The sequence below is a fragment of the Pseudophryne corroboree genome, assembly GCF_028390025.1.
Source record: "Pseudophryne corroboree isolate aPseCor3 chromosome 3 unlocalized genomic scaffold, aPseCor3.hap2 SUPER_3_unloc_3, whole genome shotgun sequence".
Lineage (NCBI taxonomy): Eukaryota > Metazoa > Chordata > Amphibia > Anura > Myobatrachidae > Pseudophryne > Pseudophryne corroboree.
In genome coordinates this window covers 1,089,293-1,161,381 of record NW_026967519.1, presented here as the reverse complement: position 1 = coordinate 1,161,381, position 72,089 = coordinate 1,089,293, and the positions used below count along the sequence as shown (strand labels likewise).

Below are 72,089 nucleotides of genomic sequence, written 5' to 3'. Positions count from 1 at the left end.
TGGAAATATGGAGCATACCCCTCAAAATACGTTGCAACAGGTGGTCGATCAGGTGCAGGTCCTGACTCGACAATTTAATGATTTGTCCATTAAAATGCACACCTCCCAGGCCGCTGGCGGAGCTCCCGCAGCAGGAGCACCTTTAGGGGTTAAGGAGCCGAAAGTAAATCTCCCGAATCGTTTTTCTGGAGATCGCTCGCAGTTCCTTTGTTTCAAGGAAAGCTGCAAGCTATACTTCCGGCTTAGGCCTCAGTCTTCTGGGTCGGAGATTCAGCGGGTGGGCATAGTGATTTCCTTGCTACAAGGAGACCCACAGGTCTGGGCATATGGGTTGCAGCCTGACTGTCCGTCGCTTAAAAGTGTTGATGCTTTTTTTACGGCACTGGGCATGTTGTATGATGACCCTGACAAGATGGCCTCAGCCGAGGCTCAGATTTCGATCCTTAAGCAAGGGCGAAGGCCAGTTGAGGTTTACTGTACGGAGTTTCGGAGGTTGGCCCATGATACCCAGTGGAATGACCCAGCCCTGAGACACCAGTACCGAAGAGGTCTTTCTAACCAGATAAAGGACCAACTGGTACAATATCCCTTGCTTGATAGCTTGGATCAGCTCATGTAGTTATCCATCCGGGTGGATAGACGGCTGAGAGAGCGTAGGCTTGAAAGGGAGACTGAGGTTTCCTTCTTTCCCAAGGGAACCTCAGACTCTGAGGAATTTTCCGAGGAGCCTATGCAGATTGGGGCTACCCGCCTCTCCTCGCGTGAGAAGACGTGGAGGAGACAGCAGGGGTTGTGTTTGTACTGTGGGAATAAAGGTCACGTGGTAGTATCATGCCCAGAAAAGCCGGAAAACTTCAGGGCCTGAGGGTGATGGGAAATATCCTGTCAGGCCAGAAGTCAGAATTTCCCAAGAAGACTTTTATCATTCCGGTGACCTTGAAGATCCTCGGTCAAACTATCAAGACTGAGGCCTTTGTGGACAGTGGGGCCGACGGGGTTTTTATGGACAGCCAATTCGCCCTGAAACACTCTGTTCCCTTAGTACCCTTGGCATCGGAAATTGAGATTTGTGGGTTAAACGGGGAACCATTATCCCAAGGTAAAATTACCTCTTGCACTAGCCAGATTTCTTTGTTTATTGGAGCCACACACTCTGAAAAATTGTCCTTTTATGTGACTGTCTGTACTTTTGCCCCATTGGTGTTGGGGTTACCCTGGTTAAGGGCCCACAATCCTCAATTTGACTGGGTCTCTGGGGAGATTCTTAGTTGGGGTACTGATTGTTTCAGGAGTTGCTTGAGCCTTCCAGTCAGGCTCTCGCAGCTAAGTTTGCCAGGATTGCCAGGGTGTTATGCAGATTTTGCGGACGTGTTCTCCAAAAAAGTTGCAGAGGTACTACCTCCCCATCGCCCCTATGACTGTGCCATTGATTTGTTGCCAAATGCTAAGCTTCCCAAGAGCAGGTTGTACTCCCTGTCACGTCCTGAGACTCAGGCTATGGCAGAGTACATTCAGGAGAACTTGGCTAAGGGATTTATCAGACCTTCACAGTCTCCAGTTGGGTCGGGTTTCTTCTTTGTGGGTAAAAAGGACGGTTCGTTGCGACCCTGCATCGACTTCAGGGAATTGAACCGTATCACGATTAAAAACTCATACCCACTGCCTCTCATTTCGGTCTTGTTTGACCAGCTTCGTACTGCCACCATTTTTTCTAAGATTGACCTACGCGGTGTGTACAATCTAATCCGAATAAGAGAGGGGGATGAATGGAAGACTGCCTTTAATACCCACTCAGGGCATTATGAATATTTGGTGATGCCTTTTGGGCTCTGTAATGCCCCGGCAGTCTTCCAGGATTTCATGAATGATGTGCTCAGTGAATATTTGGATAGATTCTTAGTTGTATACTTAGATGACATCCTAATCTTCTCCCATTCCCTGGAGGAACATCGGAAGCATGTACGCTTAGTCCTCCAGAAACTCAGAGACCACCGGCTTGGGGCGAAGCTGGAGAAGTGCGAATTTGAAGTTCAGCAAATCGCATTTCTAGGATATATTATCTCCCCAGAAGGTTTCCAAATGGAGGGTTCCAAGGTACAGGCAGTCCTGGATTGGGTGCAGCCCACTAGTTTGAAGGCGCTTCAGCGTTTCCTGGGCTTTGCGAATTTTTATAGACGATTTATCGCTGGATTTTTTAGTCTATAGTGGCGCCCTTGGTGGCACTCACTAAGAAAGGGGCGGATGTTGCTCACTGGTCTTGTGAGGCCAAAGCGGCTTTTGCCCGTGTCAAAAGGGCATTTGTATCGGCCAAGGTGCTGCGACACCCAGATCCAGAGCGTCCTTTTGTGGTGGAGGTGGATGCCTCTGAGATGGGTATTGGGGCAGTGCTTTCTCAGATGGTAAACAAGGAAAAAAGAAACCAATCTGTGCGCAACAGGATTACCTTTTAAAATATAATAATTTTATTAATAATCCAAAAATATGGATAGATAAAATAAAATATACAGTATATACTATCTGATTCAGAGGTGACCTCACAATGGCCCTCATTCTGAGTTGATCGCAGCAGCAAGAAAGTTAGCAATTGGGCAAAACCATGTGCACTGCAGGAGGGGTAGATATAACATGTGTAGAGAGAGTTAGATTTAGGTGGGGTGTGTTCAATCTGCAATCTAATTTGCAGTGTAAAAATAAAGCAGCCAGTATTTACCCTGCACAGAAACAAAATAAACCACCCAAATCTAACTCTCTCTGCACATGATATATCTGCTTCCCCTGCAGTGCACATGGTTTTGCCCAATTGCTAACTTTCTTGCTGCTGCGATCAACTCAGAATGAGGGCCAATATTATTGAACAATTTTAGCAGATTTTAGACCATCTAGATCTTATAAAAGAACCCGCAATAATGCCATAATCACTTTAAACTTAAATAATGGTATCGTATTCAAAATGTAATCCCTTAATGAAAAATCCCAATACAGTGCACTGATTCATTAAACGTAAATGTCCACATATGCTGGCCAGCCTGTATTCAAATAAGGTGTATTTCACCTAGAGATTTAATCCAAAAGAATCAGTTTACTTTGTATGGATAATGTCTATAGCACAGTCAGTGATTAAGATGAGGAAAAATCACCATATAATTAGACCGTTTAAATATCCTATAATTAGGTACCGTCAGTAGTAACAGGTGTCTCCTTTAGTTGAACGGTAAATATCTTCCCCGTGCCACCGATATGTATGGCTGTTCAGTGGGGATATATTTGCAGAGCAGCCGTCTCCTGCTGGCTCTCGTACTTGTGCTGATTCACTTACTGTGATCACCCGAGACCTCCGTCATCTGTATTTCACGTACCGGCATTCACTGCATCGCCCGGTCACTCACAACACAGTGCGGCTAGATTTTCTTTAGCAGCCGGTGTCCAATATACGGTGATGCACGGAGTCCCTTGCAGCGGGTTATGGGTGTAATAATTCACCAGCAATCACGGCAGTGGTGGCTGACATTCACCGTTATGCCTGGCGGCTATCAGTTAGTACAACTGAATTTACCTTTGTAGCCGGAGTCCGGTGTACCAAAATGTACAAAGTCCTTTGCAGCGGATTCAGTGATGATAAAAATTACCCAATATTCAGGGCAGCAATAGATGATCCAAACAGAGGTCACTCCAGAGCTATTACCTAACGCGTTTCTCGACCATTAGCCCCGGTCGTTTCATCAGTTTCTTTTTTCCTTGTTTACCTTGTTTTGTGGGGGTGAGCAACCTTCCCCTTCTTACCAAATTGTGCAGCAATAGGAAGTTCTCATAAGGTTGAAAGTTTCGGGCGCCCATTGTCTTTGCTTTCTCAGATGGGAGTGTCTGATAATCGCCTTCATCCCTGTGCTTACTTTTCCCGTAAATTTTCGCCTGCCGAGATGAATTATGACGTGGGTAACCGGGAATTGTTGGCTATTAAGGATGCACTCGAGGAGTGGAGACACTGGCTTGAGGGGGCTAAGTTTGTGGTCTCAATTCTCACCGACCATAAGAATCTGGCATATTTAGAGTCAGCGAAGCATCTCAATGCCAGGCAGGCACGAGGGGCTTTGTTTTTGCTCGCTTTAATTTTTTGATAACATATCGCCCTGGGTCAAAAAACATCAAGGCTGATGTGCTCTCGCTGAGTTTTGCTCCAATCCAGGAGACCACCGAGGAGCCGTTGCCTATTGTGTGCCCATCATGTATTAAAGTGGGCATTACCCAGGACCTCTTATCATTAGTCCTTAGAGCACAGGAGCAGGCTCCTCCAGACCTTCCGGTAGGTCTTTTGTTTGTGCCTCCTAGGTTAAGACAGCGAGTGTTCCTGGAATTCCATGCCAAGAAGTCGGCAGGTTACCCGGGTATTGCCAGAACTCGGGAGTTGCTATCTAGGGCGGTGTGGTGGCCCTCGGTGGCTAAGGATGTGGATCAGTGGGTTCGGGCATGTGACATCTGTGCCCGAAATAAGACTCCTAGAGGGGTTCCTGTTGGCCCATTACATCCACTCTCTATCCCATCTAAGCCATGGACCCACATTTCAATGGATTTTGTGGTGGACTTGCCCAAATCCTCGGGGAGGACAGCCATCTGGGTTGGCGTTGACAGGTTTTCGAAGATGGCGCACTTCGTTCCACTGGTTGGGCTGCCATCGGCCAGACGCCTGTCTGAATTATTTATGCTGCATGTTGTGCGTCTCCATGGGTTGCCACTTGATGTGGTCTCTGACCGCGGATCCCAGTTTGTGGCCAATTCTGGAGGGCATTTTGTCCCGATCTCCAGATTTCTGTCAGCTTGTCGTCAGGCTACCATCCGCAGTCTAATAGGCAGACTGAAAGGGTGAACCAGTCCTTGGAGCAGTTCCTCAGGTGTTATGTCTCCAAGTGTCAGACTGACTGGGTTGCTCATCTGTCCATGGCGGAGTTTGCCTATAACAACGCGGCTCACTCTGCTACAGGGATCTCTCCCTTCCTTTGTGTGTATGGGCATCATCCTAAGGCCAATTCTTTTGACCCCCTGGACTCCACGCCTGGTGGTTCCTCTGTGGTTTCGGTCCTTAGAGGTATTTTGCGGAAAGTGAAGAAAGCCCTTGTGTCTGTGTCATTAGTGACCAAAAGGGTTTTTGATAAGCGGAAAAGACCCTGCAGCTTCAAATTAGGAGACTTCGTCTGGTTGTCTACCAAGAATTTGAAGTTGAGACAGCCATCTCATAAGTTAGGCCCCCGGTTCATCGGCCCTTAGAAGATCACCAGGGTTATCAATCCGGTGGCATTTCAGTTAGATCTGCCCCGTTCTTTGGGTATCAATAAAACATTTCATTGTTCCCTTTTAAAACGGGCGATTAGTAATCCTTCTTCCAGTGGAAGACCTTCCCCTCTTCTGATACGTGGCCAGAGGGAGTTTGTTGTTGAAAGGATTCTTGACTCCAAGATGGTTCGGGGTCGGCTGTCATTTTTGGTGCACTGGAAGGGGTATGGCCTGGAGGAGCGGTCGTGGGTTCGCAGTTGTGATCTTCATGCCCCCAGACTGATACGCTCTTTCTTCTCGCAGTTCCCCGATAAACCCGGTGGTAGGGGTTCTTTGACCCCTCGTCAGAGGGGGGGTACTGTTAGGGTCTCCTGCCCTGTGCTGCCACGTCGTCATGGCAACCGGGAGACAAGTGCTAGTGGAGTAACCTGAGCGCAGCTGATACTCCGGTTCGGGTCTTTTGCTGTGCAGTGGTTACAGGCTCTGTGCACGGCAGGGGATCCGGTGCTGGTTTTTGTGCTCACAGTCTGTGATGTCTTAGTGGGGCATGGATAGCACCTGCTTTATAAGGCCTCTTCTCAGGTTAAGCAGATGCTGCTGAATCTTTGGCCCTCATTCCGAGTTGATCGGTCGCAAGGCGAATTTAGCAGAGTTACACACGCTAAGCCTACGCCTACTGGGAGTGTATCTTAGCTTCTTAAAATTGCGAACGATGTATTCGCAATATTGCGATTACAAACTACTTAGCAGTTTTAGAGTAGCTCCACACTTACTCTGCCTGTGCGATCAGTTCAGTGCTTGTCATTCCTGGTTTGACGTCACAAACACACCCAGCGTTCGCCCAACCACTCCCCCGTTTCTCCGGCCACTCCTGCGTTTTTTCCGGAAACGGTAGCGTTTTCATCCACACGCCCCTAAAACGCCGTGTTTCCGCCCAGTAACACCCATTTCCTGTCAATCACATTACGATCGCCGGAGCGATGAAAAAGCCGTGAGTAAAAATACTATCTTCATAGCAAAGATACTTGGCGCAGTCGCAGTGCGAAAATTGCGCATGCGCACTAAGCGGAATTTCACTGCGATGCGATGAAAAATACCGAGCGAACAACTCGGAATGAGGGCCTTTGTTGGTTAGTCAGTTCCTGAAAGTTAGCCAGTACTGTGTAGCTTTGTATTTGTTGTTGCTTACTGCAAATAGGCCTGGGGATTTGGTACTACACTCTGCCAATCCAGACCTAGCAGTAAGACTGGAGTCAGTCGTTTAGCTTGCTGGGGTTCTTTTACTACTCTGTGAACTTAGCAAGTTTGCGGCTGTATTCTAAGACTTGCCTGCCTAAATCCTGTCTCACTGTGCAAGGTGTCAGGTGTCAGTTTAGTGGCAGTAAGCTGAACCTGTGCACTGCAAGTGAGAATTAGGATTGTGGAGACTCTCCTTGTGTCTATCATTCCATCTCTGACCAAGGAGTTTACTGCCACACCCGTTGGTAACCCTTTAGGGTTTTGCTGTTGCCCTTAGCAACAGCATTTCGGGTTCTCTACGTATTAAAACACAACATCTTGCTTTTCCCATCTGAGCATTACTAATACTAGGGAGACACCCAGTTCCTTAGCCTCTGGGCTTCTCTGTTCACTTTGTGTGTATTTTGTTACCCTATCACCTTCTGTGTACGTAATGTCATATTCCCCAGTCTGTCTGGGAGTTCATTTGTTTTGCATACCTATCCGTTCAGACACCAGTACATTCCTGCAGGCACTGGTGTGCATAACAGTTCAAACACCAGTACATTCCTGCAGGCACTGGAGTGCATAACAGTTCTGACACCAGTACATTCCTGCAGGCACTGGTGTGCATAACAGTTACGTCATGCACTATGCAGCCTATTCCTGTATGTATGTTACATCATGTACTATGCAGCTTATTCCTGTATGTATGTTACGTAATGCACTGTGCAGCCTATACCTGTATGTATGTTATGTCATGCACTATGCAGCCTATTCCTGTATGTATGTTATGTCATGTACTATGCAGCTTATTCCTGTATGTATGTTACGTCATGCACTATGCAGCCTATACCTGTATGTATGTTACGTCATGCACTATGCAGCCTATTCCTGTATGTATGTTACGTCATGCACTATGCAGCCTATTCCTGTATGTATGTTACGTCATGCACTATGCAGCTTATTCCTGTATGTATGTTACGTCATGCACTATGCAGCCTATTCCTGTATGTATGTTACGTCATGCACTATGCAGCTTATTCCTGTATGTATGTTACGTCATGTACTATGCAGCTTATTCCTGTATGTATGTTACGTCATGCACTATGCAGCCTATCCCTGTATGTATGTTATGTCATGCACTATGCAGCCTATTCCTGTATGTATGTTACGTCACGCACTATGCAGCCTATCCCTGTATGTATGTTACGTCATGCACTATGCAGCCTATTCCTGTATGTATGTTATGTCATGTACTATGCAGCTTATTCCTGTATGTATGTTATGTCATGTACTATGCAGCTTATTCCTGTATGTATGTTATGTCATGCACTATGCAGCCTATTCCTGTATGTATGTTATGTCATGTACTATGCAGCTTATTCCTGTATGTATGTTATGTCATGTACTATGCAGCTTATTCCTGTATGTATGTTGGCCCTCATTCCGAGTTGATCGGTCGCAATGCGAATTTAGCAGAGTTACACACGCTAAGCCTACGCCTACTGGGAGTGTATCTTAGCATCTTAAAATTGCGACCGATGTATTCGCAATATTGCGAACACAAACTACTTTGCAGTTTTAGAGTAGCTCCACACTTACTCTGCCTGTGCGATCAGTTCAGTGCTTGTCGTTCCTGGTTTGACGTCACAAACACACCCAGCGTTCGCCCAACCACTCCCCCGTTTCTCCGGCCACTCCTGCGTTTTTTCCGGAAACGGTAGCGTTTTCAGCCACACGCCCATAAAACGCCGTGTTTCCGCCCAGTAACACCCATTTCCTGTCAATCACATTACGATCGCCGGAGCGATGAAAAAGCCGTGAGTAAAAATACTATCTTCATAGCAAAATTACTTGGCGCAGTCGCAGTGCAAAAATTGCGCATGCGCACTAAGCGGAATTTCACTGCGATGCGATGAAAAATACAGAGCGAACAACTCGGAATGAGGGCCGTTATGTCATGCACTATGCAGCCTATTCCTGTATGTATGTGATGTCATGTACTATGCAGCCTATTCCTGTATGTATGTTACCCCATGTACTCATGGTTCACAGAGAAAATACTACACTTCTGATGAAGCTGCTGATGCTGAAAGGAGGCGGGGAAACGCGTTAAGACTGCATTTACTGGATCTTGAAATACCCAAACCGGTGATATCCATCCTCAGCATCTGTGCACTGGAACTTTTCCACTGACAGTCCCCCAGAGATGACTGCTCAATAAAGGATACAAGCACCAGCAGCCGGGGAGGACAATTTGCAGCAGGATAGTGCGGAGAGTGGTGAGATCACCTCTAATTAACCGTCTGGCCAGACAAAACAGACAGTATATGTTTTTTTATACAGCGGATTCTGTCTATCAAGACGATTTGCAAACTCACTTTATGGTCGCTGGCCAGTATATAGGAACAGCACAGAATGTTTATTATTTCTACTGACTGGATACTAAATTGACACATTGTCTGCATATTACTCAGATGAGTTAAGTAGTGTTCACGCTAGGCTGTTTTAGCAGGGAGCAGCGCCCTGCCCGATTTTTTAACTGCAAAATCCGCCCTGTTCCTTTTGCGGCGCCCTGCTAGAACAGCCGCCCGCTTCCTGCCCTCCCAGCGTATAAAGATGCCATTTGCATGCACACGGCATCCATTCACGCTATGGGAGGGAGCTGGGGGAAGCCCAGCACCGACGGAGGTGCTGGGCACGCCCCAACAGTGACGTCGCTGGCCACAGACGCCCCCTATACAAACGTCTGTGGGCCGCACCGCCCACTAAAATGCCGTTCCCGTGGCCACGCCCCCTAATTTACATGGCTGCGCCCCCGTTTCAGGCGTACACACGGCAGTGCCGCGCGCGTGCAGATATGCCACCGGAGTCAGGCGCCCTGCCCTATTTCATTTCTAGAAGGAACCCAGTAGAAACTGTTGCCAAGCTGGGAGATTCATTGCCAGAAAGAAATTTTAATACATTGTATGTTTTTTATGAACGTGTTTGTTGCGAAAGTTTAAAACTGGGCGGTAGTTGAGATTCATTGATCTATATGTGTTTTTAATAAACTATTTGTATCCAATTCCTTTACGCTGTAATACCAGTTCTTTTTCTATTTTCACCCACGAAAAATACTTTACTCTCAAGAACCTATAGTATGTATCTTTGTCTCAGTCTGCATGTATTCACAAGTGTGTTATCGCACCCTTACTATGACGGGTCTATGTTAAGGGCCGTACAGGCTCGGCGACCCGCCGCCGAGGTGCCCGACCGCCGATAAGGTAGACGGGCGACCCGGCGACGGGGGGAGTGAAGTTTCTTCACTCCCCCGTCACCCGGCTCCATAGCAATGCATGCTAATATGGACGATATTGTCCATATTGGCCTGCATGTTTAAACGAGCCGCCACCAGCGATGAACGAGAGCGGGGGCGCGCATCGTTCATCGCTGGTGCCTACACACTGAAAGATATGAACGGTATCTCGTTCATTAATGAACAAGATCATTCTTATCTTTCACTGGTATCGACCAGTGTGTAGGGCTCTTCAGATCTCCGCAATCCTGCTGTTATGCACACCAGTGCCTGCAGGAATGTACTGGTGTTTGAACTGTTATGCACACCAGTGCCTGCAGGAATGTACTGGTGTCTGAACGGATAGGGATGCAAAACAAATGAACTCACAGACAGACTGGGGAATATGACATTACGTACACAGAAGGTGATAGGGTAACAAAATAAACACAAAGTGAACAGAGAAGCCCAGATGCTAAGAAACTGGGTGTCTCCCTAGTATTAGTAATGCTCAGATGGAAAAAGCAAGATGTTGTGTTTTAATACGTAGAGAACCCGAAATGCTGTTGCTAAGGGCAACAGCAAAACCCTAAAGGGTTACCAACGGGTGTGGCAGTAAACTCCTTGGTCAGAGATGGAATGATAGACACAAGGAGAGTCTCCACAATCCTAATCCTCACTTGCAGTGCACAGGTTCAGCTTACTGCCACTAAACTGACACCTGAACACCTTGCACAGTGAGACAGGATTTAGGCAGGCAAGTCTTAGAATACAGCCGCAAACTTGCTAAGTTCACAGAGTAGCAAAAGAACCCCAGCAAGTTAAACGACTGACTCCAGTCTTACTGCTAGGTCTGGATTGGCAGAGTGTAGTACCAAATCCCCAGGCCTATTTGCAGTAAGCAACAACAAATACAAAGCTACACAGTACTGGCTAACTTTCAGGAACTGACTAACCAACAAAGATTCAGCAGCATTTGCTTAACCTGAGAAGAGGCCTTATATAGCAGGTGCTGTCCACGCCCCACTCAGACCTCACAGACTGTGAGCACAAAAACCAGCACCGGATCCCCTGCCGTGCACAGAGCCTGTAACCACTGCACAGCAAAAGACCCAAACCGGAGTATCAGCTGCGCTCAGGTTACTCCACTAGCACTTGTCTCCCGGTTGCCATGACGACGTGGCAGCACAGGGCAGGAGACCCTAACAGTACCCCCCCTCTGACGAGGGGTCAAAGAACCCCTACCACTGGGTTTATCGGGGAACTGCGAGAAGAAAGAGCGTATCAGTCTGGGGGCATGAAGATCACAACTGCGCACCCACGACCGCTCCTCCGGGCCATACCCCTTCCAGTGCACCAAAAATGACAGCTGACCCCGAACCATCTTGGAGTCAAGAATCCTTTCAACAACAAACTCCCTCTGGCCACGTATCAGAAGAGGGGAAGGTCTTCCACTGGAAGGATTACTAATCGCCCGTTTTAAAAGGGAACAATGAAATGTTTTATTGATACCCAAAGAACGGGGCAGATCTAACTGAAATGCCACCGGATTGATAACCCTGGTGATCTTATAAGGGCCGATGAACCAGGGGCCTAACTTATGAGATGGCTGTCTCAACTTCAAATTCTTGGTAGACAACCAGACGAAGTCTCCAAATTTGAAGCTGCAGGGTCTTTTCCGCTTATCAAAAACCCTTTTGGTCACCAATGACACAGACACAAGGGCTTTCTTCACTTTCCTCCAAATACCTCTAAGGACCGAAACCACAGAGGAACCACCAGGCGTGGAGTCCAGGGGGTCAAAAGAATTGGCCTTAGGATGATGCCCATACACACAAAGGAAGGGAGAGATCCCTGTAGCAGAGTGAGCCGCGTTGTTATAGGCAAACTCCGCCATGGACAGATGAGCAACCCAGTCAGTCTGACGCTTGGAGACATAACATCTGAGGAACTGCTCCAAGGACTGGTTCACCCTTTCAGTCTGCCCATTAGACTGCGGATGGTAGCCTGACGACAAGCTGACAGAAATCTGGAGATCGGAACAAAATGCCCTCCAGAATTTGGCCACAAACTGGGATCCGCGGTCAGAGACCACATCAAGTGGCAACCCATGGAGACGCACAACATGCAGCATAAATAATTCAGACAGGCGTCTGGCCGATGGCAGCCCAACCAGTGGAACGAAGTGCGCCATCTTCGAAAACCTGTCAACGACAACCCAGATGGCTGTCATCCCCGAGGATTTGGGCAAGTCCACCACAAAATCCATTGAAATGTGGGTCCATGGCTTAGATGGGATAGAGAGTGGATGTAATGGGCCAACAGGAACCCCTCTAGGAGTCTTATTTCGGGCACAGATGTCACATGCCCGAACCCACTGATCCACATCCTTAGCCACCGAGGGCCACCACACCGCCCTAGATAGCAACTCCCGAGTCCTGGCAATACCCGGGTGACCTGCCGACTTCTTGGCATGGAATTCCAGGACCACTCGCTGTCTTAACCTAGGAGGCACAAACAAAAGACCTACCGGAAGGTCTGGAGGAGCCTGCTCCTGTGCTCTAAGGACTAATGATAAAAGGTCTTGGGTAATGCCCACTTTAATACATGATGGGGACACAATGGGCAACGGCTGCTCGGTGGTATCCTGGATTGGAGCAAAACTCTGCGAGAGCGCATCAGCCTTGATGTTTTTTGACCCAGGGCGATATGTTATTAAAAAATAAAAGCGAGCAATAAACAAAGCCCATCGTGCCTGCCTGGCATTGAGACGCTTCGCTGACTCTAAATATGCCAGATTCTTATGGTCGGTGAGAATTGAGACCACAAACTTAGCCCCCTCAAGCCAGTGTCTCCACTCCTCGAGTGCATCCTTAATAGCCAACAATTCCCGGTTACCCACGTCATAATTCATCTCGGCAGGCGAAAATTTACGGGAAAAGTAAGCACAGGGATGAAGGCGATTATCAGACACTCCCATCTGAGAGAGCACTGCCCCAATACCCATCTCAGAGGCATCCACCTCCACCACAAAAGGACGCTCTGGCTCTGGGTGTCGCAGCACCTTGGCCGATACAAATGCACTTTTGAGACGGGCAAAAGCCGCTTTAGCCTCACAAGACCAGTGAGCAACATCCGCCCCTTTCTTAGTGAGTGCCACCAAGGGCGCCACTATAGACGAAAATCCAGCGATAAATCGTCTATTAAAATTCGCAAAGCCCAGGAAACGCTGAAGCGCCTTCAAACTAGTGGGCTGCACCCAATCCAGGACTGCCTGTACCTTGGAACCCTCCATTTGGAAACCTTCTGGGGAGATAATATATCCTAGAAATGCGATTTGCTGAACTTCAAATTCGCACTTCACCAGCTTCGCCCCAAGCCGGTGGTCTCTGAGTTTCTGGAGGACTAAGCGTACATGCTTCCGATGTTCCTCCAGGGAATGGGAGAAGATTAGGATGTCATCTAAGTATACAACTAAGAATCTATCCAAATATTCCCTGAGTACATCATTCATGAAATCCTGGAAGACTGCTGGGGCATTACAGAGCCCAAAAGGCATCACCAAATATTCATAATGCCCTGAGCGGGTATTAAAGACAGTCTTCCATTCACCCCCCTCTCTTATTCAGATTAGATTGTACGCACCGCGTAGGTCAATCTTAGAAAAAATGGTGGCAGTACGAAGCTGGTCAAACAAGACCGAAATGAGAGGCAGTGGGTATGAGTTTTTAATCGTGATACGGTTCAATTCCCTGAAGTCGATGCAGGGTCGCAACGAACCGTCCTTTTTACCCACGAAGAAGAACCCCGACCCAACTGGAGACTGTGAAGGTCTGATAAATCCCTTAGCCAAGTTCTCCTGAATGTACTCTGCCATAGCCTGAGTCTCAGGACGTGACAGGGAGTACAACCTGCTCTTGGGAAGCTTAGCATTTGGCAACAAATCAATGGCACAGTCATAGGGGCGATGGGGAGGTAGTACCTCTGCAACTTTTTTTGAGAACACGTCCGCAAAATCTGCATAACACCCTGGCAATCCTGGCAAACTTAGCTGCGAGAGCCTGACTGGAAGGCTCAAGCAACTCCTGAAAATCAGTACCCCAACTAAGAATCTCCCCAGAGACCCAGTCAAATTGAGGATTGTGGACCCTTAACCAGGGTAACCCCAACACCAATGGGGCAAAAGTACAGACAGTCACATAAAAGGACAATTTTTCAGAGTGTGTGGCTCCAATAAACAAAGAAATCTGGCTAGTGCAAGAGGTAATTTTACCTTGGGATAATGGTTCCCCGTTTAACCCACAAATCTCAATTTCCGATGCCAAGGGTACTAAGGGAACAGAGTGTTTCAGGGCGAATTGGCGGTCCATAAAAACCCCGTCGGCCCCACTGTCCACAAAGGCCTCAGTCTTGACAGTTTGACCGAGGATCTTCAAGGTCACCGGAATGATAAAAGTCTTCTTGGGAAATTCTGACTTCTGGCCTGACAGGATATTTCCCATCACCCTCAGGCCCTGAAGTTTTCCGGCTTTTCCGGGCATGATACTACCACATGACCTTTATTCCCACAGTACAAACACAACCCCTGCTGTCTCCTCCGCGTCTTCTCACGCGAGGGGAGGCGGGTAGCCCCAATCTGCATAGGCTCCTCGGAAAATTCCTCAGAGTCTGAGATTCCCTTGGGAAAGAAGGAAACCTCGGTCTCCCTTTCAAGCCTACGCTCTCTCAGCCGTCTATCCACCCGGATGGATAACTGCATGAGCTGATCCAAGCTATCAGGCAAGGGATATTGTACCAGTTGGTCTTTTATCTGGTTAGAAAGACCTCTTCGGTACTGGTGTCTCAGGGCTGTGTCATTCCACTGGGTATCATGGGCCAACCTCCGAAACTCCGTACAGTAAACCTCAACTGGCCTTCGCCCTTGCTTAAGGATCGAAATCTGAGCCTCAGGGTCATCATACAACATGCCCAGTGCCGTAAAAAAAGCATCAACACTTTTAAGCGACGGACAGTCAGGCTGCAACCCATATGCCCAGACCTGTGGGTCTCCTTGTAGCAAGGAAATCACTATGCCCACCCGCTGAATCTCCGACCCAGAAGACTGAGGCCTAAGCCAGAAGTATAGCTTGCAGCTCTCCTTGAAACAAAAGAACGGCGAGCGATCTCCAGAAAAACGATCCGGGAGATTTACTTTCGGCTCCTTAGCCCCTGAAGGTGCTGCTGCTGCTGCGGGAGCTCCGCCAGCGGCCTGGGAGGTGTGCATTTTAATGGACAAATCATTAAATTGTCGAGTCAGGACCTGCACCTGATCGACCACCTGTTGCAACGTATTTTGAGTGATATGCTCCATATTCCCACAAAATTTCAACAGGAGTATTAGGCTGCTGAATATGTTATGCACACCAGTGCCTGCAGGAATGTACTGGTGTCTGACTGTTATGCACACCAGTGCCTGCAGGAATGTACTGGTGTTTGAACTGTTATGCACACCAGTGCCTGCAGGAATGTACTGGTATCTGAACGGATAGGGATGCAAAACAAATGAACTCACAGACAGACTGAGGAATATGACATTACGTACACAGAAGGTGATAGGGTAACAAAATAAACACAAAGTGAACAGAGAAGCCCAGAGGCTAAGAAACTGGGTGTCTCCCTAGTATTAGTACTGCTCCGATGGAAAAAGCAAGATGTTGTGTTTTAATACGTAGAGAACCCGAAATGCTGTTGCTAAGGGCAACAGCAAAACCCTAAAGGGTTACCAACGGGTGTGGCAGTAAACTCCTTGATCAGAGATGGAATGATAGACACAAGGAGAGTCTCCACAATCCTAATCCTCACTTGCAGTGCACAGGTTCAGCTTACTGCCACTAAACTGACACCTGAACACCTTGCACAGTGAGACAGGATTTAGGCAGGCAAGTCTGAGAATACAGCCGCAAACTTGCTAAGTTCACAGAGTAGCAAAAGAACCCCAGCAAGTTAAACGACTGACTCCAGTCTTACTGCTAGGTCTGGATTGGCAGAGTGTAGTACCAAATCCCCAGGCCTATTTGCAGTAAGCAACAACAAATACAAAGCTACACAGTACTGGCTAACTTTCAGGAACTGACTAACCAACTGTTAGGCGCCGAGGGTCCGCCCGTCAGTGCGGCCCGGCGCCTAGCAACTAGGGAAGCCGCAGGCAGACAGCCGCCGGCTCCCTAGCAACGCTAGACGCCGGGCGCACAGAGCCGCTCTGACCCTAGCAACGGGGACGCCACTGTCGGACCGCTTTCCCCGTTGCTGGGTCTAAATAATCAGTTAATTGGTAGCTTGGCCGTGCAGCATGCAGCTGCACGGCATGATTGATCATTACCCTGTCTGGATCCTGATTGGAGGGCTCCCAATTAAAAGCACTCCCAGGACTTCTCACAGACGCCGGTGATAGCTTCCTGTTTGCTGTGTCAGTTACAGAGAGTTTCCAGTCCTGCTCAACCCGGTTGTACCTGTCCTCAGTGATCCAGTACTCAGAATTTGTCATCTATTCCTGGAGTACGACCGAGCACCTTTAACATCCTGTGGTGTTCGTGAGTCGCGGCGTAGCCGTGTGTTGCGGCTTGACCGCTTACTATTTATTATTTAGTTTATTGTGTTCTGGAGCTTTTGCGGAGGATTCCGCTCCCACAAATCCACTCTGGTATCCAGCGGTGCTGGATAGGAGTAACGGATCAGTGGATCTTTGGTTGTCCTTTTCCCTGGCGGTTTGTCCGCACATACTTTTGGTTTAAGTTAGATAGCTTGTAACCCCTGGCCTGGTTGCTTAGTCAGAGGACCCCTTGTTATCACCCTGTCTCGGATTTCCCTTTGTCTCCCATTAAGACCTGAGGGGGCATCGGGGTTGGGCAGACATAATCCGCCCTTCGAACGCGGCTGCCATGGGCTCAAGCAACCATAGTCTCGCAGGGGATTTCTGATAACACGGGCGAGACAACGGAGTTAGGGCGCCAGGGGTTACTAGGCTTTCCTGCTCCCGTACCAGCATATCTTTCCAGTACTCAGACCTCTGCCATAAAGATCTCCTCTGGTCTGGAGTACGGGAATCATAACATTATCACCGGCCAGACTAAAATTTAAAATTAAACAGGAGTTAATTTTTTCCCTTATTCTGTTGGGAGATTAGTCAGCCTCATGAATCCCTCCGGTGTTGGGCCAAATCCTGGCCAGTTTTTAGTTAGCCAGATTCAAGAGCTTACTCAGATGGTTCAAGATCTGTCCCTTCGGGTGAAGTCACAGGAAGATCTGTTACGGACTTCCCCGAGGGTCATTCCTGAACCAAAAATGCATCTGCCTGACCGTTTTGCTGGGGATAGAAAGCAGTTTTTTAATTTTAAAGAGTCTTGTAAACTGTATTTTCGTTTAAGACCAGTCTCCTCAGGTACGGAATCTCAGCGGGTAGGAATTATTATTTCTTTGCTACAGGGGGATCCTCAGACCTGGGCTTTTGGCTTAAAGACAGACGATCCGGCCTTATTGTCTGTAGACGCCTTTCTGGGATCTTTAGGGCTATTGTATGACGACCCTGATAGAGAGGCATCCGCCGAGAGTCAGTTGCGTGCTCTCAGACAGGGTAGGAATCCCGCAGAGATGTATTGTACGGAGTTTCGCCGTTGGTCGAACGACTGTGGATGGAATGACCCAGCCCTGCGCAGTCAGTTTCGCGTCGGCTTATCCGAGTCTATAAAAGACAGTCTCCTTCAATATCCCGCTCCTGAGACTATCGATAAACTCATGGAGCTTTCTATTAAGATTGATCGTCGTCTCAGAGAGCGGAGGGCTGAAAAAGGAGCATCTGTCGGGTCTTCTCCTTGTGTTTTTTCCATTCCTGTGGACATAGAGGAGCCCATGCAGATAGGCCTCTCCAAACTGTCTCCTGAAGAAAGAACCAGAAGGCAAAATTCTGGTCTTTGTTTATACTGTGGGGGTAAGGGACATTTTGCCCGTAGTTGTCCGAACAAGTCGGGAAACGCCTCGACCAAGTGAGTTGTGAGGGGGTTCACTTTGGTCTGCAGCTTATCTCCTCAAATAATTCACTGTTGGTTCCAGCTAAAGTTTCCTTTGGCAGCCTCTGTTCCTCGGTCTCGGCTTTTGTGGACAGTGGAGCTGCAGGGAACTTTATGGATTTAACATGGGCTAAGGCCTTAGGTATTCCTCAGGTAGCCTTGGGTAGGCATATCACCTTGCATGGTTTAGATGGGAGTCCCTTGTCCAATGGGGTCATTTCTCTCTGTACCCCTCCTTTCTACTTTCAGTTGGAGCTCTGCATTCTGAAAAGATTGAGTTTTTCCTTACCCATTGCCCAGCAGTTCCTGTGGTTCTGGGTCACCCTTGGCTGGCCTTTCATAATCCCATCATTGATTGGCAGTCGGGGGAGATCTTACAATGGGGTACCATCTGTAATAAGGAATGTATTACGCTTCCCATCAGAATAGCTGCTGTCATTCCCGCACCCATTCCTGTGGAATACCAGGATTTTGTTGATGTATTTTCCAAGGGCAATGCGGATATTCTGCCTCCCCATAGGCCTTATGATTGTGCTATCGAGTTAATTCCTGGTGCCACTTTGCCTAAGGGAAGGTTATATGCATTGTCCGGACCTGAAACTGTGGCCATGAATGAGTATGTTAAAGAAAGCCTAGGGAAAGGATTTATCAGGCCATCTAAATCCCCTTTAAGTGCAGGCTTCTTCTTCGTGGAGAAGAAGGATGGATCACTCAGACCTTGCATTGACTTTAGAGCCTTGAATAAAATCTCAGTGAAGAATACTTACCCTTTGCCGCTGATTTCTGTCCTCTTTGATCAGCTACGTTCGGCTGTGATTTTTTCTAAGATTGACCTGAGAGGAGCATATAACCTCATCAGAATCAAGTCAGGGGATGAGTGGAAAACGGCATTCAGTACTCAATCAGGCCACTATGAGTATCTGGTTATGCCATTCGGCCTGTCCAACGCTTCGGCAGTTTTCCAGGATCTCATTAACGATGTGCTCCGTGAATTTCTTGGAAGATTCGTTGTAGTCTACTTAGACGATATTTTGATATATTCTGACTCCATTGAACAACATGTTACCCAGGTGCGTCAGGTTCTAAAAAAATTACGTGAAAATCACCTATATGCCAAGCTGGAGAAGTGTGAATTTCATGTCACGGAGGTATCCTTTTTAGGGTACATTATTTCCCCTCGGGGATTCTGTATGGAACCAAAGAAGCTCCAAGCCATCCTTAGTTGGGCGCAACCCACCAATTTAAAAGCAATTCAGCGCTTTTTAGGGTTTGCGAATTACTATAGAAGATTTATTCACTCTTTCTCTGACCTAGTTGCTCCCATTGTGGCACTGACTAAAAAGGGAGCAGATCCTACCAACTGGTCACGTGAAGCGGAGTTATCTTTTCAGGCCTTGAAACAAGCCTTTGTCTCAGCCCCGGTCCTCAGACATCCCAACCCAGAATTGCCTTTCATTGTTGAGGTTGATGCCTCGGAGGTTGGAGTAGGGGCTATCCTATCTCAGAAGGATCCGGATTCCCTGGAATTACATCCTTGTGCCTTTATGTCCAGGAAATTCTCATCTGCTGAATCCAACTACGATGTTGGTAACCGGGAATTACTGGCTATTAAATGGGCTTTCGAGGAGTGGAGGCATTGGCTTGAAGGAGCCACTCATACCATTTCAGTTTTGACTGATCACAAAAATCTTCAATACATTGAATCAGCTAAACGGCTGAATGCCCGGCAAGCTCGGTGGGCTTTATTTTTTACTCGTTTCAAGTTCATTATCACTTTCAGGCCAGGTTCCAAGAATACCAAGGCAGATGCCCTGTCACGCAGTTTTCTTCCAGTTCAAGACAACAGTCCTGTTACCCCCATACTTCCGTCTTCAGTCATTCGGGCAGGTCTCACACAAGATTTATTTACCCAGTTAAAGCAGCTTCAACATCTAGCTCCTGGAAATACTCCTGCTGGTCGTCTTTATGTCCCCGAGTTTTTGAGAGCAACGGTTTTGACGGAGTTTCATGATAGCAAGGTTGCCGGGCATCCGGGGATCGCTAAAACTTTTGAATTAGTTTCCCGCTCGGTATGGTGGCCTGGTCTTTCCAAAGACATTAAGGAGTTTGTTTTTTCTTGTCAGGTCTGTGCACAGCATAAGGTTCCCCGTTCCTTGCCTATCGGTCAACTTATGCCCTTGAATGTTCCTCTTAGGCCATGGTCTCATATTTCCATGGATTTTGTGGTGGACCTCCCTCTGTCAGCCGGATGCCGAGTCATATGGGTGGTAGTGGACCATTTTAGCAAAATGGCCCATTTCATTGCTCTTCCCAGATTGCCATCTGCCCAGGGATTGGCAGTCTTATTCCTCCGCCATGTTTTCAGACTCAATGGGTTACCCACTGATATTGTTTCTGATCGGGGTCCACAATTCATTGCACAGTTTTGGAAGTCTTTTTGTGCCTCATTAAAAATGAAATTATCTTTAACGTCTGGCTACCATCCCCAATCCAACGGGCAGACTGAGCGAGTTAATCAATCATTAAAACAATATTTGCGTTTGTACTCGGCCAAACTCCAAAATGACTGGTCTGAGTTTCTTCCGTTTGCTGAGTTTGCTTACAACAATGCCTGTCATTCCTCCACCAATGTATCTCCATTTTTTACAGTTTTTGGTTTTCACCCCAGAGCTAATTCCTTTTTTCAACATTCCTCTGTCTCCTCGCTGACCTTGACCTCTCATCTCAAACTCATTTGGAGAAAAGTGCACCTGGCTCTCAGAAAAGCGGCATTTCGGGAGAAAAAAATTTCTGACAGGCTCCGGCGGCCGTGCACTTTTAAAGTTGGAGATAGGGTATGGTTGTCGACTCGCAACATTAAACTTCGACAAACCTCAGCCAGATTGGGTCCTAAATTTATTGGACCATTTCATATTATCAAAAAAGTCAATCCAGTGGCTTTCCGGTTACGTTTACCAAAAACCTTACGGATCGGAAATACCTTCCATTGCTCCTTGTTAAAACCCTATGTTTCGTCCAGTAGATTTCCTCGCAAGATCTCTCAGGGGAAATCACCAATAGATGTACAGGGTCAGCAGGAGTTCTTGGTGGAGAAGGTTCTTGATTCCAGGTTGTCTCGGGGTCGACTTTATTTTTTGGTACATTGGAAAGGTTATGGTCCAGAGGAAAGGTCCTGGGTCCTGGATGAGGATCTCCATGCCCCGAGGCTCAAAAAGGCATTTTTTCGAGAATTTCCTCAGAAACCTGGCCTTAGGGGTTCCTTGACCCCTCCTCAAGGGGGGGTACTGTTAGGCGCCGAGGGTCCGCCCGTCAGTGCGGCCCGGCGCCTAGCAACTAGGGAAGCCGCAGGCAGACAGCCGCCGGCTCCCTAGCAACGCTAGACGCCGGGCGCACAGAGCCGCTCTGACCCTAGCAACGGGGACGCCACTGTCGGACCGCGTTCCCCGTTGCTGGGTCTAAATAATCAGTTAATTGGTAGCTTGGCCGTGCAGCATGCAGCTGCATGGCATGATTGATCATTACCCTGTCTGGATCCTGATTGGAGGGCTCCCAATTAAAAGCACTCCCAGGACTTCTCACAGACGCCGGTGATAGCTTCCTGTTTGCTGTGTCAGTTAACGAGAGTTTCTAGTCCTGCTCAACCCGGTTGTACCTGTCCTCAGTGATCCAGTACTCGGAATTTGTCATCTATTCCTGGAGTACGACCGAGCACCTTTAACATCCTGTGGTGTTCGTGAGTCGCGGCGTAGCCGTGTGTTGCGGCTTGACCGCTTACTATTTATTATTTAGTTTATTGTGTTCTGGAGCTTTTGCGGAGGATTCCGCTCCCACAAATCCACTCTGGTATCCAGCGGTGCTGGATAGGAGTAACGGATCAGTGGATCTTTGGTTGTCCTTTTCCCTGGCGGTTTGTCCGCACATACTTTTGGTTTAAGTTAGATAGCTTGTAACCCCTGGCCTGGTTGCTTAGTCAGAGGGCCCCTTGTTATCACCCTGTCTCGGATTTCCCTTTGTCTCCCATTAAGACCTGAGGGGGCATCGGGGTTGGGCAGACATAATCCGCCCTTCAAACGCGGCTGCCATGGGCTCAAGCAACCATAGTCTCGCAGGGGATTTCTGATAACACGGGCGAGACAACGGAGCTAGGGCGCCAGGGGTTACTAGGCTTTCCTGCTCCCGTACCAGCATATCTTTCCAGTACTCAGACCTCTGCCATAAAGATCTCCTCTGGTCTGGAGTACGGGAATCATAACACCAACAAAGATTCAGCAGCATCTGCTTAACCTGAGAAGAGGCCTTATATAGCAGGTGCTGTCCACGCCCCACTCAGACCTCACAGACTGTGAGCACAAAAACCAGCACCGGATCCCCTGCCGTGCACAGAGCCTGTAACCACTGCACAGCAAAAGACCCGAACCGGAGTATCAGCTGCGCTCAGGTTACTCCGCTAGCACTTGTCCCCCGGTTGCCATGACGACGTGGCAGCACAGGGCAGGAGACCCTAACACCTGCCCTATTCAAACCCATCCACACACAGGCAGGAGAAAGTGGCAGAATGACACAAAGCTGCATTGGTGCATGAGTGTGGACACTGTTTTGAAACACTAGATGGTGCAGGCTACAAGCCCTCAGCCTCTTTAACTTATCAAGCCTGATCCTCTTATTAGTGCGAGAGGAACAGCCTGAACATTTAACATTTACTTTGTAGGGGAGGGGATGAGAATCCCATCTCCATTTGAAGCTCAGCATTGTCCTACTGGCATTAAGTTTTGGAGGATCGTATCTTTAAATTATGAGTTTGTCCCCAAGATCTAGTGCCACCGCGGAACCGTATTATACACAGAGACAGGGTGGTGCTTTCAGAAGGGCCAGATGCCGGGAGTGTGGTTGCCAATAGTCAAAGCCCCCTCCAAGCACCTCTCTCTCAGGAGTGATAAGAATCTTGCAGGAGCAGATAGGATGTCTCTGGCATCACAACGTACTGGACCTCATCTTTATAGACAAGAGTACTGGACCTCATCTTTATAGACAAGAGTACTGGACCTCATCTTTATAGTCTTGCAGTCTCCCCACCGCATATCCCACAGGACCATACAAAAAGATTATAACAAATCTTGCATATATGTTGCATCTGCACCGGCAGGTGCCTCCATGTTCCTGGATATTAGTGGTGTGGTAGTCCTCATGATTAGGGACATCTCAATTTTTCTCAAGTTCTCAAACTCAGTGCCTCCACCTGTGTCATGTTCTTTCTCTTTGCTGTTGATCTTGTGAGGGAAAACTAGAAAATGACTCGGATAATCACTTCTCTACTGTGACAACTCTCACACACATTGGGTAGAAGGGATGAGCCACTTGGCTCATCTATTAGAAGGACTGACAAGTGTTCTTCCTTGATCACTCCTATGAGCCTGAATTTGAAGAAAATGAGCCAGGTTTTGATAACACCCACCAACAAATTATCATAGAAACAATGCAGACAGATATATAGAAGCACTGGTCATCAATACAGTATAAAAAAGGATGCTAAAGCAGATATTGGAAAGTAACGTTATACATGAATGTACAAGTCCATGTGGCAGCCTAACAGTAATGGCTTTGTGTAATCTTCCACAACCTATTTGCCTGCACTCATCGTTGACACTACCTATTTCTGAGTAAAGAGGAGCTAAATAATATGTGTGTGCGTGTATATATGTGTATGTATGTATGTGTATATATATATATATATATATATATATATATATATATATATATATACACATATACACACGCGCTCCTCGCACCGTCGTATGGGGCTACTCCCCCTTAACCCTTGCGGCGGGCAATATTTGTATTATATGGAGTATTACCTCCCATCATAATTGTGTGAGTGGTTAAATATTGCACGTACAAAGGGCGTGCGATTGTTAAGGGGTCGTAGCCCCTTGCTACGGTGTGAACAGCGCATGCAGGGCCTGATGAATCACCTAGTAGGTGCTGTGGTTGGGGGAGTGGCGGGTGCAGGGGAGAAGCGGATGGGGGAGAGGGTCCGGGGGTACCACAAGTGGGGGAGGGGCGGTTGTGGGGGTGCAACGGGTGGGGGAGGGGCTGGCGCAGTACATTTGAGGCAGGGGTGGGTGGTTGGGGTCCGGAGCCACGGCGGGTGGGGGAGGGTGCGGGGGTGTTGCGGGTTGGGGAGGGGTTCTGGAGCCACCGCGGATGGTGGAGGGGGGTGTGGGGGTGCCGCAGATGGGGCCCGGAGGTACTGCGAGTAGGGGAGGGGCGGGTAATGCTTCTCTTGCTCCTCCTCCTGGAAGCAGCTAAGCAGCTGTCCTCCCTTTATTATTATTATTAGACTAAGGGAGGCTCTTATTATTATTATTATTATACTAAGGGAGGCACTTGTTATTTTTATTATAATTTTTTACTAAGGGAAGCATAAATAACGAATAATAGTAATAATATGTGCCTCCCTTAGTCTAATAGTAATAATAATTATTATTAGACTAAGAGAAGCACATATTATTATTATTATTTTTATTACTATTATTAGATTAAGTGAGGTACATATTAATAAAAATTATTAGACATAATAATTTGCCTCCCGTAGGCTAATAATATGTACCTCCCTTAGTCTAATAATAACAATATTAGACTAAGGGAGGCACATAAATTATTATTAGAGTAAGGGAGGCACATATTATTATTAGACTAAATGAGGCACATATTATTAGACTAAGGGAGGCCATTATTATTATTGTTGTTATTATTAGACTAAGAGATGCACTTATTGTAGTATTATTATTATTTTTTATTATTATTATTATAAATGCCGCTCATAATCTTATATGTGCATGCCTTATAGGCCCTACACACTGGCCGATATACTGAAAGATATGAACGATCTCGTTCATAAATGAACGAGAACTCGTTCATATCTTTCAGTGTGGAGACTCCAGCGATGAACGATGCGCGTCCCCGCGCTCGTTCATCGCTGGTCTCCCGTCGGCTGTGCATGCAGGCCAATATGGACGATCTCGTCCATATTAGCCTGCACTTCAATGCAGCCGGGTGACGGGGGGAGTGAAGAAACTTCACTCCCCCCGTCACTGCCCCCACCCCCCCCCGCTGCCGGGTCGCTCGTCGGCCGGATCCGCCGTCGGGCAGCTCGGCGGCGGGTCGGCCAGTGAGTAGGGCCCTTCAGTCTAATAGTATTATTATTAGACTAAGGGAGGCACATTATTAGTAATTATTATGTGCCTCCCTTAGTCTAATAATTATAATAAATATTAGTGCCTCCCTTAGTCTAATAATTATAATAAGTGCCTCCCTTAGTCTAATAATTATAATAACTATACGTGCCTCCCTTAGTCTAATAATCAGAATAAATAAGTGCCTCTTAGTCTAATAATTATAGTAAATATAAGTGCCTCCCTTGGTCTAATAATTATAATTACTATACGTGCCTCCCTTAGTCTAATAATTAGAATAAATAAGTGCCTCTCTTAGTTTAATAATTATAATAAATATAAGTGCCTCCCTTGGTCTAATAATTATAATAACTATACGTGCCTCCCTTAGTCTAATAATTAGAATAACTATACGTGCCTCCCTTAGCCTAATAATTATAATAAATAAGTGCCTCCCATATTATTAGACTATTAATTATTATTAAGATTACTATTAGACTAAGAGAGGCACTCATTAATTATTATTATTATTAGACTACTTGATCTGACAGGGGACATTGGCCGTCATTCAGATCTGATCGCTCGCTAGCTAGTTTTTGCAGCGCTGCGAACAGATAGACGCCGCCTATAGGGGAGTGAATTTTAGCTGTGCAAGTGTGCAAACGCGTGTGTAGTTTCTGAGTAGCTCTGACTTTACTCAGCCGTTGCGATCACTCCAGCCTATTCGAGCTCGGAATTGACGTCAGACACCCGCCCTGCAAACGCTTTGACACGCCTGCGTTTTTCCAAACACTCCCAGAAAACGGTCAGTTGACACCCAGAAACGCCTCCTTCCTATCAATCTCCTTGCGAACACCCGTGCGAATGGAATAGACGCTAGAACCTTGCAAAACATCGATGCTGTTTGTACCCGTACGGCGCGCCTGCGCATTGCGGTGCATACGCATGCGCAGTAGTAACCTGTTCGCTGCACTGCGAAAAACGACAGCGAGCGAACAGATCTGAATGAGGGCCTTTGGCTGTAGCCTGGCCCACCTGGCTCCATGGCATGCTACACCGTAAAGAATAGTGCAATTTGGGAGGAGACCCTGGCTGTGGCTTGCTCCTATCTGGCTCCATCACTTATCTTAGGGTAATATCATCTCTGCTTCACAATCACCCATTCCTTTACACCACCTGGCCTCTGCCCCAGACAGAACTTCATCTAGGCCTCTCCGCCAAGCCACCCTCCAGTCACATCCTGCTCTACTGCAACTTGGACATCACAGCCTCTACCTGTTGCCCGTCTGGCCCCCCAGATTTAATCTCCTGAGCATCTTGTGCGCTCAAGATGGCTACCTCCTATTGTCTATTGCCCCCTCCATTTAAAATGTAAGCTTTCATGGGCAGAATCAAGATGGTAACAAGATCGCCTGCTGCGTGATGTTACTGTAATGTTTTGACCTTTGCTTTGTACTTACGCCCTGGTCAGCTATTGTGTATTGCGCTCATGCTCTGTAAATCCAATATGCTTTTAGGATTACCCCTCATAAGGTGCTGCAGACTCTTTGTGGTGCCTTAGAAATAAACAATGATAATATCACTAGCGCTTGCCCACTTGCACAGGTGTCAATTATTGATCAGCGGAACTAATATTACAATGACAGTAGTGCCATTTAATATTGTGATGTATTTTTTTATTTCTCTTACGTCCTAGAGGATGCTGGGGACTCCGTAAGGACCATGGGGTATAGATGGGCTTCGCAGGAGACATGGGCACTATAAAAAACTTTTAGTATGGGTGTGCACTGGCTCCTCCCTCTATGCCCCTCCACCAGACCTCAGTTAGATCCTGTGCCCTGAGGAGACTGGGTGCATTACAGGGAAGCTCTCCTGAGATTCTCTAATAAAGAATTTTATTAGGTTTTTTATTTTCAGGGAGCACTACTGGCAACAGGCTCCCTGCATCGTGGGACTGAGGGGAGAGAAGCAGACCTACTTAAGTGATAGGCTCTGCTTCTTAGGCTACTTAGTGCCAGAGGGAGTCGGAACGCAGGTCTCCACCCGCCGTTAGTCCCAGAGCCGCGCCGCCGCCCTCCTCACAGAGCCGGAAGATAGAAGCTGGGTGAGTATAAGAAGAAAAGAAGACTTCAAGGCGGCAGAAGACTTCAGATCTTCCCTGAGGTAAGCGTGCCATTGCTCCCACACACTACACACACTAGCAGGCACTGATGGGTGCAGTGCGCAAGGGTGGTGCCCTGGGCAGCAATATAAACGTCTAATCTGGCATTTGAGTATATGGGCTGCGGAGGCAGTAATTATAGAAATCCCCCGCCAGTTTAAACAATTGAGCGGGACCGAAGCCCGCCGCTGGAGGGGGCGAAGCTTGGTCCCTCAGCACTAACCAGCGCCATTTTCTCCACAGAGCACTGCAGAGAAGCTGGCTCCCCGGACTCTCCCTGCTGAACACGGTGACAGAGGGATGAAAAGAGGGGGGGGGGGGCATATGTAAGGCGCAGTGAGTATATTACACAGTAGTTATATATATAAAAGCGCTATATTATCTGGGAAATTGTTTTCCAGTGTCCGGTGGCACTGGGTGTGTGCTGGCATACTCTCTCTCTGTCTCTCCAAAGGGCCTAATTGGGGAACTGTCTCCTTATAGATATATCCCTGTGTGTGTGTGGGTGTCGGTACGTGTGTGTCGGCATGTCTGAAGCGGAAGGCTCGTCCAAGGAGGAGCAGATGATTGTGGTGTCTCCGTCGGCAACGCCGACTCATGATTGGTTAGACATGTGGAATATGTTAAATGCAAATGTGACCTTATTACATAAGAGAATGGACAAAGCAGAGTCCAGGGAAAAAGCAGGGAGTCAATCCATGGCTTTGACTGTGTCACAGGGCCCTTCAGGGTCTCAAAAACGTCCCCTATACCAAATAGCAGACACTGATACCGACACGGATTCTGACTCCAGTGTCGACTACGATGATGCAAGGTTACACCCAAGGGTGGCCAAAAGTATTCATTATATGATTATTGCAATAAAAGATGTTTTGCATATCACAGATGACCCCTCTGTCCCTGACACGAGGGTGCGCATGTATAAGGAAAAGAAACCTGAGGTAACGCGTCTGTCCAAGAAGGTGGCGCTACCGTCTCCAGACACGGCAGCCCTCAAGGATCCTGCTGATCGCAGACAGGAGACTACCTTAAAATCTATTTATACGCATACGGGTGCTTTACTCAGACCGGCAATAGCATCGGCGTGGGTTTGTAGCAGCGTGGACAGATACCTTATCAGCTGACATTGATACCCTAGACAGGGATACCATTTTACTGGCCTTAGGTCACATTAAAGACGCAGTCTTATATATGAGAGACGCTCAGAGAGACGTTGGGCTGCTAGGTTCGAGAGCCAACACCATGGCGATTTCTGCAAGATGAGCCCTGTGGACCCGCCAATGGACGGGTGATGCCGACTCAAAGAAGCATATGGAGGTTTTACCTTACAAGGGTGAAGTTTTATTTGGGGATGGTCTTGCGGACCTGGTTTCCACAGCTACCGCGGGTAAATCTACTTTTTTGCCTTTTGTTCCCCCACAGCAAAAGAAAACTCCACAATATCAGATGCAGTCCTTTCGGTCTCATAAGTCCAGAAGAGGTCGGGGCTCCTCTTTCCGCGCCAGAGGTAAGGGTAGAGGGAAGAGAACACCTGCTTCGGCTAGTTCCCAGGAGCAGAAGTCCTCCCCGGCTTCTGATAAATCCACCACATGACGCTGGGGCTCCACTGAGGGAGTCCGCACCGGTGGGGGCACGTCTTCGACTCTTCAGCCAGGTCTGGGTTCTGTCAGACGTGGAACCTTGGGCGATGGAAATGGCTACAAACTGGAATTCGAAGAGGTGCCCCCTCGCCGATTTTTCAAGTCGGCCTTGCCAGCTTCTCCCCCGGAGAGGGAAGTAGTGTTAGCTGCAATTCAAAAGCTGTATCAACAGCAAGTGATTGTCAAGGTTCCCCTGGTCCAACAGGGGAAAGGGTACTATTCAACCCTGTTTGTGGTCCCGAAGCCGGATGGTTCGGTCAGACCCATTTTAAATCTGAAATCCCTAAACCTGTACTTGAAAAAGTTAAAATTCAAGATGGAATCGCTCCGGGCTGTGATATCCAGTCTGGAAGGGGGGGATTTTATGGTGTCACTAGACGTAAAGGATGCCTACCTTCATGTCCCCATATATCCCCCTTATCAGGAGTACCTGAGATTCGCTGTACGGGACTGTCCTTACCAGTTTCAGACGTTGCCGTTTGGGCTTTCCATGGCACCGAGGATTTTCACCAAGGTGATGGCGGAGATGATGGTGCTCCTGCGCAGGCAGGGAGTCACAATTATCCTGTACTTGGACGATCTCATGATAAAGGCGAGATCGAGAGATCAATTGCAGAGGAGGGTGTCGCTCTCCCTGAGAGTGCTCCAGCAGCATGGTTGGATTCTCAACCTGCCAAAGTCACAATTGGTTCTAATGACTCGACTATCATTCCTAGGCATGATTCTGGACACGGAACAGAAGAGGGTTTTTCTCCCAATGGAAAAAGCCCAGGACCTCCAGAACATGGTCAGAGACCTGCTAAAACCAAAAAGAGTGTCTGTTCATCAATGCACTCGAGTTCTGGGAGAAATGGTGGCAGCCTACGAGGCCATCCCCATCGGCAGGTTTCATGCGAGGACATTTCAGTGGGACCTTCTGGACAAGTGGTCCGGGTCCCATCTACAAATACATCGGAAGATAAGCCTGTCCCCCAGGGCCAGGGTGTCTCTCCTGTGGTGGCTGCAGAGTGCTCACCTTCTAGAGGGTCGCAGGTTCGGCATTCAAGACTGGGTTCTGTTAACCACTGACGCGAGCCTCCGAGGATGGAAAGCAGTCACACAAGGAAGAAATTTTCAGGGACTATGGTCAAGCCAGGAGGCTTGTCTACACATCAACGTACTGGAATTGAGGGCCATATACAATGGCCTACGACAAGCGGGGAATCTTCTTCGCGATCTACCGATTCTGATTCAATTAGACAACGTCACCGCCGTGGCTCATGTAAACCGCCAAGGCGGGACAATGAGCAGAGTGGCAATGGCGGAAGCCACCAGAATTCTTCTCTGGGCGGAAAATCACGCAAGCACTCTGTCAGCAGTCTTCATTCTGGGAGTGGACAACTGGGAAGCAGACTTCCTCAGCAGACACGATCTCCATCCAGGAGAGTGGGGACTTCATCAAGAAGTTTTTGCAGAGATAACAAGTCTTTGGGGACTTCCTCAAATAGACATGATGATGTCACGCCTCAACAAAAAGCTTCAGAGGTATTGTGCCAGGTCAAGGGACCCTCAGGCAGTAGCAGTGGACGCCCTGGTGGCACCATGGGTGTTTCAGTCGGTTTATGTGTTCCCTCCTCTTCCTCTCATCTCAAAAAATATTGAGAATCATAAGACGAAAAAGAGTGCAGACAACACTCATTGTTCCAGATTGGCCTCGAAGGGCCTGGTACTCAGAAGATCCGTGGCCTTTTCCTCTTAGGGAGGACCTGTTACAGCAGGGGCCCTGTGTGTTCCAAGACTTACCGCGGTTACGTTTGACGGTATGGCGGTTGAACACCGAATCTTAGCTGGGAAAGGTATTCCGGAGGAAGTCATCCCTACTCTAATAAAGGCTAGGAAGGAGGTGACGGCAAAACATTATCACCGTATCTGGAGGAAGTATGTATCTTGGTGTGAAGCCAAGAATGCTCCTACGGAAGATTTCCATCTGGGCCGGTTTCTCCACTTTCCACAGTCAGGAGTGGATATGGGCCTGAAGTTAGGCTCCATTAAGGTACAGATTTCAGCCCTATTCTTTCAGAAGGAATTGGCTTCTCTCCCAGAAGTCCAGACTTTTGTAAAGGGAGTGCTGCACATCCAGCCTCCTTTTGTGCCCCCAGTGGCACCGTGGGACAGTAACGTGGTGTTAAGGTTCCTAAAATCTCACTGGTTTGAACCTCTTCAGGAGTGGCTGGGGAAACATAGGCGTGGCTGGCCGAACGCAGGGCGTGTTTGTGACGTCAAAACAGGAACTAAACAGTCTGAAGTGATCGATAGGTAGGAGTAAGTCTTGAGCTACTCAGAAACTGCACAATCTTTTTTTGTAGCAGAGCTGCGATCCTTTTGGTCGCACTTCTGCTAAGCTAAGATACACTCCCAGAGGGCGGCGGCTTAGCGTTTGCACTGCTGCTAAGAGCAGCTAGCGAGCGATCAACTCGGAATGATGGCCATTGATCACAAAGTGTCTTTGTAAACAATATTTGCAGTTTTTCCTTTGAGGAGTAACACAAAAAAGATGATTGAGGATACTAACTCGTGAGCAAGCCACGTAAAGCTGCCCGTGGGAGAAGCAGCTGGTCCTGAGATCTGTGTCTGCCGTCCTGAGAGTTTGCCCGTGACTTGTATATTTATACAGACACAACCCTTAAGAGTTTTACATGTATAGATAAATAATCTAATGGATGTGGTTGGCTTGCATCTGAACTTTTATATGCTTTTACACTCCCATTCCAATTGGATTTTCCAATTCCAAAACCCACTACTCACACTGCTAAGTTGATTCTCTTTCCCTTAAGTTGGTGACTGAAGATTATGTTGCAAAATATTCAGTAATAAGGAAAATTAAATAGAACTATAAACAGCAGCACAGAGGATGCCAGCTCACAGTTTTCTATTGTGATAAAGAGGCCATTGAAGTCAAGGAAAGCGTGTGTCCGTTTTAATGTCGTCTCTTCTTACAGTAAGAACACATTTCCCCCGTACCGACATGCAAATCACCTGTGTAAGTGTGAGTGAATTACGTAATGCTTTACAAGATGCGGCTTCTGCCTAAAACACTTCCCACACTCAGAGCAAGGAAATGGCTTCTCTCCCGTGTGAATTCTCCGGTGCCTGACTAGAACAGATCTCTGCCTAAACTTTTTCCCACAGTCAGGGCACGGAAATGGCTTCTCGCCAGTGTGAATTCGCTGGTGTGTGACGAGAACAGATTTATCTGCAAAGCAATTTCCGCACTCGGAGCATGGGTACGGCCTCTTGCAGGTGTGACTTCTCTGGTGTACGGCTAAAGCGGATATTTCTGTAAAACATCTCCCGCACTCAGAGCACAGAAAGGCCTTCTGCCCAGTGTGGACTCTCTGATGTTCAATGAGGCTGACTTGCCTCGTAAAACACTTCCCGCATTCCGAACATAAAAACGGCTTCTCGCCTTTGTGAGCTCTCTGATGCTCGACAAAGTTTGCCTTCCTGGTAAAACATTTCCCACACTCGGCACATGTAAATGGCTTCTCGCTCGTGTGCGTTCTCTGATGGTTGAAAAGAACCGATTTGTGTGTAAAAAATTTCCCACACTCCGGACAGGAAAACGGCTTCTCCCCGGTATGAGTCCTCTGGTGTTTAAAAAGGTCCGATTTCTGGGTAAAACCTTTCCCACATTCGGAGCAGGGGAATGGCCTCTCCCCAGTGTGGATCCTCTCATGTTTAAAAAGATCAGATTTCTGCGTGAAACATTTGCCGCAATCGGAGCACGGAAAGGGCCTCTCACCCATGTGGAATTTTTGGTGCGTCACAAGGGCCGATTTCTGTGTAAAACATTTCCCGCACTCAGGACATGTAAAGGGCTTCTCACCCGTGTGAACTTTCTGATGGGTGACGAGAGCCGATTTATGTGTAAAACACTTTTCACACTCAGAGCATGGAAATGACTTCTTGATGGTGTGGGCTGGCGGGCAAGCAAAAAGTGTGGCATCCTGAGCAAACCATGCCCTGCATATAGAATCGGGGGATAGCTGATCCCTTCTTAGAGGTGTACTACATGTACCAGTATCTGAGTCATCAGGGAAACATTCCTGACGATTAGTGAGGCAGGATGATATAGCCACACTGTGACGCAATGGATGTATAGTTGGGGTCATGGGGTCTTCTCCTGGAGAGTCTCCTGTGACATTGCCGTCTTCTGTCTTACAGTCTGGAGATAAAAGCAGATTTTCCGCAAGGATATTCCATGTTATACATCCATCTGTGGGGAAAAGAAATTAAATGTATGAAAAATATCAATGTTCTCCTATGATCAAGAAGGGTTAAACCATGACTGATTTCCTCTACGGTGCACTAACAAGCATTGGTTAATGAGTTTGTTACCGTACATGGCAGTATGTGTGTCAGAAAGAAACACCTCTTGGGAAAGACAACCTAGTCTATGAAATCCTTAGTCTTGTGGATGGAATACTGAATGACCGTTACCCAGGATTGATATGAAAGACCCTGATACCTATGAAGTTACCCACCAGATGACCATCCGCTTTCCTGAATGTCTGTCCTGTGCTGATCAACTAAGACAAGTACCAATAAAACTTTTCTTTTTTTTAATCCAATATATCTGTGTCTGAGTTTTAATCCAAAGACCAATGTAACGGACTCACAAATGGTGTACCCCACCAGTTTCGTCTCCCAATACAAGTTGATTTTTGCAATGAATGGGCTGATGTATAGTGGGATGGCTTTTCGCCCAAAATGAAATGCCAAATATGAAAAGCATTGTGTGTGCATGCAGGGCGGCCCTGCTAGTGCTGCATTTTTTTTTTTAGTCCAGGGGAAAACAGTAGTGCATGTGCCAGAATTCCCACAGGAGAGAACATTATTATATTCACCAGGTTACGCCAGGAGATTTGGTAGTGTTCATTCTAGCACCCTGCACCTTTCAAAATAAATGCAGTTCCCCTGTCCTGCCTGGGGTGTCGCTCTCTGCTGTGGTGCTTCTCAGCACACTTTGATCTGTTACTCAGTGCTGTGATACAGACCTGTGTCTGCTGAGATGCACCAGAGCAGAGAATGACACCCCAGGCAGGAAAGAGGAACTGCGCCTCATTTGAAAGGTGCAGGGTGCTAGAATGAACACTAGATTTGGCTTGTTACTAGTAATTGCTAAAGTTACAGAACACAATCTAGGACTTCAAATGAAGCATCATACACATAAGGCAGTCTGTTTCTCGGTAGTGTTGTTGATAAATACTAAGTTGCATTTAACCATGTAAAATACAATTAAATATAGAATCAAATGCAATTAAACTCAATTATAAGCAAACGTCAGTGGATACTCTTGGAAAAAATCAAAATGGGAATTGGACAGATTGCATGTGTCAAATAAGAAATGTGACGAGATCGCCACATTAATAATAGTGGATTATCAGGAGTGATCAATACGTACTCAACCAATCAGCTGACACCTGCAAGATATACCCCTCCCACTAAGCGCATATGTTGGCTTCTGCCCTTAATGTACTCGGCCAACGCTATCTCTCCCTCTCCTCCCATGTTGCGTCAAACTAAGCACAAAGAATCAGTAGAGGCGTAAGGATTTTTGGTGGGACTGCGCAGTGGGGGGGAAAAAATAAATATATATATATATATGTATATAGAAGCATAATCACTATAATACAACAAAGAGCACGGATCTGGCGGATTTCAGCGCCAAAGAAAGAGAAACATCTTCTGAGCACGCTCTGGATAGGCCCTACGCACATGGACTGGACTTCACTAGTGTCGATGGCTTGATCCGTCTATGGACTCCATCTGTGAAATGGGCGTTTCTGGGCAGCGTCAAATGTGAGCGCATGGAACTGTTACGTCTCATGGGAGTATCCTGGGAGTGTACACTGGCTCCTATGCCCAAGTGATGGGTCTCCTGTTTCCGCTGGATGTCTTGCACCCAGCACGTGGCTGGTGTAGGTCCCAATTCAAACTATGGTTGTGGTGGCTGCCGACGGAACAACAGTGGGCGGGATAGGTTTCCAGGGATTTTTAGTCTACATGGGTGGATTCTGGCATTAGCATAAGGTGGTAAGTAGGTCGCTGTTGCCTAACTCAATATGTCTGGTTTTTCAAAACGAGCTGGTCCACAAAGGGAGGTCAAAGGATAAAAGAAAGCAACAGAAGGGGACAAGAGAAGCAACTTCCTTTATACCCATTATCTTAAATCTTATAAACTAAAGGTGTCACAATATGAGAAGTCTTGTATATACTGTAGGTCTCATCCAGCAACACAGTTATCAGTATCAGAAATTCCACCCATGTGACCTAGATTGTTGTGTACAGTGTCTCCCGCTCTGGCATGTGGTCTCTCCACTCCTCCTGTTGATTGGGTGTGGTATGTAAAATCGATGGTAAGTAGGTCGACAGTAAGTAGGTCGACAGGGATACTAGGTCGACAGGGTCTTTAGGTTGCCCTGATCTAGGCCGACAGGTCAAAAGGTCAACATGAGTTTTTTTATGGGGGGTTTTGGTGTTGTTTTCTCCGTACAGTGACTGGGAAACCCAGTTAGTGCACCGATTTGCTCGCCATGCTTCGGGCAAGGTGGCTCGCTGTGCACAGGTTACTATTCCCAAACGTAGTCCGCGTGGATCGTTAAGTATGAAAAAGTAAAACAAAAAGAAGAAAAATTTAAAAACCTTATGTCGCCCTTTTGACCTGTCAACCTACTTACTGTCGACCTACATACTGTCGACCTAGAGACCGGATCCCCTGTTGATTGGCAGAGTCTCCTCAAAAGGTGCGATCTACTGTGGAGTACCCCAGGGATCTGTACTTGGACCAGTGCTTTTTAATATCTTTATTGGTGACATTGCAAATGGCATTAAAGGGAAAGTATGCCTTTTTGCAGATGACACAAAAGGTATGCAACAGTGTAGACACACCAGGTGGGGTAAAACAAATGATTGAGGATCTAGGTAGACTAGAGGAATGGTCAAGAGTCTGGCAATTACAGTTTAATGCCAAAAAATGCAAAATCATGCACTTGGGTCTCAAAAATCCTAAAGCTAAATACAGTATTAATGGCACTATACTGGAAACTACTGAGGAGGAAAGGCATCTAGGAGTCACTATTTCAGATGACTTAAAAGCAGGTAAGCAATGTAACAAGGCAATGAGAAAGGCTAGTCAGATGCTTGGCTGCATTGGGAGAGGAATCAGCAGCAGAAAGAAAGAAGTAATAATGCCACTGTATAGGTCATTGGTACGGCCTCATCTAGAATACTGTATTCAGTTCTGGAGGCCATATCTTCAAAAGGATATTAATACATTAGAAACTGTACAAAGGAGGGCAACTAAAATGGTGCATGGCCTACATCACAAAACATACCCAGAAAGACTAAGAAATCTCAATATGTATAGTTTGGAGCAGAGAAGAGAAGGGAAAGGGGGGACATGATCGAAACTTTCAAATATATGAAGGGTTTTAACAAAGTCCAGGAGGGAAACATTCTCCAAATGAAGAGAAGCAATAGGACACGAGGACATGCACTGAGACTGGAGGGGGGGAGGTTCAGGGGAAATTTGCGGAAAAATAATTTCACAGAAAGGGTAGTGGACAAATGGAATAGCCTCCCATCAGAGGTGATAGAGGCTAAGACAGTAGAGCAATTTAAACATGCATGGGATAGACATAAGGATATCCTTACAAAGAAATAAGGATCAAATAAGGTTAGTGATAAAAAAATAATATAAAAAAAATAAAAAAATAAGGGGCAGACTAGATGGGCCAAGTGGTTCTTATCTGCCGACAAACCAATTCTAATTCATCAATTATTGGAGAATGGACTCACCACGACCAAAAAATCTCCCTAGGAGACTGCTGACTACAGAAAATACAGCAGGCAAAATCAAATATTGAGGGATGAGCCATAAGATCAGTGATGTGAAATCAGGAAAAGCCTGAGGTCAGGGCAGGTAGCCACCAAGGGTATTCAGCTAGATCACCTTTTTTGAAAGCCAGAGAATCCTACAAGGAACCTTGAGATCTTTCCCACAGCAGGAATACCAGTTACTCAGGCAACTACTGAGTGTGACGGGGGAGTTTATACAGATACATCTTGGCCTCTCTGCTGCGCCTAGGTGCACCAAGGCTTATTAGCATAAGCCTTTCATCTATTGTTCTCAGATGCAATACAATACAGAGAACAATACAGCAGGGGATTAAGTCCAACTGCCCTGTCTCAATTAATCCTATTAAAGGGATAGATGAGCAAGGCTCCATCTATATAAGCAGACATCTCACTTTGGCCCTCATTCCGAGTTGATCGCTCGCAAGGCGAATGTAGCAGAGTTACACACGCTAAGCCTACGCCTACTGGGAGTGTATCTTAGCTTCTTAAAAGTGCGACCGATGTATTCGCAATATTGCGATCACAAACCTCGTAGCAGTTTTAGAGTAGCTTCAGACTTACTCTGCCTGTGCGATCAGTTCAGTGCTTGTCGTTCCTGGTTGACGTCACAAACACACCCAGCGTTCGACCAGGCACTCCCACCGTTTCTCCGGCCACTCCTGCGTTTTTTCCGGAAACGGTAGCGTTTTCAGCCACACGCCCCTAAAACGCCGTGTTTCCGCCCAGTAACACCCATTTCCTGTCAATCACATTACGATCGCCAGAGCGATGAAAAAGCCGTGAGTAAAATTACTTTCTTCATAGCAAAGTTACTTGGCGCAGTCGCAGTGCGAACATTGCGCATGCGTACTAAGCGGAATTTCACTGCGATGCGATGAAAAAGACCGAGCGAACAACTCGGAATGTGGGCCCTTGATAGGCAACAGGGAGGCGTTACAGCATATGAACCAAGAGATCATAGTTCAGTGGAGTAAATAGGTGCACCCCTGACAGTAACAAATCAAAGACAGCAATATGGTGGAAAGCCCTTTTCTCTAACGTCCTAGTGGATTCTGGGGACTCCGTAAGGACCATGGGGAATAGACGGGCTCCGCAGGAGACTGGGCACTCTAAAGAAAGATTAGGTACTATCTGGTGTGCACTGGCTCCTCCCTCTATGCCCCTCCTCCTGACCTCAGTTAGAATCTGTGCCCGGCCAGAGCTGGGTGCTCCTAGTGGGCTCTCCTGAGCTTACTAGTAAAAGAAAGTATTTGTTAGGTTTTTTATTTTCAGTGAGCTTCTGCTGGCAACAGACTCACTGCTACGAGGGACTGAGGGGAGAGAAGCAAACCTACTCACTGCACCTAGGTTGCGCTTCTTAGGCTACTGGACACCATTAGCTCCAGAGGGATCGAACACAGGAACCTAACCTTGATCGTCCGTTCCCGGAGCCGCGCCGCCGTCCCCCTCGCAGAGCCAGAAGTACAGAAGCAAAGAAGACTTTGAAATCGGCGGCAGAAGACTCCTGTCTTCACTAAAGGTAGCGCACAGCACTGCAGCTGTGCGCCATTGCTCCCACAGCACACCCGCACACTCCGGTCACTGTAGGGTGCAGGGCGCAGGGGGGGGCGCCCTGGGCAGCAATTAAGATACCTGATGGCAAAACTACACATATATACAGTCAGGCACTGTATATATGTGCGAGCCCCCGCCATTTTTACACATGAGACGCGGGACAGAAGCCCGCCGCTAAGGCGGCGGGGCCTTCTTCCTCAGCACACCAGCGCCATTTTCTCTTCACAGCTCCGCTGGAAGGACGCTCCCCAGGCTCTCCCCTGCAGTATACAGGTGCATTAGAGGGTACAAAAGAGAGGGGGGGCACATAAATTTAGGCGCATACATATACACATATATATATATATATATATATACATATATATATATATATATATATATATATATATATATAAATAAAAACAGCAGCTACTGGGTAAACACTAAGGTACAGTGTAATCCCTGTGTTATATAGCGCTGTGGTGTGTGCTGGCATACTCTCTCTCTGTCTCCCCAAAAAGCCTTTGTGGGGTCCTGTCCTCAGTCAGAGCGTTCCCTGTATGTGTGCGGTGTGTCTGTACGCCTGTGTCGACATGTTTGATGAGGAGGGATACGTGGAGGCAGAACAAGTGCAAACAGATGTGGTGTCGCCCCCGACGGGGCCGACACCTGATTGGATGGATATGTGGAAGGTGTTAAATGATAATGTAAGCTCCTTACATAACAGATTGGATACAGCTGTAGCCTTGGGACAGTCGGGGTCTCAACCCATGCCTGCTCCCACAGTGCAGAGGCCGTCAGGGTCTCAAAAGCGCCCAATATCCCAGTTAGTTGACACAGATGTCGACACGGACTCTGATTCCAGCGTCGACGACGATGAGGCAAAATTGCAGCCTAAAATGACTAAGGCTATCCGCTACATGATTGTGGCAATGAAGGATGTATTACACATTTCTGAGGAAAATCCTGTCCCTGACAAAAGGATTTATATGTATGGGGAGAAAAAGTAAGAAGTGACTTTTCCCTCGTCACTTGAATTGAATGAATTATGTGAAAAAGCATGGGATTCCCCGGATAAGAAGCAAGTGATTTCCAAAAGATTACTGATGGCGTATCCTTTCCCGCCAACGGACAGGTTACGCTGGGAATCCTCGCCCAGGGTAGACAAGGCGTTGACGCGCTTGTCTAAAAGGGTGGCCCTGCCGTCTCAGGATACGGCCGCCCTAAAGGATCCTGCGGATAGGAAGCAGGAAGCTATCCTGAAGTCTGTTTACTCACATTCTGGTACACTGCTGAGACCAGCCATTGCTTCGGCTTGGATTTGTAGTGCGGTAGCGGCATGGACGGATACTCTGTCTGAGGAGATAGATACCCTGGACAGAGACTCTGTTTTGATGACCCTGGCACATATCAAGGACGCGGTCCTATATATGCGGGATGCCCAGAGGGACATTTGCCTGCTGAGCTCTAGAGTAAATGCAATGTCCATCTCTGCCAGAAGGGTCTTATGGACACGGCAATGGACAGGGGATGCAGACTCTAAAAAACACATGGAGGTTTTACCTTATAAGGGTGAGGAATTGTTTGGGGACGGTCTCTCGGACCAAGTTTCCACAGCTACGGCTGGGTAGTCAAATTTCTTGCCTTATGTACCTCCACAGCCTAAGAAAGCACCGTATTACCAAATCCAGTTCTTTCGTTCGCAAAAGAGCAAGAAAGTCAGAGGTGCATCTTTTCTTGCCAGAGGCAGGGGTAGAGGAAAGAAGCTGCACCGTGCAGCTAGTTCCCAGGAACAAAAGTCCTCCCCAGCTTTCACTAAATCCACCGCATGACGCTGGGGCTCCACAGGCGGAGCCAGGAGCGGTGGGGGCGCGTCTCCGAATTTTCAGCAACCAATGGGTTCGCTCACAGGTAGATCCTTGGGCTATACAAATTGTATCTCAGGGATACAAGCTGGAATTCGAAGTGACCCCCCCTCACAGTTACCTAAAATCGGCCTTGCCAGCTTCCCCCATGGAAAGGGAGGTAGTGTTGGCGGCAATTCACAAAAAATTTTCTCCAGCAGGTGGTGGTAGAGGTTCCCCCCCTTCAAAGGGGAAGGGGCTACTATTCCACTATGTTTGTGGTACCGAAACCGGACGGTTCGGTCAGACCCATTCTGAATTTAAAATCCCTGAACATCTATCTGAAGAAATTCAAATTCAAAATGGAATCGCTCAGAGCGGTCATTGCAAGCCTGGAGGAGGGGGATTTTATGGTATCTCTGGACATCAAGGATGCTTACTGGCATGTCCCCATTTATCCGCCTCCTCAGGAGTACCTCAGGTTTGTGGTACAGGACTGTCATTACCAATTCCAGACGTTGCCGTTTGGCCTGTCCACGGCACCGAGAATATTTACCAAGGTAATGGCGGAGATGATGGTGCTCCTTCGGAAGCAAGGGGTTACAATTATCCCATACTTGAACGATCTCCTCATAAAGGCGCGGTCCAGGGAGCAGTTGCTGATAAGCGTAGCACACTCTCAGGAAGTGTTGCGTCAACACGGATGGATTCTGAATATTCCAAAGTCGCAGCTGATTCCTACGACGCGTCTGCCCTTCCTGGGCATGATTCTGGACACAGTCCAGATGAAGGTGTTTCTCCCGGAGAAGGCGGCACAGGAGCTCGTGACTCTGGTCAGAGACCTCCTAAAACCAAAACAGGTATCGGTGCATCACTGCACGCGAGTGAGGGGAAAGATGGTGGCGTCATACGAAGCCATTCCATTCGGCAGGTTCCATGCGGGGATCTTTCAGTGGGATCTGCTGGACAAGTGGTCCAGGTCGCATCTTCAGATGCATCGACTGATCACCCTGTCCCCCAGGGCCGGGGTGTCTGTTCTATGGTGGCTGCAAAGGGCCCACCTTCTCGAGGGCCGCAGGTTCGGCATACAGGACTGGGTCCTGGTGACCACGGATGCAAGCCTCTGAGGATGGGGGGCAGTCATTCAGGGAAGAAACTTCCAAGGGTTGTGGTCAAGTCAGGAGACTTGTCTGCACATAAATCTGCTGGAACTAAGGGCCATATACAACGCCCTGAGTCAAGCAGAGCCTCTGCTTCGAGACCAACCAGTGCTGATTCAGTCAGACAACATCACGGCGGTCGCCCATGTAAACCGCCAGGGCGGCACAAGAAGCAGGGTGGCAATGGCGGAAGCCACAAAGATTCTTCGTTGGGCGGAAAATCACGTGCAAGCACTGGCAGCAGTGTTCATTCCGGGAGTGGACAACTGGGAAGCAGACTTCCTCAGCAGACACGACCTCCTCCCGGGAGAGTGGGGACTTCATCAGGAAGTCTTCACGCAGATCGCAGATCGATGGGAACTGCCACAGGTGGACATGATGGTGTCCCACCTCAACAAAAAGCTAAAAATATATTGCGCCAGGTCAAGGGACCCTCAGGCGATAGCTGTGGACGCACTAGTAACACCGTGGGTGTTCCAGTCGGTCTATGTGTTTCCTCCTCTTCCTCTCATACCCAAGGTACTGAGAATAGTAAGAAAAAGAGGAGTGGGAACAATACTCATTGTTCCGGATTGGCCAAGAAGGACTTGGTACCCAGAACTACTAGAGATGATCTCAGAGGACCCCTGGCCTCTGCCTCTCAAGACAGGACCTGTTGCAACAAGGGCCCTGTCTGTTCCAAGACTTACCGCGGCTGCGTTTGACGGCATGGCGGTTGAACGCCGGATCCTAGCAGAAAATAAGAATTTACTTACCGATAATTCTATTTCTCGGAGTCCGTAGTGGATGCTGGGGTTCCTGAAAGGACCATGGGGAATAGCGGCTCCGCAGGAGACAGGGCACAAAAAAGTAAAGCTTTTACCAGATCAGGTGGTGTGCACTGGCTCCTCCCCCTATGACCCTCCTCCAGACTCCAGTTAGGTACTGTGCCCGGACGAGCGTACACAATAAGGGAGGCAATTTGAATCCCGGGTAAGACTCATACCAGCCACACCAATCACACCGTACAACTTGTGATCTAAACCCAGTTAACAGTATGATAACAGAAAGAGCCTCTTAAAGATGGCTCCTTAACAATATAACCCGAATTTGTTAACAATAACTATGTACAGTATTGCAGATAATCCGCACTTGGGATGGGCGCCCAGCATCCACTACGGACTCCGAGAAATAGAATTATCGGTAAGTAAATTCTTATTTTCTCTATCGTCCTAAGTGGATGCTGGGGTTCCTGAAAGGACCATGGGGATTATACCAAAGCTCCCAAACGGGCGGGAGAGTGCGGATGACTCTGCAGCACCGAATGAGAGAATTCCAAGTCCTCTTTTGCCAGGGTATCAAATTTGTAGAATTTTACAAACGTGTTTTCCCCCGACCACGTAGCTGCTCGGCAGAATTGTAATGCCGAGACCCCTCGGGCAGCCGCCCAAGATGAGCCCACCTTCCTTGTGGAATGGGCCTTAACAGATTTAGGCTGTGGCAGGCCTGCCACAGAATGAGCAAGTTGAATTGTGTTACAAATCCAACGAGCAATCGTCTGCTTAGAAGCAGGGGCACCCAACTTGTTGGGTGCATATAGTATCAACAGCGAGTCAGATTTTCTGACTTCAGCCGTCCTTGAAATGTATATTTTTAAGGCTCTGACAACGTCCAACAACTTGGAGTCCTCCAAGTCGCCAGTGGCCGCAGGCACCACAATAGGTTGGTTCAGGTGAAACGCTGATACCACCTTAGGGAGAAAATGCGGACGAGTCCTCAGTTCTGCCCTATCCGAATGGAAGATTAGATAAGGGCTTTTATAAGATAAAGCCGCCAATTCAGATACTCTCCTGGCGGAAGCCAGGGCCAGTAACATAGTCACTTTCCATGTGAGATATTTAAAATCCACCTTTTTCAATGGTTCAAACCAATGGGATTTGAGGAAATCTAAAACTACATTTAGATCCCACGGTGCCACCGGAGGCACCACAGGAGGCTGTATATGCAGTACTCCTTTAACAAAAGTCTGTACCTCAGGAACTGAGGCCAATTCTTTTTGGAAGAATATTGACAGGGCCGAAATTTGAACCTTAATAGATCTCAATTTGAGACCCCTAGACAATCCTGATTGTAGGAAATGTAGGAAACGACCCAGTTGAAATTTCTCCGTCGGAACACTCCGATCCTCGCACCACGCGACATATTTTCGCCAAATGCGGTGATAATGTTTCGCGGTGACTTCCTTCCTTGCCTTAATCAAGGTAGGAATGACTTCTTCTGGAATGCCTTTCCCTTTTAGGATCTGGCGTTCAACCGCCATGCCGTCAAACGCAGCCGCGGTAAGTCTTGAAAGAGACAGGGACCCTGTTGTAGCAGGTCCCTTCTCAGAAGTAGAGGGCACGGGTCGTCCGTGACCAACTCTTGAAGTTCCGGGTACCAAGTCCTTCTTGGCCAATCCGGAGCCACTAGTATTTCTTACTCCTCCTCACCGTATAATCTTCAATACCTTTGGTATGAGAGGCAGAGGAGGAAACACATATACTGATTTGTACACCCAAGGTGTTACCAGTGCGTCCACAGCTATTGCCTGTGGATCTCTTGACCTGGCGCAATACTTGTCCAGTTTCTTGTTGAGGCGAGACGCCATCATGTCTACCATTGGTCTTTCCCAACAGTTTATTAGCATGTGGAAGACTTCTGGATGAAGACCCCCCTCTCCCGGGTGTATATCGTGTCTGCTGAGGAAGTCTGCTTCCCAGTTGTCCACGCCCGGGAAGAACACTGCTGACAGTGCTATTACGTGATTCTCCGCCCAGCGAAGAATCTTGGCAGCTTCTGCCATTGCACTCCTGCTTCTTGTGCCGCCCTGTCTGTTTACATGGGCGACCGCCGTGATGTTGTCCGACTGAATCAACACCGGTTTTCCTTGCAGGAGTGGTTCCGCCTGGCTTAGAGCATTTTAGATTGCTCTTAGTACCAGAATGTTTATGTGAATAGACTTTTCCAGGTTCGTCCATACCCCCTGGAAGTTTCTTCCTTGTGTGACTGCTCCCCAACCTCTCAGGCTGGCGTCCGTGGTCACCAGGATCAAATCCTGTATGCCGAATCTGCGGCCCTCCAATAGATGAGCCTTTTGCAACCACCACAGAAGATATACCCTTGTCCTTTGCATTGATGTACAGACACCTTTCCTGGTTTTAGGAGGTTCCTGACAGGTCGGATAACTCCTTGGCTTTTTCCTCGGGAAGAAAAACCTTTTTCTGAACCGTGTCCAGAATCATCCCTAGGAACAGCAGACGTATCGTCGGAAAACAGCTGCGATTCTTGGAATATTTAGAATCCAGTCGTGCCGTCGAAGAACTACTTTAGATAGTGCTCTTCCGACCTCCAACTGTTCTCTGGAACTTGCCCTTTTTAGGTCGTGCAAGTAAGGGATAATTTAGATGCCTTTTTTCTTTGAAGAAACATCTTTTCGGCCATTACCTTGGTAAAAAGGCGCGGGGTGCCGTGGATAATTCAAACGGCATCGTCTGAAACTGATATTGACAGTTCTGTACCACGAACCAGAGGTACCCTTGATGAGAAGGACAAATTTTGGACATGGAGGTAATCCTTGATGTCCAGGGACACCATATAGTCCCCTTTTTTCCGGTTCGCTATCACTGCTCTGAGTGACTTTATCTCGATTTGAACCTTTTATGTAAGTGTTCAAAACATTTTAGATTTAGACTATGTGTCACCAAGCCGTCTGGCTTCAGTACCACAATATAGTGTGGAAAAATAATACCCTTTTCCTTGTCGTAGGAGGGGTACTTTGATTATCACCTGCTGGATATACAGCTTGTGAATTGTTTCCAATGCTGCCTCCCTGTCGGAGGGAGCCGTTGGTAAAGCAGACTTCAGGAAGCTGCGAGGAGAAGATGTCTCGACTCTCCAATCTTTACCCCTGGGATAATACTCGTACGATCTAGGGGTCAACTTGCGAGCGATCCCACTGCGCCCTGAGACTCTTGAGACTACCCCCCCACCTTGAGTCCGCTTGCACGGCCCCAGCGTCATGCTGAGGACTTGGCAGACGCGGTGGAGGGCTTCTTTTCCTGGGAAAGGGCTGCCTGCTGCAGTCTACTTCCCTTACCTCTATGTCTGGGCAGATATGACTGGCCTTTTGCCTGCATGCCCTCATGGGAAAGGAAAGATTGAGGCTGAAAAGACGGTGTCTTTTTTAGCTGAGATGTAACTTGGGGTAAAAAAGGTTGGATTTCCCAGCTGTTGCTGTGGTCCCCAGGTCCGATGGACCGACCCCCAAATAACTCCTTCCCTTTATACAGCAATACTTCCATCTGCCGTATGGGATCTGTATCACCTGACCACTGTCGTGTCCCTGACATCTTCTGGGAGATATGGACAACGCACTTATCTTGATGCCAGAGAGCAAATATCCCTCTGTGCATCTCACATACATATATATAGAATGCATCCTATTAAATGCTGTACATGAATAAAATATTTTCAGTCAGGGAATCCGACCAAGCCAACCCAGCACTGCATCTCCAGGCTGATGGCGATCGCTGGTCGCAGTATAACCACCGTATGTGTGTATATACTTTTTAGGATATTTTTCCAGCTTCCTATCAGCTGGCTCCTTGAGGGCGGCCGTATCTGGAGACGGTAACGCCACTTGATAAGCGTGTGAGCGCCTTATCACCCTAAGGGGTGTTTCCCAACGTACCCTAATTTCTGGCGGGAAAGGGTATAACGCCAATATTTGCTATCGGGGTAACCCTACGCATCATCACACACTTCATTTTATTTTATCTGATTCAGGAAAAACTACAGGTAGTTTTTTTCACTCCCACATAATACCCTTTCTTGTGGTACTTGTAGTATCAGAAACACGTAACACCTCCTTCATTGCCCTTAACGTGTGGCCCTAATGAGAAATACGTTTGTTTATTCACCGTCGACACTGTATTCAGTGTCCGTGTCTGTGTCTGTGTCGACCGACTGAGGTAAATGGGCGTTTTTAAAACCCCTGACGGTGTTTCTGAGACGCCTGGACCGGTCCTAATAGATTGTCGGCCGTCTCATGTCGTCAACCGACCTTGCAGCGTGTTGACATTCTCACGTAATTCTCTAAATAAGCCATCCATTCCGGTGTCGACTCCCTAGAGAGTGACATCACCATTACAGGCAATTTCTCCGCCTCCTCACCAACATCGTCCTCATACATGTCGACACACACGTACCGACACACAGCACACACACCGGGAATGCTCTGACAGAGGACAGGACCCACTAGCCCTTTGGGGAGACAGAGGGAGAGTCTGCCAGCACACACCAAAAACGCTATAATTATATAGGGACAACCTTATATAAGTGTTTCTCCCTTATAGCATCTTTTATATATATACAATATCGCCAAAATCAGTGCCCCCCCTCTCTGTTTTAACCCTGTTTCTGTAGTGCAGTGCAGGGGAGAGCCTGGGAGCCTTCTCTCCAGCTTTTCTGTGAGAGAAAATGGCGCTGTGTGCTGAGGAGATAGGCCCCGCCCCTTTTTCGGCGGCCTCGTCTCCCGCTATTTTTGAAGTTAGGCAGGGGTTAAATATCTCCATATAGCCTCTGTGGGCTATATGTGAGGTATTTTTTGCCTCTAATAAGGTTTTTATTTGCCTCTCAGAGCGCCCCCCCCAGCGCTCTGCACCCTCAGTGACTGTTGTGTGAAGTGTGCTGAGAGGAAAATGGCGCACAGCTGCAGTGCTGTGCGCTACCTTTATGAAGACTCAGGAGTCTTCAGCCGCCGAATTTGGACCTCTTCTCTCTTCAGCGTCTGCAAGGGGGCCGGCGGCGCGGCTCCGGTGACCATCCAGGCTGTACCTGTGATCGTCCCTCTGGAGCTAGTGTCCAGTAGCCAAGCAGCAAATCCACTCTGCACGCAGGTGAGTTCACTACTTCTCCCCTAAGTCCCTCGTTGCAGTGATCCTGTTGCCAGCAGGACTCACTGTAAAGTAAAAAACCTAAGCTAAACTTTCTCTAAGCAGCTCTTTAGGAGAGCCACCTAGATTGCACCCTTCTCGTTCGGGCACAAAATCTAACTGGAGTCTGGAGGAGGGTCATAGGGGGAGGAGCCAGTGCACACCACCTGATCTGGTAAAAGCTTTACTTTTTTGTGCCCTGTCTCCTGCGGAGCCGCTATTCCCCATGGTCCTTTCAGGAACCCCAGCATCCACTTAGGACGATAGAGAAAAGGGCATTCCGGATTAAGTTATTACTACGCTGATAAAGGCTAGGAAGGACGTGACAGCAAAGCATTATCACCGTATATGGCGAAAATATGTTGCTTGGTGTGAGGCCAGGAAGGCCCCTACAGATGAATTCCAGCTGGGTCGATTCCTGCACTTCCTACAGTCAGGGGTGACTTTGGGCCTAAAATTAGGGTCCATAAAGGTCCAGATTTCGGCCCTATCCATTTTCTTTCAAAAAGAACTGGCTTCACTGCCTGAGGTTCAGACGTTTGTTAAGGGAGTGCTGCATATTCAGCTCCCTTTTGTGCCACTAGTGGCACCTTGGGATCTTAACGTGGTGTTGAATTTCCTAAAATCCCACTGGGTTTGAGCCACTTAAGACCGTGGAGCTAAAGTATCTCACGTGGAAAGTTGTCATGCTGTTGGCCTTAGCTTCGGCTAGGTGTGTGTCAGAATTGGCGGCTTTGTCATGTAAAAGCCCCTATCTGGTTTTCCATATGGACAGGGCAAAGGTGGTGTCATCTTTTCATTTAAACCAACCTATTGTGGTGCCTGCGGCTACTCGTGACTTGGAGGACTCCAAGTTGCTGGACGTAGTCCAGGCTTTGAAGATTTATGTCACCAGAACGGCTGGAGTCAGGGAGACTGACTCGCTGTTTATCCTGTATGCATCCAACAAGCTGGGTGCTCCTGCTTCAAGTCAAACTATTGCTCGCTGGATCTGTAACACGATTCAGCAGGCTCATTCTGCGGCTGGATTGCCGCATCCAAAATCAGTGAAAGCCCATTCCACAAGGAATGTGGGCTTTTCTTGGGCGGCTGCCCGAGGGGTCTCGGCTTTACAGCTTTGCCGAGCTGCTACTTGGTCGGGTTCAAACACATTTGCAAAGTTCTACAAGTTTGATAACCTGGCTGAGGAGGACCTTGTGTTTGCCCATTCGGTGCTGCAGAGTCATCCGCAATCTCCCGTCCGTTTGGGAGCTTTGGTATAATCCCCATGGTCCTTACGGAGTCCCCAGCATCCACTAGGACGTTAGAGAAAATAAGAATGTACTCACCGGTAATTCTATTTCTCGTAGTCCGTAGTGGATGCCCGTCCCAAGTGCGGACTTTCTGCAATACGTGTATATAGTTATTGCTTAATAAAGGGTTATTGTTATGAGCCATCCGTTGAGTGATGCTCAGTTGTTGTTCATACTGTTAACTGGGTTTCTTATCACGAGTTGTATGGTGTGATTGGTGTGGCTGGTATGAGTCTTACCCTGGATTCCAAAATCCTTTCCTTGTAATGTCAGCTCTTCCAGGCACAGTTTCCCTAACTGAGGTCCGGAGGAGGGGCATAGAGGGAGTATCCAGTGCACACCAGATAGTACCTAATCTTTCTTTAGAGTGCCCAGTCTCCTGCGGAGCCCGTCTATTCCCCATGGTCCTTACGGAGTCCCCAGCATCCACTACGGACTACGAGAAATAGAATTACCGGTGAGTAAATTCTTATTATAATTAGTGTGTTTGGCGGTTACAGCCACCTCCAATGCTAACAGGTGCATGAAACAAAAGCCGTGCGATCTGCAGTAGAATGGGTTAAATTGAGGAGCTCAGTGACTTCCAATGTGGCAGTGTAATAGGACTTCAACTTTCCAGCAACTCCGTTCTCCAAACTTCTGCCCTGGTAATCTGTAAGTGCTAGTATTGGGAAGTGGAGATGTCTAGGAACAACAACAGAACAGGAGTGTTAAAAAATCACACGTCTTCTGAAAGAGTCAGCATAAGATACGTTCGGTGGGAGCTTCATAGATTGTGTTTCCATGGCCAAATATTTGCACACAAGCATTAGGTCACCATGTGCAATTCCAAACATAGCTGGGATTGGTATAAGCACATAGTCGTTGGACGCTGTGGCATTGGAAACACATCTCCTGGAGTGACGAGAGATGCCTCACCATCTGGCAGCAGGATGAAAGACAGGAGATGAATAATGGTCTTAGGTGGGTTTTCCTGAATTGGGCTGGACTCTTTAGTTCCATTTAAGGGACATGTTAATACTAGCATACAATGATATTCTAGAGACCTGTGTACTTCCAACTTTGTGGCAACAGAGTTAGGAGTAGGGCATTTCCAGGTTCAGCATGGCAATGTACACGGTGGACACTACTAGGTCCATCAAAAAGTATTCTGTGGAAGAACTTGATATTACTGCTCATGGTTTTGTAATGAGATGTTCAAGAAGCACATGTGGGTGTGATGTCTGGATGTCTACATACCTATGGCTCTGTAGTCTATAAGGTTGGTCTTGCCTTTTAGAGGATTGCAGCTTTAAATCTGCAGCCAAGAGGCCCAAAATTGTGCTGCTTCACAGAACACAGACCCTAATACATAAAACCCATATCACGACACAAAGAGGATTAATATTCGGGTCAGGACTCTTTTGGCTAGTTGAGTGTACTGGTGTATTGGAGAAGCTGGAAGGCTTTATGATGCTGTTCTTCATGCAGACCACCAAAACCAACAGAGGGCGAGGAGGTGAGCTACTGCAGTAAAGAGGATACCAGGGCCGGATGGCATGTGGTAGGAGCAGCGTTAGCTGCGCAGGAGAGGTTAGCCGAGGTGATGACACTGGAACAGGATGCTGGTTATCAGTATATACCTGACGCTAGAACACAAGGACGTGCAGGTTTTCTGAATTGCCCATATGCTGGAACATGAGGGCAGGTGCAGGTTTTCAGGATGTCCAAGGTGGAAACACTGGAGCAGATTTTCAGGATGTCCAACGTAGGTCAGATCTCTGGACTGGTAGGACACAGTGACATGATGTGAGGGGGAGAGCAGGAGTATAATAGGGGCTGATTGCTCCTGATGTATGAGATACACCAGAGAGTGTGGGGAGGAGACTGATCAGATCTCTGGGCTGGTAACACACAGTGACATGATGTGAGGGGGAGAGCAGGAGTATAATAGAGGCTGATGGCTCCTGATGTATGAGATACACCAGAGAGTGTGGGGAGGAGACTGATCAGATCTCTGGGCTGGTAACACACAGTGACATGATGTGAGGGGGAGAGCAGGAGTATAATAGGGGCTGATTGCTCCTGATGTATGAGATACACCAGAGAGTGTGGGGAGGAGACTGGTCAGATCTCTGGGCTGGTAACACACAGTGACATGATGTGAGGGGAAGAGCAGGAGTATAATAGGTTCTGATGGCTCCTGATGTATGAGATACACCAGAGAGTGTGGGGAGGAGACTGATCAGATCTCTGGGCTTGTAACACACAGTAACATGATGTGAGGGGGAGAGCAGGAGTATAATAGGGGCTGATGGCTCCTGACTCCTCCAATGGGCAGATACTTTGCCCTTACTAGTCTGCACTAACAGTAGATGGTGGAGAATAACAGATTGCTGTAGTGACTGAACAAGGAGAATATGTGATTATTACTCACCTGTGCTGATATCTGTAGGGATTTCCTCCTCCTTACACTGCTGATCACCCATCACATGTGTCTGCTCTTCTACTTTTATATCTTCTACTTTAACATCAATATGATCTTCACCCTAAATAACATAAAAATATCAGTGTTCAAAATTCAAACACCTTCAGTACAAATCCTTAAGTGTATATTCATCTGTATTTCAGTATTGTGTGAGACCCTACCCGTCTCTCCTGTGGGACACTGTGATTCTCCTCTGTATGATCCTGGGAATAAAGAGGACGGGGACATCTCTCTGGGGTATTCCTGTTACTGGCCCCATCTGTAGGAGACACACAGTGACTGAGTACATTGTATACATGTGATTATCAGGTGATGTGTATCTAGGTGGCTCCATAGCTGCTCTCTCCATTACACTATATGACAGTCTCCTCTTACCCAGTGATGTAAGGGGCCGGTGATTCTCCATCATCACGTCCTTGTACAGACCCCTGTGTTCCTCTATATACTCCCACTCCTCCATGGAGAAATAGACAGTGACATCCTCACACCTTATAGGAACCTGACATATACAATGATACAGTCATCACCCAGACACATCCCCTGGTGTTACTGTATAATGCCCCATTCCCAGCAGTCACCTCTCCAGTCATCACCCAGACACATCCCCTGGTGTTACTGTTACTGTATAATGCCCCATTCCCAGCAGTCACTTCTCCAGTCATCACCCAGACACATCCCCTGGTGTTACTGTATAATGCCCCATTCCCAGCAGTCACCTCTCCAGTCATCACCCAGACACATCCCAAGGTGTTACTGTATAATGCCCCATTCCCAGCAGTCACCTCTCCAGCCATCACCCAGACACATCCCCTGGTGTTACTGTATAATGTCCCATTCCCAGCAGTCACCTCTCCAGTCATCACCCAGACACATCCCCTGGTGTTACTGTATAATGCCCCATTCCCAGCAGTCACCTCTCCAGTCATCACCCAGACACATCCCCTGGTGTTACTGTATAATGTCCCATTCCCAGCAGTCACCTCTCCAGTCATCACCCAGACACCCCCCCCGGTGTTGCTGTATAATGTCCCATTCCCAGCAGTCACCTCTCCAGTCATCACCCAGACACATTCCCTGGTGTTACTGTATAATGTCCCATTCCCAGCAGTCACCTCTCCAGTCATCACCCAGACACATCCCCTGGTGTTACTGTATAATGTCCCATTTCCAGCAGCCACCTCTCCAGTCATCACCCAGACACATCCCCTGGTGTTACTGTATAATGTCCCATTCCCAGCAGTCACCCATCCAGTCATCACCCAGACACATCCCCAGGTGTTACTGTATAATGTCCATTTCCCAGCAGTCACCTCTCCAGTCATCACCCAGACACATCCCCTAGTGCTACTGTATAATGTCCCATTCCCAGCAGTCACCTCTCCAGTCATCACCCGGACACATCCCCTGGTGTTACTGTATAATCTCCTATTCCCAGCAGTCACCTCTCCAGTCATCACCCAGACACATCCCATGGTGTTACTGTATAATGCCCCAAATCCCAGCAGTCACCTCTCCAGTCATCACCCAGACACATCCCCTGGTGTCACTGTATAATGTCCCACTCCCAGCAGTCACCTCTCCAGTCATCACCCGGACACATCCCCTGGTGTTACTGTATAATCTCCTATTCCCAGCAGTCACCTCTCCAGTCATCACCCAGTCACATCCCCTGGTGTTACTGTATAATGCCCCATTCCCAGCAGTCACCTCTCCAGTCATCACCCAGACACATCCCCTGGTGTTACTGTATAATGCCCCATTCCCAGCAGTCACCTCTCCAGTCATCACCCAGACACATCCCCTGGTGTCACTGTATAATGTCCCACTCCCAGCAGTCACCTCTCCAGTCATCACCCGGACACATCCCCTGGTGTTACTGTATAATCTCCTATTCCCAGCAGTCATCACCCAGATACATCCCCTGGTGTTACCGTATAATGTCCCATTCCCAGCAGTCAACTCTCCAGTCATCACCCAGACACATCCCCTGGTGTTACTGTATAATGTTCAATTCCCAGCAGTCACCTCTCCAGTCAGCAGCTGAATGATCTTGTTGGTGATTTCCAGGATCTTCTGGTCATTGTGTCTCTCATGTATCAGTGAGTGAGGTGGAGGCACCGGGATGAGGCTCTGGGTCCTGCTCAGTCCTCCTGACACACGGGGATGGCTCCTGGGTGTCACACAATCCCTAGATGTCTTCTTCACTACTGTATAATCCTGTGTATTGGAAGAGACACTGATAAAAACTCAAGGGAAAATCCACTTATGTGGAGTAGTTTCTTTTTAGAGGTTAAATGTACAAAATAGTCAAATGGCTCAGTTGTTAAATATAAGCCCTGTCCTATCTGTAACAATTTGTCATATACACTGTCTACACTACACATCAGTGAGGATTTGGGAACTAATAGTAGTATATTAAACTGACTACCTGCTACTAAGCTTAAAGCTGAGATGACTGAGGCACTGATACTGTATCTGAGAGTGGCTCCCACACTCCCTCACCTCCCCAGTCATGTCCCTTTGTCAGTAATAGAGATAAGAGTGATGTCACTGTGACACTCCCAGACTCCCTCACCTCCCCAGTCAGGTCCCTGTGTCAGTAATAGAGATAAGAGTGATGTCACTGTGACACTCCCAGACACCCTCACCTCCCCAGTCAGGTCCCTGTGTCAGTATTAGAGATAGGAGTGATGTAACTGTGACACTTCCAGACTCCCTCACCTCCCCAGTCAGGTCCCTGTGTCAGTAATAGAGATAGGAGTGATGTCATAGTGACACTCCCAGACTCCCTCACCTCCCCAGTCAGGTCCCTGTGTCAGTAATAGAGATAGGAGTGATGTCATAGTGACACTCCCAGACTCCCTCACCTCCCCAGTTAGGTCCCTGTGTCAGTAATAGAGATAAGAGTGACGTCACTGTGACACTACCAGAATCCCTCACCTCTCCAGTCAGCAAGAAGATGATCTCCAGGGTGAGACTGAATATTTGCTCAGTTACATGACCCGTGTCCTTATCCATCCTCTGAGATTTGTGACATTAATTAAAGAGTCTCCGTTTCCTCACATTTCAATGGTCTAGGAATAAAAATAACCATTAAAAACAAACACATCATGGAGCATACATGGAACTTACTTATTCAGATATGGAATACTAGGAGAGCATTAAGTTTTGCCTTCTACCGGAGACCAAGAGGCCTGCTCAGTGTTACACAGGAGTGGATAAGGTCAGTCACTGCCTTACACACAATGCTACTGTATATTGCTTAATGTGCATCGCTTTGAATTGAAGCTTTATAGCCTCACGTGGATTTGGAAGCTATTATAATTTACATAGAGACATTCTGTACAGATTTTTCTCTCACTGCTTTTAGTTTCTTTGACTGATTCTACACATTATTCTAATATTTGTTTATATCTTACAATAAAATAAATTAGAGGGAGCCGCGGCATGTGGGATTATACTGAGGGGCATGTGTGGAGGTCAAAAGGGTGGTATTCAGTATGCCGGCTGTTGGGATCCCGGCGCACAGTATACCGACGCCGGAATCCCGACACCTATTCTCCCTCTTGGGGTGTCCACAACCCCCCTCTAGGGAGAATAAATAGCGTGAGGCATGTAGCGTGCCACCGTGACCGCAGCGTGGCGAGCGCAGTGAGCCTGCAAGGGGCTTATTTGCGCTCGCCCCGCTGCCGGCATTCCGGTAGTTGGGATCCCGGCGTCGGTATGCTGGGTGGTCGGGATCCCAAGCGTCGGCAAGTCATACCACACCCGGTCAAAACGATGATTTATGTTGGGACCCAAAACAGTGACACAGGAATTTTTATTATTATGATATTATTATTATTATTTGTTATTATTATTATCATCCTTTATTTATATGGCGCCACATCGGATTTGCAGCGCCCAGTTACAGAGTACATAAACAAATTAGCAAAACAAGAAAACAGTGACTATAAAAAATTATTATAAAAAAAAAAAAGAAAAAAGAAAACAGTGACTTACAGTTCAAGACAATATAGGACAAGTACAGGGTATATAAACATAGCTGCATCAGCAGACGTCACTGAAATAAGTATCAGGGTGGCAGAAAACTGAGGAATTTGGTGCCGTCAAAGGGAGTATTACAAAGCAGATAGATTATGTAGGAGATGGAAAAGCACATGAGGGAAGAGGGCCCTGCTCGTGAGAGCTTACATTGTAAAAACATGACCACACACTTTTCACACACTGATATAACACACCTGATACACACGGATCCCTATATACAGGTCACAGACTGATATCACACCCCGGATACACACTGATCCCTATAGACAGGTCACACACTGATATCACATATCACACCCCTGATACACACTGATCCCTATACACAGGTCACAGACTGATATCACACCCCTGATACACACTGATCCCAATACACAGGTCACACACTGATATCACACCCCTGATACACACTGATCCCTATACACAGGTCACACACGGATATCACACCCCTGATACACACTGATCCCTATACACAGGTCACACACTGATATCACACCCCTGATACACACTGATCCCTATACACAGGTCACACTAATATCACACACCTGATACACACTGATCCCTATACAAAGGTCACACACTGATATCACACCTCTGATACACACTGATCCCTATACACAGGTCACACACTGATATCACACCCCTGATACACACTGGTCCCTATACACAGGTCACACACTGACATCACACCCCTGATCCCTATACACAGGTCACACACTGATATCACACCTCTGATACACACTGATCCCTATACACAGGTCACACATTGATATCACACCTCTGATACACACTGATCTCTATACACAGGTCACACACTGATATCACACCCCTGATACACACTGATCCCAATACACAGGTCACAGACTGATATCACACCCCTGATACACACTGATCCCAATACACAGGTCACACACTGATATCACACCCCTGATACACACTGATCCCTATACACAGGTCACACTAATATCACACACCTGATACACACTGATCCCTATACAAAGGTCACACACTGATATCACACCTCTGATACACACTGATCCCTATACACAGGTCACACACTGATATCACACCCCTGATACACACTGGTCCCTATACACAGGTCACACACTGACATCACACCCCTGATCCCTATACACAGGTCACACACTGATATCACACCCCTGATCCCTATACACAGGTCACACACTGATATCACACCTCTGATACACACTGATCCCTATACACAGGTCACACATTGATATCACACCTCTGATACACACTGATCTCTATACACAGGTCACACACTGATATCACACCCCTGATACACACTGATCCCTATACACAGGTCACACACTGATATTACACCCCTGATCCCTATACACAGGTCACACACTGATATCACACCCCTGATACACACTGATCTCTATACACAGGTCACACACCGATATCACACCCCTGATACACACTGATCCCTATACACAGGTCACACACTGATATCACACCCCTGATACATACTGATCTATATACACAGGTCACACACTGATATCACACCCCTGATACACACTGATCCCTATACACAGGTCACACACTGATATCACACCCCTGATGCACACTGATCCCTATACACAGGTCACACACTGATATCACACCCCTGATACACACTGATCTCTATACACAGGTCACACACTGATATCACACCTCTGATACACACTGATCCCTATACACAGGTCACACACTGATATCACACCCCTGATACACACTGATCCCTATAAACAGGTCATACACTGATATCACACCCCTGATACACACTGATCCCTATACACAGGTCACAGACCGATATCACACCCCTGATACACACTGATCCCTATAGACAGGACACACACTGATATCACACATCTGATACACACTGATCCCTATACACAGGTCACACACTGATATCACACCCCTGATACACACTGATCTCTATACACAGGTCACACACTGATATCACACCCCTGATACACACTGATATCACACCCCTGATACACACTGATCCCTATACACAGGTCACACATTGATATCACACCTCTGATACACACTGATCCCTATACACAGGTCACACATTGATATCACACCTCTGATACACACTGATCTCTATACACAGGTCACAGACTGATATCACACCCCTGATATACACTGATCCCTATACACAGGTCACACACTGATATCACACCCCTGATACACACTGATCCCTATACACAGGTCACACACTGATATCACACCCCTGATACACACTGATCTCTATACACAGGTCACACACTGATATCACACCTCTGATACACACTGATCCCTATACACAGGTCACACACTGATATCACACCCCTGATACACACTGATCCCTATACACAGGTCACACACTGATATCACACCTCTGATACACACTGATCCCTATACACAGGTCACACACTGATATCACACTCCTGATACACACTGATCTCTATACACATGTCACAGACCGATATCACACCCCTGATACACACTGGTCCCTATAGACAGGACACACACTGATATCACACATCTGATACACACTGATCCCTATACACAGGTCACACATTGATATCACACCTCTGATACACACTGATCTCTATACACAGGTCACAGACTGATATCACACCCCTGATACACACTGATCCCTATACACAGGTCACACACTGATATCACACCCCTGATACACACTGGTCCCTATACACAGGTCACACACTGACATCACACCCCTGATCCCTATACACAGGTCACACACTGATATCACACCTCTGATACACACTGATCCCTATACACAGGTCACACATTGATATCACACCTCTGATACACACTGATCTCTATACACAGGTCACACACTGATATCACACCCCTGATACACACTGATCCCAATACACAGGTCACAGACTGATATCACACCCCTGATACACACTGATCCCAATACACAGGTCACACACTGATATCACACCCCTGATACACACTGATCCCTATACACAGGTCACACTAATATCACACACCTGATACACACTGATCCCTATACAAAGGTCACACACTGATATCACACCTCTGATACACACTGATCCCTATACACAGGTCACACACTGATATCACACCCCTGATACACACTGGTCCCTATACACAGGTCACACACTGACATCACACCCCTGATCCCTATACACAGGTCACACACTGATATCACACCTCTGATACACACTGATCCCTATACACAGGTCACACATTGATATCACACCTCTGATACACACTGATCTCTATACACAGGTCACACACTGATATCACACCCCTGATACACACTGATCCCAATACACAGGTCACAGACTGATATCACACCCCTGATACACACTGATCCCAATACACAGGTCACACACTGATATCACACCCCTGATACACACTGGTCCCTATAGACAGGACACACACTGATATCACACATCTGATACACACTGATCCCTATACACAGGTCACACATTGATATCACACCTCTGATACACACTGATCTCTATACACAGGTCACAGACTGATATCACACCCCTGATACACACTGATCCCTATACACAGGTCACACACTGATATCACACCCCTGATACACACTGGTCCCTATACACAGGTCACACACTGACATCACACCCCTGATCCCTATACACAGGTCACACACTGATATCACACCTCTGATACACACTGATCCCTATACACAGGTCACACATTGATATCACACCTCTGATACACACTGATCTCTATACACAGGTCACACACTGATATCACACCCCTGATACACACTGATCCCAATACACAGGTCACAGACTGATATCACACCCCTGATACACACTGATCCCTATACACAGGTCACACTAATATCACACACCTGATACACACTGATCCCTATACAAAGGTCACACACTGATATCACACCTCTGATACACACTGATCCCTATACACAGGTCACACACTGATATCACACCCCTGATACACACTGGTCCCTATACACAGGTCACACACTGACATCACACCCCTGATCCCTATACACAGGTCACACACTGATATCACACCTCTGATACACACTGATCTCTATACACAGGTCACACACTGATATCACACCCCTGATACACACTGATCCCAATACACAGGTCACAGACTGATATCACACCCCTGATACACACTGATCCCAATACACAGGTCACACACTGATATCACACCCCTGATACACACTGGTCCCTATAGACAGGACACACACTGATATCACACATCTGATACACACTGATCCCTATACACAGGTCACACATTGATATCACACCTCTGATACACACTGATCTCTATACACAGGTCACACACTGATATCACACCCCTGATACACACTGATCCCTATACACAGGTCACACACTGATATCACACCCCTGATACACACTGATCCCTATACACAGGTCACACTAATATCACACACCTGATACACACTGATCCCTATACAAAGGTCACACACTGATATCACACCTCTGATACACACTGATCCCTATACACAGGTCACACACTGATATCACACCCCTGATACACACTGGTCCCTATACACAGGTCACACACTGACATCACACCCCTGATCCCTATACACAGGTCACACACTGATATCACACCTCTGATACACACTGATCCCTATACACAGGTCACACACTGATATCACACCCCTGATACACACTGGTCCCTATACACAGGTCACACACTGACATCACACCCCTGATCCCTATACACAGGTCACACACTGATATCACACCTCTGATACACACTGATCCCTATACACAGGTCACACATTGATATCACACCTCTGATACACACTGATCTCTATACACAGGTCACACATTGATATCACACCTCTGATACACACTGATCTCTATACACAGGTCACACACTGATATCACACCCCTGATACACACTGATCCCAATACACAGGTCACAGACTGATATCACACACCTGATACACACTGATCCCTATACAAAGGTCACACACTGATATCACACCTCTGATACACACTGATCCCTATACACAGGTCACACACTGATATCACACCCCTGATACACACTGATCCCTATACACAGGTCACACTAATATCACACACCTGATACACACTGATCCCTATACACAGGTCACAGACTGATATCACACCCCTGATACACACTGATCCCTATACACAGGTCACACACTGATATCACACCCCTGATACACACTGATCCCTATACACAGGTCACACACTGATATCACACCCCTGATACACACTGATCTCTATACACAGGTCACACACTGATATCACACCTCTGATACACACTGATCCCTATACACAGGTCACACACTGATATCACACCACTGATACACACTGATCTCTATACACAGGTCACACACTGATATCACACCTCTGATACACACTGATCCCTATACACAGGTCACACACTGATATCACACCCCTGATACACACTGATCCCTATACACAGGTCACACACTGATATCACACCCCTGATACACACTGATCCCTATACACAGATCACACACTGATATCACACCCCTGATACACACTGATCTCTATACACAGGTCACAGACCGATATCACACCCCTGATACACACTGGTCCCTATAGACAGGACACACACTGATATCGCACATCTGATACACACTGATCCCTATACACAGGTCACACACTGATATCACACCTCTGATACATACTGATCTCTATACACAGGTCACAGACTGATATCACACTCCTGATACACACTGATCCCTATACACAGGTCACACACTGATATCACACTCCTGATACACACTGATCCCTATACACAGGTCACACACCGATATCACACTCCTGATACACACTGATCCCTATACACAGGTCACACACTGATATCACACCCCTGATACACACTGATCTCTATACACAGGTCACAGACCGATATCACACCCCTGATACACACTGGTCCCTATAGACAGGACACACACTGATATCACACATCTGATACACACTGATCCCTATACACAGGTCACACATTGATATCACACCTCTGATACACACTGATCTCTATACACAGGTCACAGACTGATATCACACCCCTGATACACACTGATCCCTATACACAGGTCACACACTGATATCACACCCCTGATACACACTGATCCCTATACACAGGTCACACACTGATATCACATCCCTGATACACACTGATCTCTATACACAGGTCACACACTGATATCACACCTCTGATACACACTGATCCCTATACACAGGTCACACACTGATATCACACCCCTGATACACACTGATCCCTATACACAGGTCACACACTGATATCACACCCCTGATACACACTGATCCCTATACACAGATCACACACTGATATCACACCCCTGATACACACTGATCTCTATACACAGGTCACAGACCGATATCACACCCCTGATACACACTGGTCCCTATAGACAGGACACACACTGATATCGCACATCTGATACACACTGATCCCTATACACAGGTCACACACTGATATCACACCCCTGATACACACTGATCCCTATACACAGGTCACACACTGATATCACACCCCTGATACACACTGATCCCTATACACAGGTCACACTGATATTACACCCCTGATACACATGATCCCTATACACAGGTCACACACCGATATCATGCTCCTGATACACACTGATCCCTATACACAGGTCACACACTGATATCACACACCTGATACACACTGATCCCTATAGACAGGGCACACACTGATATCACACCCCTGATACACACTGATCCCTATACACACGTCACACACTGATATCACACCCCTGATACACACTGATCTCTATACACAGGTCACACACTGATATCACACTCCTGATACACACTGATCTCTATACACAGGTCACACACTGATATCACACTCCTGATACACACTGATCTCTATACACAGGTCACACACTGATATCACACTCCTGATACACACTGATCCCTATACACAGGTCACACACTGATATCACACCCCTGATACACACTGATCCCTATACACAGGTCACACACTGATATCACACCCCTGATACACACTGATCCCTATACACAGGTCACACACTGATATCACACTCCTGATACACACTGATCCCTATACACAGGTCACACAGCTGATACACACTGATCCCTATACACAGGTCACACACTGATATCACACCCCTGATACACAATGATATCACACCCCTGATACACACTGATATCACACCCCTGATACACACTGATATCACACCCCTGATACACACTGATCCCTATACACAGGTTACACTAATATCACACCTGATAATAATTAGCTGTTATATCCAGGTACTGTTGGTCTGGGTGATGGGGTCTCTGTCTTCTCTCAGGCTGGAAGACAGACATCTATCTACTGTATATATCTTTGTTCTCCAGATCTCCCACTGAAACACTAGAGTCATCTAGTGGTAAAATGAAAATGTTGCTCGGATGTCGGCCATTTTCCTAAAGACCAACTGTAACCGAGGAGCACTCACTGTCTCACATAACAAGGTGCCTGTTCAGAAGACAATATGTAGCCTCTTGATTTTGCCCTCTGGAATCCTCTTCGACTTATAATGGAAAGGGGCGAATGCAGTGCTGCTATTTGCACATTACAATGTATCTGCAGGAGCCAGCACATTGTTGCATGAATGACAACATTCATGTAAATCTGTTATTTTTATATAGCATTACCCATCAGCCTCTGCTACAGGTGTATGACACTTTATAATGCTGCAAATGTGTGTGGTCAGATGTGTGATTTTGTGCTTTTATTATATTTATCATCAAGTGTCCCTATTACTTATTGCTGACAAACTCCACATTGCATTGTTTTATATCATGCAGATCGCAGTATCTTTTCCATTTATTAGGGGTTTATAACATACTTGCCTACCTGACCCTCTCCATGAGGGAGAAAATGCTCTGTTCCTGGACTTTCCTGGTAATGTATGATTGCCATCACCTGTGGTGAGCTAGTAAATTGATAAGAAAGGTGTTTCACCACAGGTCATACTTGCCTACTTTTGAAAAATAATTTCAGGGAGATTGTGAAAGTAACAGTGTGGACGTGTACTGCTACATCTGAGAGGCGTGTCATGAAAATGACTTACATCAAAATGTAAATGAGCCCCAAATTTAGTAAGATCTATTTATTGAAGAAAAGACATTGATATTTTGCAGGATTTGTTTGTGTATTGTATTTTACAAGAGGTTCCATATATTATAAGTGGCCATAGGGATCATTGTGCCTTATAACCAATGCAAGGAAATGGCACTAATGATCCCATTTGAATGTATGTATCTCTGATTTATTTTCCCCCAAAAAATGTAATAGCTGCATAATGGGGCTAAGGTGCAATCAGGGAGATTGCTGGACTTTTCAGGGAGTGAGGGAGATTGCTGCTATTTCAGGGAGTCTCCTGCAGAATGAGGGAGGGTAGGCAACTATGCCACAGGTGATGGCAATCATACATTACCAGGAAAGTCCAGGAACAGAGCATTTTCTCCCTCATGGAGAGGGTCAGGTAGGCAAGTATGGTTCATAATTTGGTATTTATAAATCATTTAAAAATAATTTATAAACGATATCAATATTAGTTCAAGTTTTAATGACTAATTCCTGCAAATTTCTTCTTCTCTGGAAATGTACAATTAGTCGCTGCTGATAAATAGGTGTAACAGGTTATTATAATAGGAGGAAGGGCCGAATACATCTGAAAATGCGCTGTCCCTACAAATCCCTTTCACACGCCTGATAACACACTGTATCTGCAAGTCCCCGCCACACGTCTAATGGGCCCTACACCAGTGATGGCTAACCTTGACACTCCAGCTGTTGTTGAACTACATATCCCAGCATGCCCTGCTACAGTTTTGTTATTTGGCCATGCTAAAACTGATGCAGGACATGCTGGGATGTGTAGTACAACAACAGCTGGAGTGTCAAGGTTAGCCATCACTGCCCTACACACTGGGCGATATTAGTGAAAGATATGAACGATCTTGTTCATTAATGAACAAGATAGCGTTCATATCTTTCAGCGTGGAGGCACCAGCGATGAACGATGCGCGGCTCCGCGCTCGTTCATCGCTGGTGCCCCGTCGCTTGTGCATGCAGGCCAATATGGACGATCTCGTTCATATTTGCCTGCATTTCTATGGAGCCGGGGGAGTGAAGATACTTCACTCCCCCCGTTACTGCACCCCGCCGCCAGGTCGGCCGTATCCGCCATCGGGCAACTCGGCGGCGGATCGACAAGTATGTAGGACCCATAATAATGCACTGTCCCTGACATACACCTTATAATGAACTGAAAACTGGAGAGCAGAGAGAGTTAATATATATAGGCCATGGAGCAGATCCAGAACAAAACAACAGGGGGGACACCATGACAGGGAAAGGGAGGGGGGTTGTTTGTGTGCGCAAAGGCGCGCCTTCTCCTGGGAAAGTGGTTGTGGCCTTGCAAAAGGGCGTGGCATCACAAAAAAGGGTGTGGCCTCAAAGGTAATGCTGTATTCATATGACGGGGAGAGGGTGATGCCTTGGAGAGGCAGGGAGTGATAGGAGATAAAGGGTGATGGGGAGATAGTGACACGGGGGAGAAGCAGAGGGTGATGGGGAGAGATAGTGGGATACAGAGAGGCAGTGGGTGATGGAAAGGCAGAAGGTGACAGGGAGAAGCAGTGGGTTATGCCTAGGAGTGGGTGATGCCAGGGAATGGCTGACACCAGAGGGAGGCAGTCAGTGATATAGGGGATAGGCAGTGGGTGACAGGAGAGGTGACAGAGAGAGATAGTGGGATATGGAGAGACAGTGAGTAAGGGGGGAAGGCAGTGACAGGAAAAGCTGATGGGAAAGGCAGTGGGTGACAGGGAGAGGCAGGGGGTGACAGAGAGTGGCAGTGGGTGATGGTAGATTCAGTGAGTGACAGAGGCAGTGGTTGACAAAGAGAGGCAGGTGGGACAGGGAGATAGTAAGTGACTAGGGAGCCAGTGGGTGACAGTGAGAGGCAGGGGTGAGGGTGGCAGTGGGTGACAGAGGAAATGATGACAGGGAGATAGTTGGTGACTGAGGAGGCAGTAGGTGACAGTGAGAGGTGCGTGACAGGAATATAGGTGACTGGGAAGGCAGTGGGTGACAGAGAGGCAGGGGTGATAGGGAGATAGTGGGTGGCATGCAGGCAGTAGTAGACAGAGGCAGTGGTGACAGGGAGATAGGTGACTGGGGAGATAGTGGGTGACAGAGAGGCAGGGCTGACATGGAGGCAGTGGGTGACAGAGGCTGGGGGGACAGGGAGATAGTAGGTGACTGGGGAGGCAGTGGGTGACAGAGAAAGGGGTGATAGGTAGATAGTGGGTGACATGCAGACAGTAAGAGACAGAGGCAGTGGTGTCAGGGAGATAGGTGACTGAGGAGATATTAAGGTGACTGAGGAGATATTGGGTGACTGGGTGATAGAGAGAGGCAGGGGTGACAGGGAGATAGTAGGTGACTGAGGAGGTAGTGGGTGACAAAGGCATTGGGTGACAGAGAGAGGCAGGGGTGGCAGTGATGTCCAGGCTGCTGTTCCTGATGGTGTCCCCACTGCAGGTGATTAGGCTGCTGCCCTCCAGGTCACATGACTTGCCAGAAACTGGAGGTGCAGGCGACAGTAGATAGTAGGTGACTGAGGAGGCAGTGGGTGACAGAGAGAGGCAGGAGTGACATGGAGGCAGTAGTAACAGAGAGAAGCAGGGGTAACAGGGAGATAGTGGGTGACATTCAGGCAGTAAGAGACCGAAGCAGTGGTCAAAGGGAGATAGTAGGTGACTGGTGAGGCAGTGGGTGACAGAGAGAGGCAGGGTGACAGAAAGATAGTGGATGACATGCAGGCAGTGGAGACAAAGATAGCAGGTGACTGAGGAGATATTAGGTGACTGGGGAGGCAGTGGGTGACAGTGAGAGACAGGGGTGACATGGAGGCAATGGGTGACAGAGAGAGGCAGGGGTGACAGGGAGATAGTAGTGACTAGGGAGGCAGTGGGTGACAGTGATAGGCAGTGGTGACATGGAAGCAGTGGATGACAGAGAAGCAGGGGTGACAGGTAAAGACAGAGGGTGACAGGAAGATAGTGGGTGACTGATGAGGCACTGGGTGACAGAGAGAGTCAGGGGTGACAGGGAGCCATGCACCATGGAGCATCCTGTGGTGCCCAAGCTGCTATACCTGATGGTGTCCCCGCTGCATGTGATTAGACCCTCCTGGTCCCAGGACACTATGCTCGGCAGAAATAGGAGGTGCAGGCAGCTGCAGAAGCGCGGGGGCTGACAGGAGCTGCAGGCAGCTGTGGGAGCTGGTGGGAGGTGCAGGTGGAAGCGGCATCGGGGACTGACAGGAGATGCAGGTGGAATATAACGGAGAAGTGTTCCTGCCATGTACACTGAGCACTTTTGCAGGGTTTTTTTCCCACAAAAATGATATGCAGCATGTCTATATTCTGTGTGCAACTGTATTTGCATACAAAATGCGATGCTACAGTGTTTTCATGTAAACACTGTAACGTGGCATTTCAGATGCAGATACAGCCACAATTATACACAGAATATAGGCATGCTGCATATCATTTTATTCAGCAGTAGCTGCTTGTGCGTCCTAGTACATTACTTTCTGTCTAAGAAGCATTTGCATGGAAAAAATTGAAAAAATGCAAAAAAGATGCTAGAAGCTACCAAGTCTTCAAGGGCTGTTTAGCGTGACTGCAGCAAGGATGTAAGAGGACACATCTGGATATATTTATTTCCATGCATGCGGAAGTACAAACACATTACTTACATACTGTACATCTCTGTATCAGGCCCAGGGCCGGCGCTACCATTAGGCAGCTTTAGGCAGCTGCCTAGAGCGCCGGCCACCGGAGGGCGCCGCTTTGTCAGCACATTAACATGAGGGATGAGCGTCCGACAATGTCCCCTGCAACCCACAGTACCTTTTTTTTTTTTTTTTTTTAAATATATCTCTGCGGGTTTCGGATGATGAAAGCCGGCAATTGATCAGAGGCTGCAGCCGCTCGCCCCTCGCCAGCCGCAGCCTCAGCCGCCCGCCCCTCGCCAGCCTCAGCCGCCCGCCCCTCTCCAGCCGCAGCCGCGCGCCTCTCTCCAGCCGCAGCCGCCTGCCCCTCGCCATCCGCAGCCGCCCGCCTCTTACCAGTGTCAGCGTCCATCATGGACTATGTAGCCAAAGTCAGAAACGGGAGCAGTGCCTCCCCGCCAGCAGCAGCAGTGCTATCCTGGGCAGCATCGTGATCCGCGAGATGGTGGCAACAACATGGAGCAGTATTCCCTCCATGGCTCCCTGGCCAGCGGTAAGATGCCGCTGCCTGGAGTCACACCCCGGGGAAGTGACCAAAGTTCACCCTGGCTGGGGGAGGGGGGGTTGGATTTATGTATGTATGAGTATGTATATATGGAGACTGTATATGGATGGATGGATATATGTATGAAGGCTATGTATGTATGTATGAGAAAGGTAGTGTATGTATGTATGTATGAAAGAGGTAGTGTATGGATGGATATATGTATGTATGTATGAGAGGCAGTGTATGGATGGATGTATGAATGTATGTACGTACGGATGGAGGCAGTATGTATGTATGGGGGCAGTGTATAGATGTGTGTGTATGTGTGTCTATGTATATATGTGTGTGTCTATATATATATATATATATATATATATAATGTATAGAGGCAGTGTATAGATGTATATATGTATGTGTGGAGGCAGTGTATGTTTGTATGAGAGATGCAGTGTATGTATGTGTGAGAGAGGCAGTGTATGGATGTATAATGTACGCAAGGAGGCAGCGTATGGATGTATATGTATGTCTGTATGGAGGCAGTGTATGGATGAATGTTTGAGAGAGGCAGTGTATGTATGTATGTATGTATGTATGAGAGGCAGTGTATGTATGGATGTATATATGCATGAAAGAGGCAGTGTATGTATGTATGTATGCATGCATGCGAGAGGCAGTGTATGGATGCATGAGAGAGGCTGTGTATGTATGCATGTATGAGAGAGACAGTGTATATATGTATGTATGTATGTATGTATGTATGTGAGAGGCAGTGGATGTATGTATGTGAGATGCAGTGGATGTATGTATGTATGTATGTGAGAGGCAGTGGATGTATGTATGTGAGAGGCAGTGTATGGATGCATATATGCATGAAAGAGGCAGTGTATGTATGCATGCGAGAGGCAATGTATGTATGTATGCGAGAGGCTGTGTATGGATGTATGAGAGAGACAGTGTATGTGTGTGAGAGGCTATGTATGTATGTATGTATGTATGTATGAGAGAGACAGTGTATGTATGTATGTATGTATGTATGTATGTATGTATGTGAGAGGCAGTGGATGTATGTATGTATGTATGTATGTATGTGAGAGGCAGTGTATAGATGTATGTATGTATGTATGAGAGAGGCTATGTATGTATGTATGTATGTATGTATGAGAGAGGCTATGTATGTTTGTATGTATGTATGAGAGAGGCTATGTATGTATGTATGTATGTATGTGAGAGGCAGTGTATGGATGTATGAGAGAGCCTGTGTGTGTATGTATGAGAGAGGCAATGTATGGATGTATGTATGAGGGAGACAGTGTATGGATGTATGTATGAGAGAGACAGTGTATGGATGTGAGAGGCAGTGGATGTATGGATGTGAGAGGCAGTGTATAGATGTATGTATGAGAGAGGCTATGTATGTATGTATGTATGAGAGAGGCTATGTATGTCTGTATGTATGTATGTATGTATGTATGTATGTATGAGAGAGGCTATGTATGTATGTATGTATGTTTGTATGTATGTATGTATGAGAGAGGCTATGTATGTATGTATGTATGTATGTATGTATGTATGTGAGGCAGTGTATGGATGTATGAGAGAGCCTGTGTGTGTATGTATGTATGTATGTATGTATGTATGAGAGAGAGGCTGTGTATGTATGAGAGAGGCTGTGTATGTATGAGAGAGACAGTGTATGTATGTATGTATGTATGTATGTGAGAGGCAGTGGATGTATGTATGTATGTATGTATGTATGTGAGAGGCAGTGTATAGATGTATGTATGAGAGAGGCTATGTATGTATGTATGTTTGTTTGTATGTATGTATGTATGAGAGAGGCTATGTATGTATGTATGTATTTATGTGAGAGGCAGTGTATGGATGCATGAGAGAGCCTGTGTGTGTGTGTGTGTGTGTGTGTGTGTGTGTGTGTGTGTGTGTGTGTGTGTGTGTATATATGTATGTATGTATGTATGTATGAGAGAGGCAGTGTATGGATGTATGTATGAGAGAGACAGTGTATGTATGTATGTATGTATGTATGTGAGAGGCAGTGTATGGATGTATGTATGTGAGAGGCTATGTATGTATGTATGTATGTATGTATGTATGTATGTGAGAGGCAGTGTATGGATCTATGAGAGAGGCTGTGTATGTATGTATGTATGTATGTATGTATGTATGAGAGAGGCAGTGTATGGATGTATATATGAGAGAGGCAGTGTATGTATGTATGTATGTATGTATGTATGTATGAGAGAGACTATGTATGTATATATGTATGTATGTATGTGAGAGGCAGTGTATGTATGTATGTATGTATGTATGTGAGAGGCAGTGTATGGATGTATGTATGTATGTATGTATGAGAGAGGCTATGTATGTATGTATGTATGTATGTATGTATGTATGTATGTGAGAGGCAGTGTATGGATGTATGAGAGAGGCTATGTATGAATGAATGAATGAATGAGAGAGGCAGTGTATGTATGTATGTATGTATGAGAGACAGTGTATGGATGTATGTATGTATGTATGTATGTATGTATGTATGTGAGAGGCAGTGGATGTATGTATGTGAGAGGCAGTGTATGGATGTATGTATGAGAGAGGCTATGTATGTATGTATGTATGTATGTATGTATGTGAGAGGCAGTGTATGTATGTATGTATGTATGAGAGAGGCTGTGTATGTATGTATGTATGTATGTATGAGAGAGGCAGTGTATGGATGTATGTATGAGAGAGGCAGTGTATGTATGTATGTATGTATGTATGTATGTATGTATGTGAGAGGCAGTGTATGTATGTATGTATGAGAGAGGCTGTGTGTGTATGTATGTATGTATGTATGTATGTATGAGAGAGGCAGTGTATGTATGTATGTATGTATGAGAGAGGCAGCGTATGGCTGTATGGATGAGAGGCAGTGTATGGATGTATGTATGAGAGAGGCTATGTATGTATGTATGTATGTATGTATGTATGTATGTGAGAGGCAGTGTATGTATGTATGTATGTATGAGAGAGGCTGTGTGTGTGTGTGTGTGTGTGTGTGTGTGTGTGTGTGTGTGTGTGTATGTATGTATGTATGTATGAGAGAGGCAGTGTATGGATGTATGTATGAGAGAGGCAGTGTATGGATGTATGGATGAGAGGCAGTGTATGGATGGATGGATGAGAGAGGCTGTGTATGTATGTATGTATGTATGGATGGATGTATGTATGAGAGAGGCAGTGTATGGATGTATGGATGAGAGGCAGTGTATGGATGTATGGATGTATGTATGTATGTATGTGAGAGGCAGTGTGTGTATGTATGTATGTATGTATGTATGTATGTATGTGAGAGGCAGTGTATGTATGTATGTATGTATGTATGTATGAGAGAGGCAGTGTATGGATGTATGTATGAGAGAGGCAGTGTATGGATGTATGGATGAGAGGCAGTGTATGTATGTATGTATGTATGTATGTATGTATGTATGTATGTATGTGAGAGGCAGTGTGTGGATGTATGTGAGAGGCAGTGTATGAGAGACAAAATCAAATAGAAAAAGATAGGCAACTGGGTAGGGTGCCAGGATCTGGGAAGGGGGTACCCATCAAATAATTAAGGATGTCTTTGAGAGATACATACTTGTTGTAGTCAATGCAGTCAGACGACTGAGAAACGTATAATACTCTGCCTAATCACTTTCACCTTACTGACTGGGAAAGTGGGTAATTGATAGTGTTGGGGGGCAGTAGGGAGATGTTTTGCCTAGGGTGCCAAGAAACCTTGCACCGGCCCTGATCAGGCCCTTTACCTCCCAGGTGTAAATTAAAACTTCAAACATTTGCTTATTTTATTTTTAAAAATATGAAATATTTGAAAGTACACAAGTAGGAAGTGAAAGGCGTAGTGGCGAACATATACCAAAGTGTGGACAAGGGCGGTAATTTTGAATTGATCGCAGCAGCAAATTTGTTAGCAGTTGGGCAAAACCATGTGCACTGCAGGGGGGGCATATGTAACATGTGCAGAGAGATATAGATTTGGGTGTGGTGTGTTCAAACTGAACTCTAAATTGCAGTGTAAAAATAAAGCAGCCAGTATTTACCCTGCAGAGAAACAAAATAACCCACCCAAATCTAACTCTTTCTGCAAATGTTATATCTACGCAGTGCACCAGCGTTTTCCAGGCGGCCGAACGCCATCTCAGCCCTGCGATTGCCACTGCCTGATTGAAAGGCAGAGGCGGTCGCTGGGCGGGAGGGAAGGGCTGGCTGCGTGTGAGCCCCCCCCCCACGCGCATGGTCCGGGCATGCCTGCGTTGCCCGGACCGCGCCCCTAAAACGGCGCTGGTCCACCTAAGCGACCGCCTCTACCTGTTGGCGATTGCAGGGCTGAGACGGCAGTCTGGCATGTGGCGGCTCATGCGCAGTTCAGACCTGATCAGCTGCTGTGGGAAAATGAGCGACGAGTAGCTCCCTGCCAGCACGCAGGAGCTGCGCTGGGAGGGAGCTACTCTTCAAGTACAAAAGCATTGCCATTGTGCGATGCTTTTGTACTTGTGCAGGGGGGAGGGGGTCAGGCCTGACATGTGGGGTGGACTAGCCCTGTGCTGGGCGTCCCCCCGCATGTCTGTGTGACTGATCGTAGATGTGCTAAATTGAGCACATCTACAATCAGGTCTGAATTACCACCATGGTTTTGCCCAATTGCTAACCAATTTGATGCTACGATCAGGTCTAAATT

General features: G+C 47.2%; 1 protein-coding gene across 1 annotated transcript; it reads right to left on the bottom strand.

Annotated features, from left to right (window-relative positions):
* Window positions 1–31,719: 31,719 nt before the first annotated feature.
* On the bottom strand, window positions 31,720–62,668 carry LOC134983962 (gastrula zinc finger protein XlCGF26.1-like). Its single transcript, XM_063949599.1, has 7 exons — window positions 62,291–62,668; window positions 53,865–53,998; window positions 52,950–53,141; window positions 51,300–51,423; window positions 51,086–51,183; window positions 50,874–50,985; window positions 31,720–33,033 (listed from the first exon to the last, which is right to left on the bottom strand). The coding sequence occupies exons 2-7, from the start codon at window positions 53,940–53,942 to the stop codon at window positions 31,790–31,792; spliced, it is 1,848 nt and encodes a 615-aa protein (XP_063805669.1). The 5' UTR covers window positions 53,943–53,998; window positions 62,291–62,668; the 3' UTR covers window positions 31,720–31,789.
* Between the last annotated feature and the right edge of the window lie 9,421 nt (window positions 62,669–72,089).

What these genes read in the sequence shown, in the direction of transcription:
- LOC134983962 (XM_063949599.1), bottom strand. Translation starts at nt 53,942, where the DNA reads ATGGATAAGGACACGGGTCATGTAACTGAGCAAATATTCAGTCTCACC. An exon ending in CCGGCCCCTTACATCACTGG is followed by an intron (nt 51,184 to 51,299) that starts GTAAGAGGAGAC and finishes TGTCTCCTACAG; the next exon opens with ATGGGGCCAGTAACAGGAAT. An exon ending in GTGTCCCACAGGAGAGACGG is followed by an intron (nt 50,986 to 51,085) that starts GTAGGGTCTCAC and finishes TATGTTATTTAG; the next exon opens with GGTGAAGATCATATTGATGT.